Below are 69,391 nucleotides of genomic sequence, written 5' to 3' on the forward strand. Positions count from 1 at the left end.
TTTCTTCTTCTTGAATCCACTTTCTTTGTTTTATTAAAAGCTCTCCAGGCACCTTCTCTTAATTCCAAGTTTCTTCTTCTTTTTCTGCTTTGCATTGGTATCTTTGGATCTTAGCATCTTTGAAGATTGTGGTTCTCTTGGGGGAGGAAGAGAGTTCGTAGTAGGATGTGATTTGGGATATATGCTGTTTCCCACAAATGCTCGTGTGAATGAGTGAAGCTGCCAGCATGATCTAGCTTTGATTGGCATCATCGGCCCACACAGTCACCAGATCGGTTGGCCTGGTGTACACCTGCAAATCTTTGTTAGATCATGCATGACAGCCTCATTTCTTCACACTGTTGAGCATGTCCACACAATATCTATCTGCGAAATGGAAAAGGTTTTAGCTAGGGCAACTTCTTGACGTACGATCCTTTCCAGCCACTTTTTTTATTGCTCCATCTGCTATGGTTATGCTGCAGGTTTTGGAGGAACATCGATCCATGGTACCTTCTTTGGAGTATATGCATGTAAGTTCCAATCTAGTAATAATGTTTGAAGAATAATTTTTCACGGGTAGCATTTGTGCAATGACGAAATAGCCAGGCCTTTCTTGGATGGAGTACGTTTATGTGAGTTCCAAGCTTGTAATCATGTCGGCCAATCATGTATTGGAGCTACTACTATTTATCGATTGAAGAAACACGCAGTATTAGTTTAATGCCCTTGTGATCTACCTCCTAATTACCTGGTACATAGTTTCATGCATCTTTGCTAATTAAATAGAAAATGATCTATTTGATATATCGGATGTATAATTAAAAGCTCAACAGAATCACTTGACCACAGACATTTACCCCTACACTAGTACTAAATTTCTAATTTATATATGCAGATATGATCTATTTGATACATCAGATGTTTAAATAACTCGTCTTAATTTTAGTACTTGCAGAACAGCTAGCCATGTGTCTAATTAAAGAGAGGATCTCGATCTGCGTAAAAGGCTATGGATGCAATGCATGGAGCCCAATCCCAAGCCAAAGCTAGCTAGGCACCCAAGTAATGGTCTTGTCACTTTCTTGCTTCCAAAGCCGGGTCACTGCTGATGAAGAGAGGCTCATGTGCCACAGTTGCAGTTCGTTATTAACTGTATGTAGATCAGAGTGCAGATCGTGGGTGCATGTCAGGACTCATCAGATCTTGGTATGTTGTGGATTCAGCGTCGTTGAACATGCATTTTCTTTCTTGCGTTGAATCTCCAAGTAAATGGCTTGCAGGTATACTACTACTTTGCATTGTCGACAAAAAGTAGGTGAATGGTGGATGATGATTTGGGATGTGCGTGGCCTAGTCACCTATTCTTAACCTTTGGCAAGTAACAATTTAGATTATCCTCGTTAAAACAGTAGTAACTTTAGTATATGTTTCACGAAAATAATGCAGAGAGCAACTTATTTTAGTACCGATTTCTGCAAACACTCACTGGCCGTGGACCCCACTTGATTTTTTTCCGTGTACTAGTTTCTTCAGATTTTTTTTTCGTGTACTAGTCTGATCCGTCAGCTCCACGCCTCCACTCCACACCCTATCTCCCAGGCTTATCCTTGCAACAAACATCGTACGAAAAAAGCACAGGACAAAGATCCAAATTATAAGAGGGAGCAATTCCCAGTCTCTCACAGCTCGTCTTCTACTCTTCTATATATCCCGGCCCTATCACTTGGTCCTCTCGCTCGCTCTCTCTCTCTCTCTCTCTCTCTCTCTCTCTCTCTCTCTCCAATCCTCCAATTATTCCCCTCTCTCTCTCTCTCATGTCCGATTCTTATCTTGTTCCTGCTCTTCTTCCTCCATTAGAGGGTAGCGGTGCTCCACAAGTTGGTGAAGCTGCCAGCATGATCTGACGGTATGATAGATGATACACTTTTACCTCTCTCCCTGATTGCCAAGGACGAATTCAGGGTGAGGGGAAAGAGGAAAAAGGCATCTGCAGGTCATGCTGTAGTTTCATCTGCTGGTGGGTGCACATCGAAAACCCTAGCCGGGAATTGCATCCATGCATCAAACCGTCGGTGGGTGTCTGTCTTCAGGTCAGTTCCTGCAGAATTCGTGCTGCAACTGGATCAGATATGGTGAGATACAGATCAGATGCAGGTGTATGGAGCAGATCAGCTCAAGTTTGTTCTTTTGAAGCTGGTTTTATGAATATTGTGCTAATTTCTTGCTTTGCGCTTTTGCTTCTCTCTTCCCGTTCAGTTCTGCAGAGAGCATATTTGGAATTTTGGATTTTCATCTTCCATATAGTATTCCTTCTAGTTCTACATTTAGGTTACTCTCTCTCTCTCTCTCTCTACTTTGAACAAACAGTAGAGATAAATTTGATCCTGTACTGCTAGCCCCTGAATCAAATTGTTCCAATTCAATTGAAATCTTGATATCTTTCGCTGAATCGATAACTTGAACTGTGCCTTAATTTGCACTTATGAGATTTGATGCTCCCTCATATTGTACATATATGTAACGGGTTCGTGTTTCTTTGTTATATTTCTTTTCTGGCCTTCTAGGTAACATTATTAGTCGTCTGCAAATGGGCGATTGCCATAATCAGAAATAAGGAAATCATCAGGAAGGTGTCTAAGGTTTGTGTACATGTTACCCTCATGCATGTGTATATCTAGTAGTAGAAGCCATGCAGAGGTTCCTGTATTGTAACCTGGTCTCCATATGAACTACAATGATTGTGCTTCTATTTGAGTTCATTCAGTAGATCACATGAATGCAGGAACAGGCCTGTGAGAGTATGGGATATACTGTTTGAGTGTTTCCATCAGTGTGGCTGTGATTCACTATTGTGATCCTGCTCACAATCATGTAGCTAGATGGAAAGATGCATCACATAGCAAGGCAAGTATGTATTATGATTATGATTACTCCTTGTTGACTAAGGACAAAATAATAATTGTGGGCAAATAAGGGCGATGCATGTAAGGCATCTGATTAGACAGCTGAGAATTTTCAGCGATGATGCTTGCTTCCAAGATATGCCTAGACGAGTACATGCAAGCTGAATGATTGACTCTTTGCTTCAGGGTTGAAACTGCTGTCCATCTTTTCATGACCCCCTTGCATGATTGCACACACTTTTCTCCTCTTTTGGGCTTTGTACTATGGGGTGGATATTCAGTACATCCATCTATCCATCCATCCACAGCTGAAATAAAATGAAATGGCCTCTCGAGTTTTTTCCCCTCACTCTCTGTACTTCTTGACCTTTCCTCGCAAACAAAGACGTCCCTCTCTCTCTCTCTCTCTGAAATTAGTTGGAGGTTTTTGTTGGCATCTCTAACCACCACCCTCTCCGTCCTCTCATGCCGTGGCTGGGCATCGATACATGATCCAAGCAAGTACACACGCACCTGTCACACACTGCATGATCGATGGTCCCTTGGAAGATTCATGGGCCACACAGCTAGCTAGCACATCCACACGCATGAATGCAAAGCTCCAAGCCCTCCTTTATGGCGATTTGGTTGGCCGGCCAGTTTGTTACAAGATGCCCGCAGCCTTGTCCTTTCCAGCAGTGCTCCTTTCCGTGTCCTTGCTGCAACCTGTGCGTATGTGCGTGTGTTTTTCTGCAGCTTTCAGAGCTAGAGGACGCTAGCTCGACGAGGGTAGTACCATCGTGCATGCGTGCCCGGCCTCCTCTTCGTCTTCCCCATCACACCGTGCATGCGATTTCGGTAGGTTTTGGAGCCGTTCGTGTCATGAATGACCTGTTGGCACCTTGGTGGTGTGTGTGGAGGGTGCCGTGGCGTGCCGGCCATGCAATCGTGCGGCACCAAAAGGTTGCCGGCCGGCCGGCTTTGCTATTGATCTGCGCCCTTTTTTCTCCCATCCATATATGCCTTGGCTTCATGCCTTCATCCAAAGCCGGCGGCGTTTTTTCCTGAATTATTTTTTTCCCTTTGCGCACGAGTCAATGGATTACATGTTCTTGTCATGCCATAGTGAACAGTGAAGCATCATTGACTCACTGTTATCCTATGATGCTGTGTCGCAGAGTAGAGTTTTGGAGAATCCACTCTCGCTGTTGTAATACATGGCATTCTAGGAAGTGTGCAGTTGGTCAATCAAGTGCGGCGAACCTAACTAACCATGGCGATTTTCTTTTCGAGGAACCTTGATCGACAGTTTGTTTGGTAAGACTTGTTTGATTGGTCATGTGGACACAATTTCATTAGATTTACCATGAAAAGTATGTTATCAGTATGCTACAAATCCTATATGTACTTAGAAACAGCACCAAAAGCTGAGTCTATCCATCGATATCAAGATGCACGCGAGCGTCTGCGTACGTACTGTGTTTCATTTTTTTTAAAAAAAAAGCAGCACCAGAAGTTGCACACTGTAGGCTGCTGGATCTCCATTGAAATGTTCGTTTCCGCCAGTGTTATGTTGACAACAGGGACGGTGGTGGTGCAGTGAAATTTTCTTGTGCGTTGTTGTGTGGTGGCCGGCCTTGGCCCAATAATATCGAAAGGCTCATTAGGTGGTTGGACCTAGTAGGCTGTGCAGGTAAATTAATTTTTAGCCCACACAGGCGCACTGAAGAAAAAGCTCACGATTATGACTCATTCGCGCCTTCAATCTTGTGAAATGATCCGCCACCGTGCATGGTGCATAGAATTCTCTAACTATTCCCTCCGTTTCAAAATATAAGATCATTTTAGAATTTTTAGATTTATTATATTTACTATATATCTGGATATAATATATATCTAGATGTATAGCAAAATCTATAAATTTATAAAAGTCAAAACGACCTACATTTTGAAACAGATGGAGTATTTTTTTCCACTAGTTTTTCGGTGGAGAATTGGGTCGATGGTTTCAAGCACAACGGACCCAGGAGGTGTTCTAAACGATCACTGTTGTTTTAGCATGTCTCAAATTCTTGCTCCAAGTTCAATTGATCCAAAACAAGATCGACGGAGGAACTGCATGATCATTATCCATTTCAGTTTCAGAAGAGGAAGATTGAAATGCAGTTAAACCTTTTGCATCTTTGTTGCTTTGGATTTCCTTTTTGAGATATGGCCAGAAGTTAGGGGAATCTCTGCATCCACTCCTGGAAGGTTGATACATACATGCATGATGTGTATCGGCCTACCGGACATCAACATGTAACGAACTTGTCCAAGTACCCTTTTTTTTTAAAAAAAAACTTGTCCAAGCAAAAAAGCACGCTCCCTCTCAGCTCACATGGGCCTAACCAGTAGGATTTCCACTGTGGGCCGTGGTACTTTGTGTTGGGCCTCTGCCATGGCTGTTCCAACTTCCATACAGTGTGGTGAAAAAAAAATTCAGACGCAACAAATGACTAAAACGTACTTGCAGTACTCTTGATTTGCAATTTGAGCCCTTGAACAATGATCGTGCACATTTGAGTCCCTCAACCATGCCTATCTTTGCTCTGCAATGGGGAACTGAACATTCAGCTACTGCAATCAGAGTTCGTTAACAGCCAGCATCAGAGCAAAGCACTTGGGATCTCTCTCCTCTGCTCACCAATCCACAAGCATGAGAGCGAGGCACCCCAGCTAGCTACATGACCCCTCTGTGTGCTGTGACCGTGACCAGCCGTCGACGCCGCCGGCCGTCAGACGGCGCGCTTCCGGCCGTCGGCGATGCTGAGGAGGCGCGCGACGCCCTTGGTCCACATCTCGTACTCTCGCTGGCCGCCGCACTCGAACTCGATCACCCGGTGCTCCGCCGTCCGCAGGCCGAAGTAGCGCCGGTGCTCGCCGCCCTCCAGCAGGTGCCGCCCCGGCCACGCCGCCACGTCCCGGCACACGTCCACCACCACGCCTGCACAATAGGCATGGTCCAATGTCAGTGCCGCCGGCCGGTACACCATGGCGACATCTTGCAGCTTGCATGGGACGCTTACTCTTCTTCTTCTTCGTGATGGTCCCTCCGACATGCCGGCTCTTCATCTTCAGCATCACCTGCGGAAACGGCAAACATAAATGAGGATTCGAAATCTTTTTCACGAATCCATCTTGCATTTCTCTCAAGAGAGAATAGAATCAATGCAATTCGAGAACATGAGTTCCAGTTCGTACCACGCCCATCCGGTTCATGTACACGGAGACAACCTTCCAATGCAACGATCCTGCACACGATCACCATCATCCTCTGTCAGCATGCGGCGAAACAACTGAAGATCACACGGAGGCAAAGTGTTGAGTACCTTTGCGAGTGCGCTTCAGGAGCTCGGTGCCGCGGGCCAGCAGCTCCTGCGTGCAGATGCCCAGGAAGTTATTCTCCTCGGCCAGCACGAGCTCGTCGCTGAAGCAGCTGCTGCTGCTGTTGCTGCTCTCCAGCTCCCTCTGATGCTGCTGCTGGAGGTGCTGGTGGTGCTTCAGCTGGCTGTTGTCCTTGTGGCCGTGCTGGCGGTGCCCTCCTCCTCCGCCTCCGGCCACCGAGCCCTTCTCCACGGGGATCACCGCCGCCACGTTCCACACCTCCTTCAGCACCCTAGCCTTCAGCGTCGCCGCGCCGCGCAACGCTGCACGAGTTCAGAGAGAACGCAACGCGATCACTCCAGCCGCCAATCGGAATGAACACAAGCGCTAAAGGGGTTCGGTTGAAACCAACAGGCGAACCTGTGGCGGCGGCGGCCGTGATGGTGACGACGTCGCCGGGGTTCCTGACGTTGACGGCCGACCCGACGGCGGCGGCGAGGTGCTCGCGCTCGGCGCCCATGGCCTCCGCGGCCTCGACGCACTGCGCGGCCACGAGCGTCGCGGCCGACGCCACCGCCATGTCGGTGCGCGCGCCGCGGTCGTCCTTGCCGGCCCCCGACGAGGCCGCGGCGGTGGCGGCCGCCACGGCAGCGACGGCCGCGGCCACCGCCGCCACGGTCACGGCGGCGTGGACCTGCGCGTTGTGCGCCCGCGTCTCCTCCTTCTTCTTCTCCCGCCGGTCCTTGAGCCACCGGCCCACCGTCTTGCTGCCGCCCCGGGCGTACGGCTGCGGCTTCGGCGTGCTCGCCAGTCTGCAGAACTGCATTTTTTTTCCAGAAAGCCAATTGTTCAGCTAAGCACTCAGTTACTGTTCAGTTCAGCAGAGATTCAAAGATAGCCTTTTTTGTCAGACAATTAGTTCTGTTTATTCTAAAATTCAACAGAAACTTTGATCTGATCAGGGCACCTAAGCTGAAATGCCATTCGGCAAACAATTATGCTACAGAGCTTCAACAGATTATGACCTGAAAGGATTCTGTAACAGTAACTTATTATTGCAAAGCATGGCCACCTTTTACTGACGCTGTTAATCATTGTGTTTCCATGACGTTAATCTAGGCTCCTCGAACACACTGATGGAATCGCGAGGCGTGCCTGTCCAACGCATGCACCAGTGAGAGCACTCGCTGACCAACGTTCTGCCGCGAGCAACCAACACATGGCACAATCATGAGGGGGAGCAAGACTGAGAGAGACACAGCAACAGCATTTTTAGAGGACAGGATTAGCCCCAGGAGCAGAAAGTGCTCACAGTAGTAGTACAGTACAAAAGACCGCATCATTAGATTAGACTGAAAAAGGTGGGGCAGTAACACTTGATTAGGGGTAAGAAAGGCAGGAAACCCACGGCAGGGGCATGCAAAAAGTTGCAATTAACTAAAGGTCAAAGTTGTGAGGCAAGAACTGTATAGGCCTGCAAGCCTCTTGTTCTTTTCTACCCAGACCCCAGAGCTAGTGGGGCACTGGGCATGCTGCAGTGTTTGCTTGCTGGAGGAGGAGACCAGCAGGCCAGAGGAGCTGCAGCTTGCAGCCTTTGCAGTTGCATCAGAGCTGGAGTGGCAGCAGCAGCTGGAGCTGGAATGAAAGCTTCTTCAGCACCAAGCAAGCGACCAGAGAGAGACCATCACATCGCGCCCCAGGCCCCACCGCGCCAGAGGCCAGAGCTTGTAGTACAAGGGCACGGTACAGATCAGGATCAGGGGCAACCGGGCAAACACCATGGTCCAAGGGAGGAGGACGGAATGGGAAGGGAGCGTTGCAGGTCACTGTAGTGAGATCACCCGCAGCCTGGCTCTCTTCAGTTTGAAATGGGCAGCAGAGAGTGAGGCAGAGGATCATGTGGCTGTGTACGCAGTGGCATGCTGCCGGATCATATCTTTTTGAACATGAACTCATATGAGGTTTCAGACTTTCGGTACCTAGCGAGACCAAAATTTGACTGCTGGTAAGCAATGGTCAATGGTAAAAGTGCAGACACCAGGCATGGCTGATGGCTGGCTGTCTTAATCTGAACAAAAGGAACTCTATCCTACACCAAGCTGCCGATTCATTTCATAACCCTAATGCTTGTTTCACATCAGCTTAAACGGCACGAATCATGAGTAGGCCGTGCCCAAAAAAACTAGCACCGGTAGTAGAAAGGTAACGCACGCCTGTGACACCGCAAAAAGGATATGGAAGTGAGCAATCATTGCTGTGATAGGCTGATGGCACACAGGCACACACACGGTACTCGAACAAGAAGCAGCTGTAGCAGTGTCAAACAGAGAAGTTCAGCAAAAGGGGAATGGTAAGACATGAGCAAGAAGCAACCATGGAAGAACAGGGAAAATATTTTTCGTTCACAAGTTACAAGCACAAGACTACAAGACCTCCCTCTCATTTTGGGGTGAGGAAAATAGGAAGGGAAATGCAATGCCAGAGGTGAGAGCAGGCAAAAGGTGTTCATATTCATTCCGATACGTCTTGTCTGCAAATTCTACAATGCATAGCCCAATGATTTTGGCATGCAGCCACTTTGCCCAAATCTGTAGATTCAGACTTCAGAGAGACATGGAATGGAAGTAAAGTGGTATTTCATCGGATGGAGAGAAAGGCGTGTGTTCGAGCTCTTTTTTAATCTTTAGTTCTTTTCTGTCTATGTAGAAAATTTTTGTGATAGAAAAAGCTGTAAGCCTGAAAGGACAATGCCGGTGTTTCTGTTCCAGCTAGGCCCACAGCTAATGCTGACTGAAATTGCTAACCTGAATATGCTAAGAACATACCAATCTACCAACACCAAGGACTCTCTACCAAGAATCCTTCATTGTTGTATCTACAAGACTACAACTTTGTTAGACCTGTCTTTGACCAAGTTTGCTGCACACAAGCAAAAAGAAGCAAACAAACAGGCGCTCTGTTTCCAAAGGCAAGCAGAGCATCAAAGAGAGAGGCAACAGCAACCAAATGACCAGCTCATACAGGCTGCAGAGCTCACGTAAATGGCTGAGAAAAACAAGAGACAGATACAGGCATGCAGCATATCTGCGCCTGCCCAGGCTTGCAGAGATACCAAACAAAACATGCAGTGCCAAACAAGCAGAGGAAGCAGCAATCAAGCAGGTAAAGTGCTACTACTAATTGCAGTATTGGAGATGCCCTAAGAAGAATGCCACTAAATGTTCAGACTGAACTCAAATGAACAAGTTCATTCAGGTCTTGAAATTCATTGGAATATCAACGAGACAACCAAGAATGTATCTAGTAGTAATATCGTGCAGGGGAGGAGAGGAGGAGAGACCTTAGTGTCGTCGATCTCCGGTGAGACGGGCGGGCTGTCGGAGAGCGAGCCGCCGCCGTTGAGAGGCCCGCTGCTGTGGGAGAGCCGGCCGGAGGTCAGCGGCGACAATTCCTGCTGCAAGCCCAGCGAAAGAGGAAACCAATCAGCCTCAAATTCAGTACCCCTATCCCGGAAACAAGCGTGCAACAGGAGTAGAACAGCGAGCATTTGTCTGTTTTTCCCAGTTTCCCTTTCTCTTTGGTTTCTTTCGTGGGGAGAGCTGGAGAGAAGGAAAAAAAACTCAGCTTTGTCTTGTTCTTGTTGTCCTCGCTTTACTCCCCAGGAGTACAGCCAGGGAAGTCGGATATCAGGTAGTGGCATTAAAGAAAGCCAGTACTAATCGGCAGGAAGAACAGGGGCAAATCAAACCAAACATTTAGAACGACATGACACCATCGCACCAACCAGCTCGACAAAAAGGATTCGAAGAAGAACACTGCGTAGGATTTCTTTTAAAAAAACAAAAAGAAAGACTGGATTTTTTTTTGTCTGTTTCATGAAGAAAAGCGGCGGGGAACGCACGCACCGATTGCGCCATGATCCGGTCCATGATGAGCTGCGAGGTGGCCGCGGACGCGAAGGAGAAGGGGCTCCCGGAGGCCGGCCCTCCGCTGCTCGCGCCGTCGCAGTCGAGCTCCCCGGCGACGTCCTCGGCGATGGCGGCGCCCGCCCCGGCGGCCACTGCCAGCGCCGGGGCCGGCGCGGGCGGGGCGGCGAGCGCGCGGGAGACGTCGGCCGCGGACGCGCTCCAGGACCGGGACAGGAACTCCAGCGGGTCACGCGGCGGCTCCGGCGGCCGGAGCGGGAGGTCCCCGCCGCCGCCCGCTCTCCTGGCGCCGCCCGCGTCGGTCATCGGAGCTGGAGGTGGCGGTTGCTGTGCGCGGTGCGCGCGGTCGTGTCGTGCGTGCGTGGGGGGCGCGCGCGGAAAGGTGGTGGCGAGCCGAGCGGAGGGAGGGAGGTGCGGTGGTTGCTTTTGGGAAGTGGGCGGTTTTATAGAGGGGGAGAGTGACAGTGTGGATGGGTTTAACCGTTTATGCATAAAAGTTTGTGTGTGAATTTTTACAGCTTTTCCTTTTAAAAAAATTACAGCTTTTTTTCCTTCTTATCTGGTGGCAACTGACACTTTGAATCATGTAGTGAAATGGATTTTTTTCCACCGCCTTAACACTTTCTCTGTTTTTCGATTAAATTTGCTTGTAATATACATTGTATATTTTAAAACGGCAGGAGTAGTATGTTATGATCGTTTGTTTGGATGATGTTGTTTAAGTTGAACACAATTTAGCATGAAGAAGAAACAGTAAAAAGTCATCCAGATTGAAAATGTAAAAATAATATAACTTGATTCATCGTGACCACGGCTATCATAATTTGCACAAGTTGTCTAAAATAATTTACTTTTTACATATGTTATTGGTCAAAGTTAAAATAATTTAACTTAGATAAACCCAAAAGTGATATTTTAGTACTCTTACAATGCCACCACAGTGGACAGTTACGTTGTTTGTTTAGATTGGTTCGACGACCCTTTAGCTCTTCCCTTTTCGGCTGGGCCTGGGCCGCTTTACTGTACTCCTTCCTCCCTGTCCTCACTTCACTCCAGCCAGGTGACGAGAGAAAAGCTTCCGGCCTTCTTGTTGCCACTGGCTTCACGGTCACACATGGATGACATTGTTCTTCAGTTCTTGGCCGGAGAAACATAAACGGCAGATGATGCTAAAGCGTGGTTGTTGAGCTGCACTGGGCGACTGAAGCTCAGATGCGACCATGATGATGTTCTGCGTTGTTTAGGACCGGTTTTGGAGGTTGGTTGGGGCTTAAAGGTGCCGAAAAGGAAGCCCTAGTTTGGTTGGACTTGTTAAAAGCGCCAACTAACTGATCATTCTCACTATAAGCCTTTGTAACTGAAACACGTCATGCATAAATAAAACGATAAAAAAGAACTGTCTGTCAAATTTTAGATTCTCTGAAACAGAGGATACTACCGCACTGCACAATCGGCACCTCATGATCCAGCAGAGCAACAGTAGTGTCTTCTCGGTAAGCCATGCCTGAGTCACTGCGAGGTGGGCCCGCCCCAGGACGCTGCTGGCAGCCGGCAGCTAGCAGCTGAGTCGACATTCCATCTCCACGCAACGGGAGACAGATCTCGGTGTGCTGCTGCTGCTTGCATTGGCTGGTGGGTGCGGTTAGTTGCTTCAGGATCAGGGCCTCCTGTCGTCAGGCTTGCTGATTGGCTCAATACGGGTCAGACGGAATATTTGACTACTAATTAATTAGGAGTTTTAAATATAGACTAATTACAAAATTAATTGTACAAATAAAGACTAATTTGCGAGATAAATCTATTAAATACAACTAGTTCATAATTTGATAATATGGTGCTACAGTAAATATGTGCTAATGATGAATTAATTAGACTTAATAGATTCATCTCGCGAATTAGCGTCCATTTGTGTAATTAATTTTATAATTACCTCATGTTTAATTCTCCTAATTAGTATCTGAAGATTCGACATGACAAGGACTAAACTTTAGTCCTTAAAACCAAACACCCCCTAAATTGAACAGTGATGAGGCTCTTCTTACTCGAGACTTTAGAGCTCCATTGCTCGAGACTTAGAGCTTCAGTTTAGGGTCAACAAAGAAGGTGTTTGATTCTGAAAGGCTAAAATTTTAGCTCTGTCATATCAAAGAAAATTTTATCAGTTAGAAATATTAAATAAAGTCTAATTACAAAACTAATTGCAGAATCTCTAGACTAATTCACGAGACAAATCGAAACGGATGGTGATGTAAAATATTATAGTAAATTATAGATTAATTAGGTTCATTCGGCTAAAGGGGAAAAAAGTACTGGCTCTAGCTACAGGTGACTTGCATTTGCATGCGTGGTAGAGTTGCTTGCAGTCAGCTGACGTGGACGATGGCACGCCTTTACGATGCATGGTACAGTAGTTACAGGTGCTTGCAGCAGCAGCAGCGAGCCGACGATGATCCACACGGCGGGGGCTTCGGCTGGTGAGCGGACAGTGCGGTTAGTTAAAAAGAAAAAAAACTGGACGGGAAAGTGCAGACTGCACCCCCACTTTGATTTAAGGTAGTGTTTGGTTGAGGAGCAAGTGCAACGGAGTGGCTCCGTCCTAAATGGAGCCGCTCTGTTCCGTATTTGATAAATTGAAACGGAGCGGTTCTGTTTTGTTGTTTGGTTGCAGAGTGAACTGTAACAGAGCGGCTCCATCCTATATTTGGTCGAGGAGTCAAGTGAAGTAAAAAATAATCATAGAGATGGGAGAGCGAGGCAGGAGCGAGTCCAGAGCGGAGCGGCTCCGTCCGCCTGATTTTTTAGAGCGGGCCCGTTCGGCGTCTAACAGGAATATTCACTGTCGCGAGCTGCTCTGCTCCATAAGTCTGGCAACCAAACATCTGTAAAAATAGGATAAAACGGCTTCATTCTACTTCCCTCCTCAACCAAAAGCACCCTAAGAAGATGCGAGACTCGAATCCAGGCTGGCTGACTGACAGCACGCTCTGCTAGCCGCTAGCCCGCGAGAGTGCTCGGAAGTGCGGTTATTTGCTTAGTGGTCACCGTTGACTAGCTAGTAGTATCGTGTCCTACATTATATCCAAAATTCCTATCTAGTAGTAACGCTTGTTTACATAAATCCCCCATTCTCTCTCAGCTAGAGCGTCCTCTTTTTTTTTACTTGTTTTTCATCTCTTCTCCTCATCTTGCTCCTTTAATTTCCTCCGATGGAGCTAGTTATTACGTTGGTGGGCACTAGGAGGGGCCATCAACGACAATCATACATAATACGATATTAGTCATAGTTGGGAAAACCTCTGCAGTTCCGATTTCCCAATCGGAACAGCCAATCCATGAGTAAAGATCTCAGTTTTCCAATCAGCGTTTAGCCCTGATTGTAGAAACCAGGACCAAAAGATCTGCAACGGCAAAATAATAATTGGCAAGCACAACCAACCCCTACAATCCGCAGCAATCAAACTCAAGACCACCTCCTGCCATAGTTTCCTTACCACCCTATCACATGTGACTCTAGACGGTATGCTTTTGCTTTTAAAATGATCCGTTAAAAATTATTTAGTTCCGATTGGAGCCTCCAACTGAGACTAAAAGATGATTCTTTAGTCTCGTTTGAACATCCGGAACTAAAAGATGATTTTAGTCTCGGTTGCTGGTTCCAAGTGGAACTAAAATCCTCCACCTTCCTACCCGTTCGTCCGAGGTCCAATCTTAACCCGGACTAAAGAGGTAGATGTATGTTCTGTTCTGTTTACTACTGGTAGTAGCAGCCACGTTGATCGAAGTAGCAGTGTTGTGGCGTGGCGGCAGATAAAGCTGCTAGGACAGGCCTGACTTGCAAGCTCTAGCTGATGATCAGGCGCCCCTGGTCAGTTCCCGCAGGCCCTGACCTTGAGGGCCCCGGCCCCGCGGATCAGGATCTCAGGGTAGGCAGCGGTGCGGATCGCGGCTATAGTAGGATGAGGTACTTTGCTTGCTTGGCGGAGTATGTATGTAGTCTGATACCAAGATTCCTACTACTACTAAGTACTAACAGTGCTGCCATTGTACCTCTCACTCAGCTCAGTGCTCGAGATGCGCTGCCGGTGCCCGCCGGCCCCTGCCAGAGCACGGCGGCGAGTAATCAAGCCGGCCGCCCATGCTGCTTCCTGTACTTTTAGCAGGAGGAGTTTGTCAAGACGAAGGTGCGTGTGCGACTTACCGAAATGCCGAGAGCTGGGGCACCGCATGCGGCGAACCAGGAGGCGCGTGCCCTGCCCCTGCAACCGCGCGCGCAATAATGATAGCTCCTCGCCGCCGTTTCCTTGGTCGCTCTGCCGGCCGGGCAACCCGCCGCCGGAGACGCGGGTGAGGTGACAACGTAATTAACGCAGAGTATGTCGCCGCGGCAGGGGCAACAAGCAGAAGAGGCCCATGCAGCTAGCGATTATTCAATTCTCGATTCCATCCGCAGCGGTCGAGTGATGAAGCTTTTCATGAACTGTCTCATGAGGATGCATCAGTACCCACCTACTCCCGTCCCCGTCATCAAATCGGCGTTCAATTCTGGCCGTCGTCTCCTCCTCGACCTCGATCGGTCCCAGCTAACCCCCCAACCCCGCGGACAGCGAGCCGGGGTGACGCCACGCCGCGATCTCCGCTTGCTCACACCCCGATTCCCCGGGGCGGCCCGGGGTGATTTTGGCACATACACGCACGCATCCATGATCCATGGACCATGGTGGGCCGTGGGCGATGAACCAGCAGATGCGCTCTGTGATATGCGGGAACAGGCCCAAAAAGCAGCAGGGTGGCCGAATGCCGTGGGCCGTGCATATGGGTTAGTTGGGCCGGTAGGATCAAATGCCGAATGTGGGCTGCTGCTATTTGATCCACGAGTCATTTGCGGCCCTCGAACACGAGCATCTCTTTTTCCCTTCCCGCTGCGGTTAACCGTTAACCGCACGGCGACACCGACGCCGCGTCGTCCCAAAATCACTCTACACCTAAACCAAGGTTGAAAAAAAGGGAAAGGAATGAGCGGTTTTCGTATTTTGGGTTTGAATGAAGATCGAATGCTTTCTGTAATCTTGGTTGAAAAACTAGGCTCGATCGGTCACCGTTAATGGCAGCACGGTAAAACTTAAAATGTACTTTTCTCTGGCTTACGGGAGTGGAACATTCTGCCTTGGTGCCCTGTCTTCTTTGTTCGTCATCAAACAGATTGTCGTCCGGAGCCCGGCAACGTACGAGAGAGCTCAAGCTCACCACTCGTCTGCCTGCAACCAGATCGGATGCGGCAGACAAACCTCCCCTGTTACAGCCGCCGCCTTTTACCACGAGTAGTTTACCTTCGGCAGCATCCATGGAAGACTGACCACTCCACTCCCCGCTTTTCCAGCTCGGGCCACGCGCTGATCGCTCCAACGATGCAATCCCCCCCTGCCCGTCCTCTCCGGGGTCAGCGGGGGAAGATCTCGTGGTCCTCTCGCACGGCCGCGACGGATCATCGCTGCAGTCGGTCGAGCCGCATCCGGCCATGTCGTCGTTTACTCCGGTGTCCGATCCAACCAACGCTCTCCGTGCGTGCTCGGCTGACCAACGGGACGGAGGACGGCGAGGACATTCACGCGCTGCGACAGGCCGCGTGTACGTGCCTGCCGGCAGATACGGAGGGCGAAGAGCATCGTCTCCATCAGAGAGAGATTCAGAGCCCAGCAAAACTCCACGAGAAACACACACGAACAATGGATGCCGCTAGCATTTTCAGTGCCTCAGCTTCCTCCACTGGAACTGAATCGTCGACGGGGAGGACGCCATGGCCCAGCCGTACGGTCCCTGCTTGTCGTCTTCACTGGTCTCGACAGTGCTCGTGTTCCAACGTCCAGCCTAGCGCATTAACCCCTGCCGCAGCAGCTCAGCGCGTACCACTACCGCCCTTGCTGAACTTGCATGTACTGACGAAACGGTTCGAGCAAATGGACAGGCCATTCAGTGAATTGCGGCAGGCTTGCTTTGGATCATGAGCCGGCAAGTACTGCATGCTGCTTATTGTTATGTTTTTTGTTTCCTAAAAGAATTAAGATTGCTTATTATTGGTTGGAACTTGATGCTGAACCTGAACTGTAACCCTGTGCAATGTAGCCCCTGCCCCATGTGTCTGCCTGCAGCCTGCCGTTCTGGAAGATGATAGAGTACTGTTGCCGCTGCTGTAGCTGCTGGGGACCTTCCATGAAACTGTACAGCAGCAGCTGCAGCCTGCAGTAGTGCCCCCACATTGATCGCTCAGTCCCTGCAAAAGTTTTTCTTCTTTGAAAAATATTCAGTTTCTTTTCTGAAAATATTCAGTACTCACAACCCACTCACTCACCACATGCACAGCTCTGACCAGTGACCACCCCTTAAACCCTACTAAACCCTCTATCTGTACTATGCAGTCTGTAGTCTGTTCCTCATCACAGCCATTAACCGCGGTTGTTTACCCTGCCGTCCATCCTCATATGGAGACCATAACTGGTGGTTAGCTCGGACCCTAATCGGTTCGTTCTTCATTGTTCCTTTCATAAATGGTAATGAGTGGCAACCATTTCCATGCAATTGAAGCCGGCAGTCATTTGTGGTGGAGGGTACAAGATTGAAGGGACTGTAAATAGTTGCTCACATGGGCGGAGCAGAGGAGGAAGAAAGATGTGTGAGGCAGTGGAACAATCTTCTACTAGCTTGCAGTGAAGTGACAGTCAGAGAGTGATGAGTGATCCATCACGGTAACATCATCGCCAGAATACTTTCAGGTTTCCACAGAGCCTCTGCTGCTTCATTCTGCTTCCTCTGCATCTGCAGCAGCTGACAGTGATGACGGCGGCGGCGGAGGAGGAGCAGTGGTACGGCTACTAGCGGCGGCGCCGGCGGCAGGGTTGTAGGCTGTAGCGCGTCTTGTCTGCAGATAGATGGGCAAGGCGGGCAGGTGGCTGAGGAACTTCTTCCTGCCGGGGAGGAAGGGGAGGAAGGCCAGCGACCGGGCGGACACCGACTGCCAGTCGGTGCTGTCGGCGCCGTTGCCGACGCAGGCGGCGACGCCGTCCGTGAGGGAGAAGAGGCGGTGGAGCTTCCGGCGGCCGGGGTCGGCGACAGGCAAGGCCGACGAGGGCGCGTCCGGCGGCCAGGGGCCACAGGGCCCGCTCGCGTCCTCGTCGTCGCACTGCTTCTCGGAGGCCGAGGTGCACGTCGTGGTGGTGCAGGACGACCAGCACGCCGTCGCCGAGGCCGCGAACACCGCGGCACCGGTCGCGTCGCTCCCGCCGCCGGCGCCGGCGAGGGGCTGCGAAGATGAGGAGGACGCGGCGGCGATCAAGATCCAGTCGGCCTTCCGATCGTACCTGGTACGTTCTTGCCTTCTTGGACAAGCTGCATTGCGCTGCGCCACCATTCCATTACTTGTCTGCGGGGTGAAATGATTTGCGATGCCACTGCGCCGCGCAGGCGAGGAAGGCGCTGTGCGCGCTGCGGGGGATGGTGAAGCTGCAGGCGATGGTGAGGGGGCAGCTGGTGCGGCGGCAGGCGAACGTGACGCTCCGGCGGATGCAGGCGCTCGTCGACGCCCAGAGGCGCGCGCGGGCCGAGCGGCTGCGGCTCCTCGAGGAGGAGGACGCCAGGCACCAGCTCGCCAACACCAACACCACGCCGCGGCAGCCGCCGAGCCGGCGCTCGCTGCGGCACCCACGGTCCCGCAAGCCATTGGTAAGCAACGCCATTGTTAATTGGAAGCAATGCATATGGTGGGAGAAGATCACGACGCGCGGTTGGGTTTTCTTGCAGGAGGCGGTGGAGAGGGGCACCGAGGAGAGCGTCAAGATCGTGGAGGTGGACGACGCCGGCGTGGCGCAGGGCGGGCGGAGCAGCAGCTTCTGCTACTCGACGACGCCGGGCCGCACGCCGGCGAAGGCCGAGCTGTACCAGAAGGTGTCGCCGACGCCGTCGGCGCTGACGGACGTGAGCGCGCGGACGCTCAGCGGCCGGTTCGACGACGCGTCCTTCAGCTCCGCGTGGGAGCCGCCCCGGCGCGGTAACGCGGCGTGGCGCGCCGACCACCGCGCGCCGGCGCCGTTCGCGACCGCGTCCCCGAACTACATGGCGAACACGGAGTCGTCGCGCGCCAAGGCGCGGTCGCAGAGCGCGCCGAGGCAGCGCCACTCGTCGGCGTCCGAGTCCGCGGCGGCGGCCTCGCCGTCCCCGTCGTGCTGCGAGCCGCGGCCGCCGAGCCGGGGCGGGAGCGGCGCCGCGCGGCGCAGGGCGTCGCTGGACCCGCTGGACCTGCCCGCCGCGCCCCGGAGCTCCGCGGGGCGCATGGAGCGGTGCGCGTCGCGGGCGATGGCGCTGGTCCGCGCGAGCGTGGGCGCCGGCGCGTCGCTCCCCGGCAGCGAGTGCGGGTCGTCGAGCACCGTCGGTCACCGCGGCAGCGCGCAAGGGGCATGGCATGGATGGCCATCTCACCAGTCATAGCGAGTGAGGAGGTTGTCTTTTACAGTAGAAACTGACAAATCTGATGAATAGAACCTTCGATCATGGTGTGTTTGCGTGCCGGCTTTTGTCAGTGTGCATGTAGGAGATGATTTTGTAAATTTTTTTTGTGTGTGTTCTTGGGGTGATTATTTGGTATTGGAGTGAGTGTGATAGCGTTTTTTCAGTTCTGGCGCTTAGGCTATCTCCAGCGGATGCTTGTAAAGGGTCCTGTACTCTATATATAGAGGAAGATTCCGTTCTCTACTGCTTCAGCAGCGTTCTCTAAATGATCCTCTAAAATAGAGAACGCTACAGGTTTCCTCTATATATAGAGATTCTCTCTCCTCTTCTCTATTTTTTCTTTACGTTTCAAACACTGAATTAAATAAAAATAAAATATGTCCATAGCGTTTGAGGTATGATAAATACGTACGTACAAAAATTTGGAACAAAATACGTTTCTAATATAGGGTTTAATGTATAGAGAACGAGATTTAGAGAACGTTGTTGGAGAGAAATGAGATATAGAGGAGAGAATCTTGTAGAGAATTCTGTAAATGAAGGATGTAGAGGATGGGATTTGGAGGATATCGCTGGAGATAGCCTTACAAGTGTAGACTGAAAGTCTGAAACAATCAATTGTTTAGGGGAGGGGCACAGGGGGTTGCCGCTCGTTGTACTTCAAACTCTTTTCTTTTCACTCTTAATTGAAAGGCAGAACTCCTGCCACCACATTAAAATAAAACAATCGATTGGTTAGCAAAGGACGCCATCGGGCGTACATGTTTTTTGGTTAACTTCGTTTGAAAAACAAAGGAAATTTGATTGGATTTCAATCATAACTCTTGCTTTGACCAAAGTTTGACAATACCCATGGTAATTGGTAAGTACATGTAGCACTGTTATATGCATTAGCAGAGAAAAAGAATTTGCAAATACCATGGCGTAGGGCGTGTTACTTGCTGTTTATGACCTTTTTGGGATGCATTCTTTTGATATGAGATGTTGTTTTATGAGATTTGGCTGAAATTTTGCAAGAACATACGTTGGATTCTTCTGGTCCTAATATCAGTAATGTGTTATTGTCGAGTAAAACATTACCAAATATGTAAGAAAATTAGAAGAAAAAAGGGTGAGAAGAATTTTGATATTTTCGTTTCTTCCTTGTCTTATTCTGCTACTTACCCAAACATCCGGAACTACTCCATTACAATTTTGAATCCTGCAATTTCAAGCGGGTGCTCTTCGTCCGACCCGACCCACCTACACCAAGTCCGGCCGCTGCGCCGCCTGTGGCCCCGGTGAGGGCAGCCTTCTGCTTGCAGATCAGGATCGTGGACATTTTAACCTTCATGGTTCAGACTCCAGAGTCGAGGAATCGACAGTCGAGCCTCTGAATAGCACCACGCGCTGCACGAGCGTGGCCTAGGCTAGATGCAAGCGAGCGCGTCGGCGAGGAACGGGTTTGAAAGCGAGGAACGGCCGGCGAGAGCTGCCGCCGCCCGCCACCACCGCCGTACGTTCCGCGCGCGGCGTTCTCTGTCCGCACGAGAACCGGGCGCCTGCCTCTTGGGGTTCTGAAAGCTGGGGGAGCTGCCAGACCGGAAGGAGGAAGAAGAGGTACTAAGTGAAGCCTGCCGTGAGGGGCACTCCGGCGAGCGGCGGCGGACGAATGCACGATTAGTTGTCCGTCAGCAAGTTTTGCAAAATACCCCCTCATTTGGATCGCGATTAATAATCGCGATCCGAGTATTTGCAAATTGACCCCTACTATTTTCATACGTGATTACTAATTGCGATCCGAATATTAGCAAAAAGCCCACCAAAGGTTTTATATAGCCCCCTGGTTTCCCTGACGCGCCACCGCCGCCGCCGCCGTTCGCGGCCCCGTCCCCGAACTACATGGGAGTTTTCATTTAGCATTGGAGTGACTGTGGCGATGTTTTCAGTTCTGATACTTATAGTTGTGGATTGATGCAATGGATCGTGTAGCAAAGGGAGCCATTGGGCGTACATGTTTTCGGCCAATTTCATTAGAAGAAAAGGAAGTTCGGTTGAATTTAAGTCAGAACTCTTGGTTTGAAAAAAAAGCTTGACAATACCTATGGTAAGGAGGAGAATTTTGATATTTTTCATATCTTCCTTGTCTTGTTCTGTTACTCCATTAGAATTTTGAACCCTGCAAGGACCAATGATTTCCCTTTGAGATCGAGAGCTCTGAATTATATTGCGGTCAGCAGCTGCTGTATTTTATTTTTCAGCTTCTTGTCCTGAACTTGTGATGAAACTGCAAGGCTGAAAGTGCCTGCCTGAAACTGCCTCTGCAACTAAGCTCTGAATATGTAGATGTGCAGAGATCAACCACTAGGAATGATGGCCTGCAATCATGCATCGAGGCACCAGGTTATCAGAATAGTATTCTCATTTCAAATCAAATCAGAAGGTGAGAGAAAATGGGCATGGCTGTGCTTCAGAGCAACGATGAAGAGCAGGCAGTGCTTGGTTGCCTTGCAAGATGAAGACGAGGCACTCGCTCTCGAGGCGGACGACGAATCCGAGCACGTAGCGTGCAGCACGCACTGCTTCCTGCCCCCTCCGCCGCCGCCGGGGCTGCCATGGTGCGGCACGATGCAGGCCTGCAGCTCCCGCCCGCCGCGCACGCGCACCTGCACGGATGTGGCTGCCGTGTGCAGCGCCTTGTGAAGCTCATCGCAGCCGTCCTTGAACGGCGCCTCCAGCTCCAGCGCGGCCGCGGCGCCCCCGCCACCGGAGCAACCAATCGATCTCGATCGGCAGCGACCTGCGAGCGCGCACGTTCCCAGATTCCTCGGTCTGCACGGAGCGGGAGATTTAAAGGAGGAAAGCGGGGCCGACGGGCAAGTCGCCACCGCGGTGGACGAAGCCGGCCAATCGCGTCGCGTCCAGTGGCGCGCTGGCGCGGGTGCCAGGCTCCGGCGAGCGGCGGCCGATGAATGGACGAAATCGTTAACCACCAGGAAGTTTTGCAAAAGCCCCCTCCATTGGATCGAGATTAATAATCACGATCCGAACATTTGCAATGTGCCCCTCAAATAGTTTCATATAACCCCCTAATTCGGATCGTGATTAATAATATCGATCCAAATATTTGCAAATTGACCCCTAATATTTTCATATAGGCCCCTAGTTCCCCTGCCGCACCAACGTCGCCGCCCGCCGCCGCCGCCGCCGCTCGCGGCCCCGTCCCCGAACTACATGGCGAATACGGAGTCTTCGCACGCCAAGGCGCGGTCGCAGAGGCGTTGAGGCAGCTCCCCTCGTCGGCGTCCGAGGCGGCGGCGGCGGCCTCGCCGTTGCCGTCGTGCTGCGAGCGAGCAAGCGGCGTCCGCGCGGCGCAGGGCGTCGCTAGACCCGCTGGGCCTGCCCGGCGCACCGCGGAGCTCCACGAGGCGCATGGAGCGATGCGCATCGTCGCTCCCCGTCAGCGAGTGCGGGTCGTCGAGCACCGTCCGCCACCATGGCGATGTGCATGGGATACATGGCACCACGGGTGACCGTCTCCGCATGAGTCTTGCCGAGGGAGAAACTGACAAACCTGAGGAATGGAGCCTCCGATCATGGTGTGCTTGTGCCGGCTTCTGTCAATGTGGATGCAGGAGATGCTTTTGTGTGTGTGGTTTCGTGTGGTGATGCTTTCAGTTCTGGTACTTACTACAAGTTTTTTTTTGCGGGTCTCACTAGAAGTTACAAGTGTGGACTGATACAATGGATTGTGTAGCAAAGGGCGCCATTGGGCGTACAGTTTTTTGGCTAATGTCGTTTGATAAAAAAATAATTTGATTGATTTTTAATGAGAATTCTTGCTTGGACCAAAACTTGACATTAACCATGGTAAGTACACGTAGCTGTGTTTAAAAGTATCGGCATTCAGCAGGGAAAAGAATCCGCAAAACCCTTGGTGATGCTAGTAATGGTATTACAAATACGATAATGATTGAAAAGGTTTGGATTTTTCCATAGTGTAAATTGACAAGTCCATGTATCGATTTGCATATTTTGCATGCTCATATCTTCATTGTCTTATCCTGTTACTTACCCGAGCATCTGGAATTATCGGTTGAAAATTTTGAATCCTGCAAGGTCCAAGGATTTCGCTTTTAGCTCAAAACAGCTCTGAATTATGGTGCGGTCAGCAGACAACAGCTGCTCTAAATTAGTATTTTCCAGCTTCTTGTTCTGAACTTGTGAATTGTGATGACTCTGCAGGAGCCTGCCTGAAACTGCACTCTGCAACTGCCTGCATCGGGACATGGTGAACCACGCGGCCAGCGATTTCACGCAGATGGTCTTCGTCCGACCCGACCACGCCCGCACCAAGTCCGGCCGCTGCGCCACCGGCGGGCTGCGGGCCTGCGGCCACGGCGAGGGCAGTCTTCTTCCAGGTCAGGGTCGTGGCCATTTTGACCTTCGGATGGTTCCGACTTCAGAGTTATCACGCGACTGCAACTGCAAATGTGGTCATTTTGCTGTGGTGACAGAAGTTCTTCTTCCTTGTGGTGATTGCGAGTTGGAGCGGGTGTGATGATCTTTTTAGTTCTGAACTTCTGATCGGACCCTTGCAACTGCAAATGTGGATTGGAACAAGCAACGTATGTATCAGTTTAAGGGCCATTACCGCAAGCTTCAGTTAGCTCTTTGACACAGCACAAGCACGCAACACCACAACTTAATCGGTTTATGGCTGCTAGCTGACTGAACATGTAGGTAATTCCAAATACCTAAATCATCATGATTTTTTTTTGTTGTGAAACTAAATCATCATGAGTTCACCTGTGGCTGTGGCACCTAAAAAAGAGAGGATTTCACGTACATTCTGCCATTCTGGTGCGCTCAGCATGGCGCTATGCAGTACTGTTGATGTATTAGTAAGATCTAGTAATGGTTGGCTGTGTAGTTTGGGTTGTCAGTGACGACGGCAGCAAAAGTTAGGAAGAACTTGGAGGTCTTGCTTAAATTTGGAAGGCATTTTTTTTCCTGACTTTATTTAAGCGTGTCCATGGGCTTGTGTGAAACAAGGAAGCAGCCTCTCTGAAACATTAGATAGACCCGGAAAGGCCTGCCTTGGCTTTGCTAGGTGGGCCTGTGGCCCAGGCCCCTACAGCCAGGCAGCCAGCTGGTTTCAGATCTTGCAAAAAAGAAAAAGAAAAAGAAAAGAAACCCCTGGTTTCAGGTTTATGCATTCTATGCACTGCTAACTGCTTCTCTCTTTCTTTATAAAGAAAAAACTGCTTCTCTCTTTATGAATGTTGGAGTCCTTTCGGGAAAAGAAAAGATAATAACAGCACAAGAATGCATCGTGCAAAGCAGCCTTGCCCTTGCTATGGATAGCCCTTGATGGATGACGATGATGACAAACTATCGGAAATAATATTATAAATACGCAAATGATAAAGATACGGTAGGACTTTTTTCATATCGCTGAGTGTCAGATATTCAGTTGGCAGCGACAAGTTTTGTGGTTTGCTTCCTTTGAACCAAATTATATATAGTTTATTTTAAATTTATTCTAAATCAAACTCGTTCCATAATAACTAAATTTATGCAAAAATATAAGAACATCTATTGCACCGAAAGAACATCTATTGCACCGAAACAAACACGGTATCAAGTTCTATTTTATGGTGGATTTAATGGGATAAAGTAGGTGTTGATATATTTTGTTATAAATTTGATCTAAGTTAGAAAAGTTTAACTTAGAAGAAAAACTAAAGTGAAGTGTAATTTTTACATTGAGAAACTACTAAATAAAGTACTTGAAACAATATCATAAATGGAAAATGATTGGAGACGGGTGATTGAATTTTACCAACCATTTCCATCCGGTCACGCCGTAAGCCCGTAACCCATGAAAAAGTCCATACTGCCCTCCTATGCTTCCAGGGTAAATACAGTATGGTGTAGTGTACGCTTGTACATGTACATCAGCCATACGTACAGTACACTGTCATGTCACGTGCTTCCATGTCCGAGCAAAACGTTGCGAAATACGTCAGGAAATTAGAAAAAGGAAAAAAGCGAGAAGAAGAAGAGAAGAGAGACGAGCTCACGGGCCCTAAACCCTAACCCGCGGACTAATTGGCGGCGGCGGCGGCGATGGCGGGCGGCGGCGGAGAAGGGGTTTCGCCGTCGGCGGCGCTCAAGGACCAGGGGAACGAGCAGTTCAAGTCGGGGAACTACCTCAAGGCCGCCGCGCTCTACACGCAGGCCATCAAGCTCGACCCCGACAACGCCACCCTCTACAGGTTCCGCTCCCCACCCACTTCCCTTCATCCTCCACCGCTTCCTCATCCTTGCCTGTCGCGCGGGTGCGCAAGCTATACATGCGGCCGATCTCGGTCCTGCGTTTTGGGGGGAAGTGGCGGGGTGCTGTGTCACATACTCTCATGGTGTGTGTGGTGTGGCGTGTCCGATTCGCGTGGGGGCGACGAACAGATTTCGCCCTGCGGCGTGACTGATCGGGTCTCGTTCCTGGGTTTGGATCGAGGGTTGCATACTTGAGCAGTGAGAGTGTAGGACCGTGTCGGCCATTCAGGATTATGAGATTGCGTGTTTGTGGTTGATCTGTGGCGATTCAGGGGATGATTTTTAGGCTTGTTTCAGGCTGTTGTAAATGCAAATTAAGCTGCTCAACTTACTTGGCTACGCCCTTTCCTTTGAATGATGTTAGAATGTATCGGAAGTTAGGTTCTGGGAGTAAGATTCTGAATTTAGTCATATTCTTGTGACATAACATCATGAATCTGATGCTGTGGTGTTACTTGCTGAGGGCATCCTGCGAGCGCCTGCAATACTGCAACGGAAACATCTGATCATGAAACCGCAGGACCGAATGAGCCAGTTTCTGGGATGCCCTTTTGACTTCTGTCGTTCCTATACGGATAAGTTCCATTCGTCGCACGTGATTGCTAAGTAGCTGATTCGAGAAGCTTTACTTTTGGGTGTAGACAAAATTAGCATTCCTAACAGGAAAGAAAAACAGATCATGTTCAAAATGAATTTGTCCTTTCTTTTTGTATGCTGACATATATCTGTACATCCATAAAATTAAAGATGCGATAAAAACTGCCAACTCTTTCCTTGTTTATGATATTATAAATGTAACGCCAACTGACCTGAAACTTTTCTGAATAAGCATGGAAAGAGCCCTTCCTACTGTTATCTCTACATCCAAAACCTGTTACAGCATCCATTTTTTGAAATGGAGATGTATGTGAGTTAAGGAATCCATATACAGGGGTAGGCAATTAGCACCTTGGGTAAGAGGCAGAACCATACGCTTCCTGATAATGGTATGTGCAGGGACCGTAGGAAGTGCTTAGACAAGACAGCCATATGTTTTATTTCAGGAGGTGCCAAAAAAGTTGCGAATTTGAATTTCTTTCTTGTAGCTGACTACAGCTAGCAACAAATTTTTTGAAAAAGTATCTATGCCGTACTTCTTTTTTGTGCTGTACAAGCTCTTCAAGAGTTCTAATTTATGTTTTTCATTTTAATTCCTTTCAGCAACCGAGCTGCCGCCTTTCTGCAGCTGGTTAAGCTTAGTAAAGCACTTGCTGATGCTGAGACAACAGTCAAGCTGAAGCCAGAGTGGGAAAAGGTACATTGATGTCAGAGTGCCCTCTAATTTACATTTTCTTTACTTGACTGTCTGATTTAGTCTGTCCTCTTTTGTAATATAGGGTTATTTCAGGAAAGGTTGTGTCTTGGAGGCCATGGAGCGCTATGAAGAGGTGAGACTAAAAGGAAACCCCTTGTTAGTTTCACTCGATAAGGGGAGACGATGCAATCTCTTTTTTTTCTTTACTAAGTCTTCCATGCCCTAGCAAATCCAGAAATAAAGTTTGAATAGTTCGCGTATTGATTGCATTTATTAGTTGTAAAGTTCAGCAAATGGAGCTCAGATGGTTCAGTGATGTTTCTTGTAACGAAAACAATAATTGGATGAACTGAAGTACTCAAATAATAAAGAAAATTTAAAATTGCCTCGGTTAGATTTACTCGTTTACATTGTACAAAAAAAACTTGTTCTTGTATCTGACCAATACATTCACTTCTGTCCATGCCTAATTTGGCCTTTTGTTTTGACTGAACTGCTGCCTTCCTTCTTTGCTGCTATTTTCCTCTTCCCAAATGTAGTTCTGGAATTTCTGGCTATATTGCTTGAAAATGATTCTTTGTGCTCTCTTTAGTTACAGCATGAGTTTTGTATCATCTGCAATATTTATGGCAACCAGTTCTTTGATGCTTTTTCCATGAAATGGATATTTAGCTGATTTTTAGTTTATCTTTTCCATGGTGTAGGCAATATCTGCTTTTCAGACAGCTTTGCAGCACAATCCACAAAACACAGAAGTCTCAAGAAAAATCAAGAGGCTTTCTCAGTTGGCAAGGGAAAAGAAGCGAGCTCTTGATGTAGAGAGCATGCGTTCCAATGTTGATATTGGGAAGAACTTAGATGCTCTGAAAACAGAGTTGGTGAGTTTTATTGTTAATGACTTGTGAGTGTAAGATTCCCCCCAAATGTTCTTTGCTCAATGCTACTGCATGTAAATTGCCTTGAGAAGAAGTCAACAAGATATTGCCAGCAAGCTGTTCCATGGTGTTCCAAATTTTCATATGTTACTGGTTTTTCTTTCGTCATGTCAATATAGATAAACCTTAATCTGTTTTTTTTCTGCAACTGTGTATTGAGATGCAACTTGTACTATATTCATGAACTCGTTTATGTTACCTGTTGCTGAAATGACAGAAAAAAGAGAGACTGTTTTAGACAAGGCATCTTTCATCATTTATGTGTTCATATCCGTATATTTTATTTTCAGGCTGCAAAGTATGGAGATGTAGAAACAGGGCAGAGTATCTTTTCGTTTGTTGTTAATGTGATAGAATCAGCAATAAAGGCTTGGCATGACACAGGAAAAGTTGATCCAAGGGTCAATTTTCTTCTCGATGATCAGAAGACAGATACTCAAAAATATGCCCCAGTGGTTAACATTGACAAGGTACTATGCTGCTACAGAATACTTCGTCTTGCAACTTGACATAAACTTTTGCGTTTTACAAGCACATGTATGATCTTGATATTTGCTTAGGTTCTGTTGGATTATATTTTTCGTATTTCTTGAATTTTCTGCTAATAGTTCCACTCCAAATTTATAACCACATCTGTAACAAACCGTTATGCTTGTTTTTTCCTTAGGCCTTTGAGTCACCCCAAACTCACAGCGAATGCTTCACATTTTTGCGGCAATATGCGGAGGATTCTTCTGCGAAGGCTGCTTGTATGGTGGCAGCGAAGAGCATCATCTCCTACCCACAGGTCCAGTTCACCCTCTACTGCTCTTTTACATGTTGGTAGTTTTCATAATTAACTGCTGCTAGCTTGGCACTGGCAGTTGTTTTTTTCCTTGACAAGTTGGTAATTAGCATTTTCAGTATTGATACTCTACATTGTATTGTGTCTTCTGTGTTCCAGTGTGTAAGCGGAAGACTAACATGATCTATTTATATATTCATATGCAGGTCTGGAAAGGGCAAGGATCCAGGAAATGGAAGCTTGACCAGAGTGATGGGTTCTTTGTACAATTTGAATCACCAGCGCTAAGGAAGATATGGTTTGTGCCCAGCACAAAAGAAAAGGGTCGAACGTTGTGCAGGTAACTCTCTCTTTCTGAGATAAGATTAATGCATCTACATTTTTCGTTACCCAACAGTTTGGAGGTAGTAGTCAATTTATAGTTAGTTTGAACTCCCAAATAGGCGTCTATTGTCGTATCAGCATTGCCTAAATGTTAACGAGTAAAATGTTGCTGAGGGCTGAGTTTAGGCTAACCACAATTAGTAATAGCTGTCTACGCCCTGCTGCATATGTTGAGTTTGTTGCAATGTTCATACGACCCCATCCACGAGAACATGAAAACAGTAGTTCGTTTGTTGATGGTAGCTTAGCACGGGTGAATCGTGCCTGTAACCGCAACTGGAAAACAGAGACGACACACACCTGCCGCCACCTTTGCTGAGATGTGTACCAGCTGTTTGCGCTATCCATTACCCTGTGACACGCCCCACTTTGTGTGACCCTTAGATGCCACCCGTCGCACCGCCGTGTACTTTACAGTTTATACACGCGGCCTCCACTCATGCGTTCCGGTTTGCTTTTCCTGCTTTCCTAACCTGTTGGATAGGCAGTGTAGTATAGTCATCAAATCCCCTCCCTCCCCGCCTCTTTATGGTAGTCACAAGGTTAGGACAGTGGGGTGTACTGACGATGTACGGTGCCTGCCTCCCTTTATTTCGCGTGCAGGAGCCCTGAGACCTTGGACATCGGCATCCATGAGGTCCTCCCCCGGATATTCAAGGAAGCAGCAGCAGCAGCAGCTTGATGGAGAGGCAAATGGACAAGGCTGCACGTATGATCGATCGGTACCCGGATCGGTTTTCAGCTGGAGTATTGGGGTGTTTCTGGGATGGTAAGGAGCGGGGGGGCCAAACTCTGTGACCAGTGGAATCGATCTTCAGGGGTTGTGTGTGTGTGCCGACTGCCGAGGGACTCGGAAATTTTGCTGCTCTGTGGCTCTCGCTGTTGTATTTCCGGTCGTGCAATTTCATAATTTTTTCTAAAATTTCCATTCATTGAATCGGGCCATTTTAGATGACGTGTTGTGTGCTGTACATCAGAGAGAGAGAGAGAGAGAGAGAGAGAGAGAGAGAGAGAGAGAGAGAGAGAGAGAGAGAGAGAGAGAGAGAGAGAGAGAGAGAGAGAGAGAGAGAGAGAGAGAGAGAGAGAGAGAGAGAGAGAGAGAGAGAGAGAGAGAGAGAGAGAGAGAGAGAGAGAGAGAGAGAGAGAGAGAGAGAGAGAGAGAGAGAGAGAGAGAGAGAGAGAGAGAGAGAGAGAGAGAGAGAGAGAGAGAGAGAGAGAGAGAGAGAGAGAGAGAGAGAGAGAGAGAGAGAGAGAGAGAGAGAGAGAGAGAGAGAGAGAGAGAGAGAGAGAGAGAGAGAGAGAGAGAGAGAGAGAGAGAGAGAGAGAGAGAGAGAGAGAGAGAGAGAGAGAGAGAGAGAGAGAGAGAGAGAGAGAGAGAGAGAGAGAGAGAGAGAGAGAGAGAGAGATTGGTTGCTGCTTTGCTGGTGGTGGATGGATGCCCTGGTGAAGTGGCAAGCCGATGCATCTGCATCAGGCGGACGACGAGGAGTTGATGGAAAGCGGGAGGAACAGCTACATACCTAGGCGGATTGGGGTCGTGAACAGTGTCGAGTCCGTGATGCAGGCAGGTATCGCGGTCACTTCCGCGTACGGCGCCATAGCTTGCTCATCGGTCGGTCGGTGCAGTGACCCTCGGTCCACGACCACTCTACGATCCTAGGCGGCTAGGCCCGTGATGCACACGCATCCTAGGATCTGGAGATTCTAGAAGAAGCAGGCAGAGGCGGAGGCAGGGCCGGCCTCACGTCTCCATCGGTTCGGCTGCTCCGCCCGTCACCGCACGGCGCAGCGCCGGTGCGCGGTTGTCGCCGTCGTCTCTTTCCGGCGAGGCCGGCGCCGGCAGCGGGGGAGCACGTGAGCGGCCGGCCACCTATCCATGCCTTGCCATGCCAGTAGACAGTAGCAGATGGTGTGGATTGCATTAATGGCGCGTGGCTGGCGGTATTTACAGCGGCATCTGCTGCGGGTGCGATCGATCGATGCGGCTGCCTGCCCCGGCGGCGAGGGGCGCGGCCGGGGAGCTTTCGCCGCAGTAATGGCGGAGACGGCTCGCTTGTGCCGTTGCCACTGCATCTGCAGGAGCAGCAGCAGGCTCTCTTGCTTGCCCCTCCTTCCTCTCCTTGTAAGCGGGCGCAGGCTGACAAGCGCACGGCTAGCACCGATGCCGGCCGGCGGCGACGTTGACGAGCTAGCTTACCATTGTCGTCGTGGCGATTTAATCATCGTCACCGTCACAAAACCGTCAGGGAGGAGGGGGGGGGGGGGGGTGGTGGAGTATTGATGGAGGCCACGACAGTAAACTGACACGTCACTGCACGCTGGACGCTTGCTCTCTGCCGCTCTCAGCTCGCCGGTCCTCGTTCACACTCCACCTCCGACCTCTCGCTGCGCGCGTCGCCGCCGCCGCCGGGAGCACGCATCGGCCGACGACGGCCAGCGTCGCTTGAACGCCGGCGGCCGCCTCCATCTCACGTTCTTCCGCTAGCTGTTGGAAAATCTCATTTTGCCTTTTCCACGCTAGCTAGCTGTTCCTTGCACTGCATGCGTAGTGCACGCGCTTGTTTGCACGGATCGAGTGGCCTTGCTGGCAGCGGTTTCGCAAACCCACGCCAACCGGCGGCCGGCGTGCACCGCCCACCGCCCGCCGAGTACGGGCCGGCACGGCAGCAGCATGATATGATGCACGCACGAGACCCGGATTAGCGTCGCCGCATGCGTTTGACCTTCCGTTCCACGGCACGGCCGACGGCATGCAGCCCAAACCAAAAAAAAGAAAAAGAAATATCACACAGAAAATTAACGGTCACTCCCTCCACCAAACTAAGAGGCTCTTTGGTAGAAGATGCAGTTCATTTCGCTACGATCAGGTTTTGACCAACAATTACTTTATTAATTTTTTTCGTTTGTGTAATATAAAACTATAGCATCAAAACAACTCCAGCGAATTCTCTAAATAAACTTTCATCTTAAATTTGGAGGGTGGAATAAAAAAATCACACTCCAGCAGAATCTCTGCTAAAGCTCCTATTTTGGAGAGGCCTCCAGATCTTTTTCTCCACCATCTGTTCCTGGAAACCCCCTATCCACTGAAAAATAGGTCCTACCTTTAATCTAGGGGTGAGATTTAGAGGCCCATGCTGAGTTGAGGTTAAAAAACTAGCCTAAAAAGGTAGAGGAAGCCCTTACTCAAGAAGTAGAGGGTCTCTGATTCGAGGGTTGTTGCTGGAGATGCTTAAAAAAGAATTTTTTTCCGAATGCAAGTCTAATGGCATCAATTTGTATTATAAAATTATATGTTGTAAGAGCATCTTTTACCAAAGGTTTATTCTAATGAAACGAAATAAACCTTGCACAATAAAAACCGTGAGCGTATTCTAGCTCACAAAGAGTGTTGATCTGCTGGAGAGTTGGACACGACCCAACGTGTCAGAGTCCATTTGGCTCCAAGCTCACACAGAAGCGGCCCTTGAATTGAACTGAATTCCCACGTGTCCCTAATATCGCCCACATATAACAAAGACGCATGCTACTAATAACTTATTAAGTTTGCTTCCTCTAGAGAAAGAAAAGAAAAGAAAAGAAAATTTAGAAGTTGCTAACACATGATGATTGCTGTGTTCTCCTCCTCAGCAGCAGCGTGGCTGCTGGCCACCGTTTGTTGTGGGACCCAAAAGCGCCACCGTCCAGGGACATTTGGTGGTACGGTAAATCCCTGCCGGTCGTCACCAATTATCCCCTTTGTCGAACAAAGCCGGGGCAAAAGGCAAGTGCAAGAAAGAGCCACGATGCATGATGCATTCAGCTTTCAGCCAGTCAGTCAAAGGCTTGAGAAGCTACGGAATCGGCTGCCATGGACCTCGACGGGACCTTCTTCTCTTCAATCACCGTCTCCTTTTTTTTACTCGGCTTCCGTGAACACGCGCGGGCAAAGGGGACGGGTAAAAAAGATGAAGTAGGAAGGGTAGATGAATCGAAGGCCGTATTTGCGAATGCATCCCTGTGTGCTTGAGGCTTTGCTCGGAGGGGCCTTTCTGTTGCTGGTGTGACAGCACAGCCATATCGTTATCCGGCGCACAGATGGAGTGTATGGATTGTTCTAACGCCTTTTCTTATAGAAGAAAAATGCTGATCTGGCTATGGCGAAATACACGTATGTTTATTACAGCAAGGGTGCAGATGCAAGGTGCAGGAACAGTTAAACCTATTGCGAGCTGCGAAGAAGCTTGGATTGGATCCAACGAACAAGCAGAACAGAACGCAAGACGAAGAGCAGCAAGCATGCATGGCATGGGGGTCGCTTTCTCAGGATGAATGCATCGATGCATCTTTTGGTATCATGAGACGCATCCAGTTTTGTTTTATTATTAATAATGGGCGTCTGCGCATTGGATTCCGCTGCGGCTCCATGTGTAGCTGAGGCCACCGCGCCGCCGGTCCCTGTCGGATTTCGGTTCGTATCATGCACGTACACGCCATGCAATGCATTCACCCCACTGTCGATATCATACGTACCACCTCGTTTTGCCTTTTTTTACATTCAGTAGATCATATTAACCCTTTAATTTTAACTTAATTTACGCCGCCGCCCGTGTAAAAGATCAATATGCAATAGTAGATAGCCAAGAAATGTTCAGAGTGTAAAAGATCGAAAGACAGAAATAATTCAGTATTTCAGTCATGGATAGAGGCAATTCCCATATCAATTTCGTTCTTACCTTTTTATTTATTTAATCGCAAAAACAGTAAAGAAAAAAGGTGGTATATTATTAGCTCCATTTTTACCGAAAGATTTGCCTTTTTTACATATAGTAAATCATGTCGGATTTTATCTGATAAATTATCTATCAGCAACGATAGACAACCTAATATCTTATCCGGTCCCTGTCGGATTTTATCAGTATTTTTTATTGATAGATAATTTATTCAGACCAACAAACAGAGATAATTTCAGTCTATTATTAGAGAAAAAATGTGGTATGTTATTAGCTCTTCTGCATGCAGTTAGCTTCACAAAAAAAATATATTCAAATATAACAGCTAGAGCGCATGGGGTAATAAGCTAGTGCTTCGCTAACTTTGTGCATCACAATTCGGTGCGTGCGAAAGCCTCTTTTTCTGAACCTGCGCTTTCGTATGAAGATGACGCATCAAGCGCTGGAGGTTAGCATGTTCCTGGTTAAACACCGGGTCATTTTCCAGGACGATCTCCTTTCAGCAGGGCAATTTCCCAGGGAGACAGCGACTTAACCACGCACCCCTTCCTGTAAGCCAGTACAGGTCAGTTGCCAAGAAAATAACCGGTCGAGAAACTACAAATATTCAGTTTTCAAAAGGAAGAAAGGGATACAGTGCGTGCAGCTTGATTTGCATTTGCCATTTGCCACTGATCTGATCCTCTCTATCTTGTGCTCTTTCTACCTATTTTTTAGTGGAAAGTCATGTCACAAGGTGCCAAAGAAAGGCTACATCCAGTGAGTGGCCCTTTGTGTGTGTGTGTGTGTGTGTGTGCATGCTTTTTTTTTTTGTTCCAGATGACTGTACACAGTAGTGTAGACCACTATAATATAGTGCAATTGTGATTTGGTGGATGTCATGTGATAAAATAATTGAACTTGTGGTTTTGGTGATTGCACGGGAAAATCAGATAGGGCTTTCCTATAGCATGAGCCCTGTCCTATGCACCCTAGCTACTAGCTAGTATAAAAAAATAGAGGTTAGTATTTTGGCTTATCATGCATTTAAATAATATATACATGTTAATTTTATATGTAAACTCAATGCTAGTGGAACTGGATGAATGGGGTGTGTGCTGCCTTTTGGTTGGAGATTTCAAACTACAGAGATACATAGCGTGCCAGCGTACTGCTGTCACTAATTAGCAGGGAACCTTTGGCTAAAGCTCCGTTTTTAAAGTAGGCTTTGTATTAGTTTCTACAAAAAAGATTAACTAGTGTATAGTCCCTCTTGTCACAAATCTACGTTTATTAAGACATCGATATGGTCTCTGATATGTCGCCTCAACAAACAAAGCCTATAAACATGTATTAGCCTGAAGAGAGGGGGTTATTATATTTATTGAAAGTCTTTTTTTTTCCTGATGAATTTGGTAACAGAAGTTTTGTGTCGCCCAGCTGTATGGTATTTTTAGATATTTAAGGTTAAAACTATAGATGTTTAACCAACAGTGATCCTAACTGGACTTATGTTTGCTACTAGTGTCACAATCACACTAGCTGGTAAGAAAAATACTGTCAGGCTGCTAATGAACTTTCTATACTTCAAACAAGTAGTGATAGGTCGGCTAACTTTTCACCTTGCCATCTCTAGCATCTAAAACTAGAGCCTGCTGCTCTGAAGTTCATACTCATATGATTAGCAATACAATCATGCTTCTTTGTAGAGAGCACATTATCTCGTTAGTATATTCACACACCAATGACCTTCTTTTTGTTCTCACATCAAGCAGATGCAAATCCAAAGAAAAAAGAAAAAAGGACCAATTTGACCACACCATGTGGGCCCCACATAACCCCTCTCTCCCTCCTCCCTTCTCTCTCTCCTCACTCATCAGTCTTCTTCAGTCAGCCATCACGGCGTCGCCTCTCCCTCCCTCCCTCTCTAGCCTCTCTCTCTCTCTCTCTCTCTCTCTCTCCTCGGGAGGCTTCTCCCTCCTCTCCTTCGCGAATCGCCCCCATTGCCTTTGGGCTATATAGGGCGGGATTGGATTGGAAAGGGAGCTCCCGGCGAGTTTGAACCCATCCAAAACCCCCATCTTTCTCTCATCTCCCCCACGCGCTTCCCGCCGCCGCCGACGCCGCCGTATAGGATCAAATGCGGCGAGATCTGGTCGCGTGACACCGTCGCCCGCCGGAGCCTGCTCCCTCTGAGTTTAGGAACAGGGAGCGCCTGGTTCAAGATCTCTCCGGTGGTTAAGGTGAGTTCTTGCTTGTGGACTGGAGCTCGTGGTTCAGGTTTCAGAGCTTGGCTATGACTTTCCTTTTCTTTTGAATTTTTTTTGCTCCTCGATCAGTTGGAATAGTTTGATATCTTCCTGTGCTCCGTGCAATGTTGCCCAAGTGGTTCCAGTGTGTTGTTGGAGTTGGTGATTGTACTCCTGGACCCCCCAAAAAAGATTGGATTTTGGTTGCTTGGATTCGGGGATTACATTTCACTCTCCCTGAACATTTTTGATGCGTTATTGGAGCTTGCATTTCGGATTCAGTCAGTCGATTGTTAGAATCTTTCGATTTAAGTTGGTATGAGACGGGGCCGATTTTCTCCCCTTCCCTTCAATCATGATGCGCTCCTGAGGCCGACATTTCGGCTCACAGCTCATTCTTTTTCTACCCCTTTTGTTTTCAGAAACAGTTTTTGGGGTTGTCGGCAAGTTTTGTCACCGAGCGCTTTCGCGTCCGTAATTTCAGGCAACTTGTCCTTTCTTGCATTTTCTTTCATGTGGCCTCACGTTTTCGAATCCACTCCTTTTGCATTTTATTTTCCCTCAGAATAGTTTTAACTGAAATTGTACTGGAATCAAGGTTTAATGAAAGGTGTTGCTTATGTCCTCTAGAGTATATCTTGAGCTAGGCATGTGCTGACATTGGACTTATGGGGAGTACTTGAATGCACTTGTTAGTTCTCCTCCACCAATTCTCAACAAACTGTTTATTCTTCTCTAGGACTGTAGGACATAAGCTTACTTTGAGTGAGCTGCAGACTACCGAAGGATGGATCAGTATGAGGTATTGGAGCAGATTGGAAAAGGAGCATTTGGTTCTGCACTGTTGGTGAGGCACAGGGTGGAGAAGAAGAAGTGAGCCTGACTTGCTCTTCTTTTTTTTTTTCATATATGGGCCAAGCTGTTTTTTGTTCAGTAATTTTACCGTGCAAAGTCTATCTTGTAGGTATGTGCTCAAGAAGATACGACTTGCGCGACAAACGGACCGAACTCGCAGGTCTGCCCATCAGGAGGTTAGATTCTTCTACTTAATCCGTGCTATCTTTTGATCATTTGGTTCATAGGCAGGATTTCAAGGAATGGGATGCCTTTTTTTCACCACTTGACTTTTGATGTCATTATCCTTGGTACAGAATAATTATTTGTCTCCAATTGTTTGTTGCTGGATAAATTACTGTGTTCATGCCTTCATCATGATGATGTCATGTTTATTTTGGCAAGTCATGAACTGATCTGATATGAGTTGTGTGGAAATGTTCTTGCAGATGCAGCTTATTGCAACAGTCAGGAATCCATTTATCGTGGAGTACAAAGATTCATGGGTGGAAAAGGTAGGCAGAGGGTCAAAACAAAGTTATTAAATGGTAGCATATTGCTTGGTTTGGTGAAAATCTTTTGTTGTTATGCATCTCATTCATTTTTTCTTCATTTCAGGGTTGCTACGTTTGCATTGTTATAGGTTACTGTGAGGGAGGAGACATGTACGTATTTCTTGGAGGTTAAATATCTTTTCAAATAGTTTGTTCACAGAGCTAACACAATCCTTATTGGTCCAGGGCTGATGCTATCAAAAGAGCCAATGGTAACCATTTTTCTGAGGAGGTGCAATTCTTGACCTTGCTTTTATTGTCGACATTTTGTGGTTTTTCTGTTGCAACCAGAAAATTGACCCTCAACTGCCTGTTCATTTTCCAGAAAATCTGCAAGTGGCTTGTGCAGCTTCTCATGGCTCTTGATTATTTGCACGCAAATCACATTCTTCATCGTGATGTGAAGGTCAGTAGCAGTGCTTGATTCGCATTATGTAATGATACTTTTTTTTTGATATTTTTCTTAGGGGGTGTGATTAACACAAACTGAGACTTCTCAATTTGTTTCAGTGCTCCAATATATTTATTGCCAGAGATCAAAGTATACGCCTTGGTAAGTGACTTGATCTTATGAAAAGTACAATACTTTATGTATGAGTTTAGCAATCCTGGTGATGATTCACTTCTAAATCTATATAAATGCAGGCGACTTTGGGCTTGCAAAAATATTGACTTCTGATGACCTTGCCTCGTCTGTAAGTTTACTTGAAACTTTTTTAGTTTTCTTGCATGTATTTGATGATGTTGCTTATTACTGTGTTGCTCCTACAAAGGTGGTAGGAACACCAAGTTATATGTGTCCAGAACTTCTTGCTGATATACCATATGGTACCAAATCCGATATATGGTCCCTAGGTGTGTATCACTTCAGTGTCACAAATCATGAATCTACATCTAGATAGCAGACTTGCGATTTAATACTCAAATTGCTTTTTGGCAGGATGTTGCATATATGAAATGACTGCTCTCAGGCCTGCATTTAAAGCTTTTGTAAGTCCTTGGCTCATTTTTTTTTCTGAGAGATATCTATGTAATTAGTTTATATGTTGGTGCAATTTGATGGTTACGCTAAAAGCTTCATACTTTTTATTAATTAACACTCCATATGCATATGAGGCTGGATGATTATCTGCCCTGTTTCGGATGTGTATGTCATTTACACTGGTAAATTAGGAGTTCTTATAAACATATTGCTAGACACCCGCTGCATCGCTTATATGCTGAAACCTTGTCAATTTAAATATTTGTGAGTACAAATAATTGGATTACTATTTCTGTCCTGATAATCATGCAACTCTGAAATTTATGATCTCATTCATCCTTGGCAGGACATGCAAGCTCTGATTAACAAGATCACAAAGTCGATAGTTTCACCATTGCCCACAAGATATTCTGGTGCCTTGTAAGTTTGTCATTGAATTATATTCTCTTTTATTTATGTGTCCATTGTCTTACCTGAAGGGAGCATGTTTCTGAAAAATTTTACTTCATGCAGTAGGGGACTTATCAAGAGCATGCTACGGAAAAGTCCAGAGTACAGACCAAGTGTAATTCCTTAGTGCCTTCTTTTTTCTTTTTACGGATGAAATATCTATGCTGATGTAACTGTGTTTACCCTAATAGAAAGATTTTGTGTAACTTGCCTATACAGGCTGCAGAACTGCTAAAGCATCCTCATCTTCAGCCTTATGTGCTTCAAGTCCAGTTGAAGTCTAGTCCTTCTCGCAACATGTCTCCAATCTACCAATCTCTGACAGATAAAGTTAAGAAGAAGACATTTCCTAGCGATATAACTGATTCTGTGCGAAGAAGGGTGGCAAGAAGAAACTCGTTGGGAAATGAGAGGACTGTAACATTCTGCAAACCATCTCCTGAGCGGAATTCTGTTAGCTCTACTCGGAGCATCAAAGAATATACAACTACACAAAGTGTCAAGGAGTTCTCCATCGACAGCAGTCAAGTTGATGACGAGGTTACCAGTAAAGCCATTATAACAAAGACATCAGGCATTCTAAGGACTCCCAAGAGTACTCCAGCCAAGACATTGACAACTAGGAATCGGCTGGACCCTCCAAAAACATCTTATACCAGAACAAACCACAGCGAGGTATTTTCACAAATAAAGCTTGTTCTATGTTCTTTGTGCCTTTCTTAATACTGACAAACATGTGCTCTCTATTTGTTTAAAATCTGCATTGATTCTCGGTTACAAGATGCACATGTTCATACTGCATTGATCTCAATCTTAATAAGCTTATCTTTCAGTTGAACTTTGGTGGTCCTCATAGTTAGATATGTATCACAGGTTCATCAATCATCATTGTGCATTTGTTTTACCTAGTATAAATTATGCTAATGCTTGGCTTCATCATGGGTTTGCATTTTCATGACGCTGCTACCTGTTTTATGCTTATGTATGTTGAAACGAGTGTATATCTGATACTCATTGAACTTATGTCCCCCCTGTACAGCTGTCCTCAAGAACACCTCGAAGTAAAAGCGCCCGTACAGCTCGAAGGGCATCCCTCCCGCTGCCAACATATGGAACGCCTAGCAACCGCACCATCCGCATCCTCGACCGGCTAGACTCCCCTGATGTGTCCGTCAATGCACCTCGGATCGACAGAATTGCAGAATTCCCTCTGGCTTCATCTGAGGACCCCTTGGCCCCCATCAACAAGCTCTCTCCAGCTCCTGGCCATGGCTTGTGCTCCACGCCTCCCTCCATCAACCGGTCGATCACCAAGGACAAGTACACGGTCCAGGTGCTGCACACCGGTGACGGGGACAATGGGAGCGACTCGTCGGGGCGCAACGCTACTGCTGCGTCAAGCAGAGGGTCCAACGACTCGAGGCTGCAGCGGTTCGACACCTCCTCATACCAGCAGCGTGCGGAGGCCCTGGAGGGGCTGCTGGAGTTCAGCGCTCAGCTGCTGCAGCAGGAGCGGTACGAGGAGCTGAACATCCTGCTGAAGCCGTTCGGCCCTGAGAAGGCGTCCCCTAGGGAGACTGCCATCTGGCTCACTAAGAGCTTCAAGGAGACGGCGTCATAGCCTCTTCCTTGGTCCGGTATGGACATATAGTTGCCAGTTTTGTAATGCACAATGTAGCTCAGGTAGTTTAAGCTATGTTAGGATCCAAGCTTAGCTGCTGGAAGGCAACACCAGCTCAGTGTTGCCCTAACTCAAGTCTCCATCCTCTAGCCGGTTTCCAGCTTGCATTGTAGGTAAGCTCAGCAATCAGTAGTAGTTGCAGAACCGCATGCTGAACCCAGGATCTGGCAAAGATCTTGAACCTTGTAACCAAATCATGTGTAACTCAGCAATAATGTAGTACTAAATTGAAGGGCTGGAGATCCAGTTGGCAGTAGGTTGGTTGGGTCTCCATCTTGAACAGAGGCTGAAGAATCCTATGCTGGGATCCCCTGATCCCAGCTTCCTCTGACTAATCTAATTCCAACTGTAAGAGAGGTCTATGTATCACTCTGAATTTCTGACCAATGTGCTTTGCATACATGGATGACTACATCACATTTTCACATGCCATGTACCTAGCCTTCTGTATGTATCCTTGGCGTGCAGCTGGACTCAGTTTCTTTTTTTTTATTTAAAAAAAGCCTTGTCGTGTGATCTCTCGCAGTCGGCCACAGCTAGCCACTACCATACCAGACGGCAGCGGCCATGTGACCGGGCGCAGGGGACACACGTTGGGGTTGTACACGCCGGCCGAATCTCTCCATGTGCCCCGTCTCTCGTACGCGAGACATGGTGGCTCATCCCCCGTGCCAGACGGGAGAAAACAAGGGGTCTCGGGAGGCTGGGAGCACGGGGCATGTCTTGGCTCCTTGCAGGCGTCGCAGAGGCAACGCCATGTAGAGAACAGTGCCCTCCCTGTCCTCTGCATCGCGTCGAGTGTTTCGAAGTGTCGATCCTAGTGATAATTAGTGGTTTTTCTCGAGGGCCTAGGAGTAAAAAAATTACTGACAACTATCATAAGGTCTTTTTTACTTACCAAGTACATTGAAAACATCCTAGGATTTTCCATTTGATTAGGCTCTCTATGCTTCTATACATGCTTAGGAGCGGTGTCAGGTAGCAACTGTCCATCTACAGATCATCCCTCCTTGCAAAGGAATTGCAAGGGGAAAGCAGCTACATTATTTCTCTCCTGTCTCTGATGCTTACTGAAGAATGGTGTTTGCTATGATCATGACTATATGCATAGAAATGGAGGACAACAAAAGGCCCATAACCTTCTAACTTCACAGTATATGTACCAGTCAAATCCCACCATCGATCATACTATGGAGTCAGCGCTGTTGGACTCGTTCTCGCCCTCGTGCCCTGCCACCACCGGCGGCCTTGGCTTCTGGTCCTCGGCGACGTGCCTAGGAGACGACACGGCGGAGGACGACGATGAGGATGGCGACGGCGAGCCTACCTTGCGCGGGCTCGATGGCATGTGCAGCCTCCGCAGCTCGCTCATGGGACTTCTCGGGCTCAGGAGCAGCGGTGGTGGCTGCATCTGCGGCGGAGGGGGCTCGGCGGCCTGAGGGTGCTGGTGCTCCGCTTGCTGCTCGGCTGCCACTTTGTTCACCAGGTTCTGTATCGTCGGCAGGAGCTTTGTCGACACAGAGATGATCCCAGGAACCTGCACAGGATTACATCAGTTCAACTTGTCATGAGCTTAATTCAGGATGGACAGAGCTGAGGCAGCTGAAGGACTATATAACATTCTTGTTTCATTAAGAAAGAAGCAGCAACGGTGGTAAAAGTTTTTCAGGCATGTCAGTGTCGATGTTATCGCAAGGCGGTTACTACAGAGTCTAGTCTTCCAGGTGTGTTTGATTTCCTACGATCAAAAGAGGACCAGCCTCCCAACAGGTCACAAAATCTAACATTTGCTGGTTAGAAAAGGAGCATCTGGCAAGGCATGAGGGAGTGACCAGACGCAAACAGTTGACTTCAGTAGTATTGTTTTTCGTTTGGAAGTAGTTTAAGAGGGAGACAAGGTTTCGGGTCTTTTAACATGTAATGACACCATTCAGTGCTGCCATTATGACGGAAGAGATGAACTGGGAGGTCCTTGGGCTCCGGTGCAAATTATTTCAGAATTTAACTACTGCAATAACAATAAACTGCAATGGTTAATCTCAACGTTATATTAAGTGTTCAGATCATACCACCCCATTTTGGAATTCTCTGTTGACATCTAGCTGCACCGCCAAAGCTTTAACTATCAAGTAACCCACAAATAGCAAGAAAAGATAAATAGGATTCCTGCAGACAATAAGAACAGCAGTGTCATGTGGTTGTTCATGTTTTCTCGAACATGCAGGAGAGCTGCATATCTTTGTATCAAGAGATCATGTAGTTGTTCAGAATGTAAAGAACCACAGAGCATAGTGCTAACAAGTACCTCAGTAGCGTCATGATCTCATTGAAACCAAGAACAGCCATGGCAACAATTGCCCAAGGAGGAGGCAGTCTACTATTTCCGCGCCTGTGAGCTTGCTGGAGTGAAAGACAAAAGCCATAGTTAAATATAAAAATATAGAAGTAGAGAATGTTTTCACTGCAAGGGAAAATTACACATCATGATAACTTGTACAATAAAATCAAAGCTCTGTTATATGCACCTGTGTGGATACTGCTTGTGTAATGGTGAACTCAGTTTCTGCTTTAAACTGCTTCCACAGTGACTTGCACTGAGCAGGAGTAATCATTGTCTGCTTTGGGGGAATCTGTTTCCAAAGTTCATAAAGTGATGTTACGTACACAGATACACTTTCACTGTTTGCTGATGGAAGATCAGACCAACACAAAATTACCTCTTCCCAAGTAGTAGAAGCAAGTGGATCAGCAGAAGTGGCACTTGCAATCTTTGCTACAACAGAGCCTTCCAGAAGTGTTGAAGTGAGGATGCTTTCGATGCTATCCGGTTCGTCATCCCAACGAATGCCCACCATTACAGACAGTAATTTGAGAGCCTGCAAAGTAAGCGTAAGTACTTACAAGTAGAAAACAAAATATAAGAGCTGACGATTTATTTTCATGTTGGAAGTGTATGGTTTTCGTACCGCAGATCGAGCATCCTTTGCTATTGCACGGACATCTTCCTTTCCTGTCCAGACCCTTGGAATTGAATCCTTGTCATGGCTAAACACCGTTGTGAACCTGGCAACAACAGGAAACAGTGTCAAGTTTGCTTCCTCCTCAGACAGAAAGTTTTAGAAACCGATCGATATGAAGAACAGAGAATTTTGTTAACCTCTCCTTCATATGGATCATTACTTTGCTGGCTTCATCTTTAGCTTTACTTTCCACAACACTCCGGGCATAATCCCTTAATTTTGATACCATTTCTTCTGCTGGTGCATATTCCATTTCAAACCCACACAGAGTTTTCAGAAACTCTGGTAGGATGGATTCTGTCTCGCGTTTGTAAACGTTTCGTATTGATGCCCAGGTTGTTTGGTCCGCTGCATCGAAAAGAGACTCCACAGGTTCAGCAAGTGCTTTTCTTAATTTTTCCTGCAAGTACAAATAACTGTAATTACTACCATTACAGTAACCAAATAATTTTAGATATGGAAATAAGTCCAGAAGAAAATATGTATTGATAAGCTAGTAAATTAAACTCTCGCTCAGCTTGCCATACTTAACCTTAGCTTGGGCTGTCAATTCTGATAGCTTGCTTTCACGAACTGAAAGTGCATGATCTTCAATATCACGCCGAACTTTCTCTAGTATTTTAGTGCAGTCCCAGTTTGCCTGCTTGATTACAGCATCTAGAATACAAGTGCTTGTCAGTTTGATGCATCAATTTCATACAAGGTGGGTTGTAGTACCAATTGAAAGGATTGGTAAGCCAAAAGAAACAGGAGAAGAATATGATGCACAATCGAATATAGAAAATTTCTTATTTTTTTAGGACATTGGGCTTCTTTGGTTAAAGTTTCAATGGCTGTTACATCCTTCATTTGTCATATAGACACAATGATTTTGGAATAAATTACCATTTCGAGTGTTTTTATAAAGGGTAAACTTTACTATCAATTGAACATAAATTACCACGAGTGTATGAAGTTTACCTGCACAGCCTTGTTCAAATTCTTTGAGAGAGCATTCTTTGTTGTCTCGAACCGAGGCTGCAAAACTTTTTCCACTCTCCAAAGATGAAATAAGACCAGTTTTAAATTTTTCTAGAGCCTTCGTGCGCAGATGAGTCAACATTTTCTGGAATGCAGGTTGGACAAGCTGCAACGAATTTTGGATTAAATTAGAGCGAGTAAATGGCACTAAGAAATAAATGACACAAACTACCAATGGTACTTATGCGTAAGAAAGATTTTCAGCATGCACTCTCTAATACTAGATGTACTTCTGAAAGGATCACAGGAGCTGCATAACAGGACATTTACTAATATTTGTTTTTTAAGAAAAGCAGAAGATATACTATTCTTGAGTGAGAAGAAAAAAAATATTAAATGTACAGGAAGGCCTTACATTCACTATTCTGGACTCCAAATGTTGTCGTTTTCCTTTCCTAACGGCTTCATCAAAATAGACAGCTTCTTTGTCATACCTAAAAATTATGATTCACACACCTTTCAGTTTTATTCATGAACAGAAGTTTCCTGTCATAGCTAAATATTGGATTCTGTAGGGCGGCACCAAAAACAGTAAGGAAAAATCCCTCACATGCCACTGGCTTCAATGCCAGCACTTCAGTTGAGCAAATAAACATGTCAGTATTTCGCGGATTTAAGAGAACAGATAGACAAAGTAGTACTAATATGGTACCCAGTGCATGCATTCTCTTTTTGTTAAATATATTTGAGCAGGAGAATTGAAAGTTTACAAAATTGAATTAAGTGCATGTGTAGCAGTCTATTGGCAGATGTAAAGAAAAATATAACAGGCGATTGCGTGATAGCTTGTAAAGTTGCAAGAAATGGGAATCATGTTGAACAAACCATCAGGTTGGGCTTACTCTTGCAAGTGAACGTCCACAATATAGCCAAGTTTTTTACCAAAACCAGGTACTGGACCAGATTGGACAGCATTCTCCAAATCTAGCCATTCCTAAAAAGATAAAAACGTTCATCGAAAAAAAAAGATAAAAACACATAGTGAAACCCAAAACCTTGTACAAAAGTCGCATGATCTTTAAGTGGCAAGATCTTACTGTGTCAGAGGTTATGCAGCCAAACTTCTCGTTTGCAATTTCATCACACCGAACTGTAGCAACCATTACCTTGCGTGGTAAAGAAAATGGAAGTAAATCATCAATAACAAGTTTGGGTATTTTATTTAAATAAAATTTTAATATTATTCAGGCAGAAATGTTCAGGTTTTTATTTGTAGCTAACTACTTTAACTGGTCAAATTGAGAAATTTCATGTGAATTATTGATCTTGTATCGCACTCATGATAATTATTGATATTATAATTAACGCCTTTTTCCTGAAATAATTAAACAATTATGAGAAGAATTGCATCAACAATGTTGGCATTATATAGGCGGGGATACACTGCCAGCGCTGTTCCATCTGTTTGCCAGAAAATTCTATGATTGATGCAAAAATATTTTCAGAGGACCCCTTCAAACTGAATCGGGTATAGTAATCTATCATGGGTCTTAGTGCATAGCAGGAAAGAGAGGTACCTTGTGAGCAGGAAGATCAAGATCCTTGTTCTCTAGGATAACTTTCCAAATCTGTTGTGAACTAAACAAAAAACCTGAAGCAGGAACTACTCCTCTTCTATCACCTGCAAGACCTCCTGGTGCAATTGAATTTGAAAATCTCTGCCTAAGTTGTTGAACCTGGTCAAGGTAAAAGTAAGGTTCTTGAAAGTAATTTATTAGAAACATGCTTCTGTCCTTTCCATAAATAAAAATCTCTAAGTACGAGTTTCAACTTATCTTTAACATACCTGCTCTCTAAACTGTTCCTCTTTTTCTTCGAAACTGGACAGTGCAGTAACTTCCACCTTCATATTGACAAATGGGTGTTCTAGTAAAATCATAATTTTCTTTTTCAAGATTGTACAGCAGAAATATATAACTTACATTGAAAAATTCACCAATAGGGGTGTCTTTGTGTGCCTCTGGCTTCGGAACCGAGTTCCATATCTGATCAAATCTGTGACAATATTAGAACAGAGGAACCCAACTAACTAGTAAACAAAAATGAAAGGAAAAGAAAGGATGCCAGCACCTTTTGAATATCCTCCCTTAGAACTGGCTCTAGATGTTCAAGTGGAGTCTACATGAAAACAATGATGTGTCTGAGATTCTCTGAAGTGAATGGAACAAAGATTATACTTCTGAATAAGTTTTTGATTCTTTTTGGATAGATTCATTCAAGAACACAAGATAACAAAGGAGAGGCAAACCCTGGTTTTATCACGTATAACAAATAGTAGTGTTGTCTTCCGCGGACTGAACAAACGCATCATGACCTACAAACTCAGATGTCCAAATGTTACAAATACATCAGGTAATCATGATTGTGCGTATAAGGGGATCCCTGAAAGAACAAAGATGTTAAACCTTGGTACCTGAAATACTGTCTTTAGAAGTGGTTTATTGGCGGCTTGCTCGCGGCCAATATCATGGCACCACCTGTGGACATACACATAGCGATAACAGAAAGTCAGTAGTAAGTGTGAGAACTAAAGCTTCAACGAATATGTCCATAAGGGGAAGTCAAGACAGATGTCGTTAGGGCAACTCACATGTTAATTAGAACTATATCCGAAATTGCAAGAGCAAATAACGCACTTTGCTTTTCAAATGCAGTGTCATCCTAGATGAGACAAAAGGAGACATATGAGAAAATAAAGTTTAGCAAATAACCTCCTAAAAGGAAACATGGATAAAAGCCTCTTCCGCACGCCATTCTCGACTTGAACTCAGTGCTCATGTAAGGGCACACTTTTAAAACAGTAGTAAAGAGCATCATTCTCTTTACATTTCTTACTTCAATACAAAAAGTTCACATGGCAATGCCATGTCATGATACATCACGACAGGAGGAAAGAAAGTATTAATGCTGACTGAGCCTGAATCTTGTAATATGGAATCTTTCCACAGTTTCCCTCAAATAAAAAAGAAAGCTTTGCAATTAGGACCAGCTGATGACTGTTATGTACATTAGAAGAAAAAAAGACAAAGCGAAACATGTTATGTTAGTATCAAAGTACAGAACATTTCTTAAACTTGCCTGGTTTAGACTAATTCCAAGATTTCTAGGCTGGACACTAAAAAGATCAAAGAACAAAAAACATATTTAACGTTAATTGCTATGCAAAACCAACTTAACTACCAACAGCATTCTACTGTTGCACACTACTACTTGAATGTTCTGCTAAATGATACTGAACATGGTAATTGACCTATGCAGTCTTACCTCTCCTCGCTCTCTTCCATCAGTACCCTCCAGATCCAACACAACAGTACAAGGATCAACACCAACACAGCGTGCTATCCAGATGCCTTTAGTAGTCTGGCTCCTAATAACAAAAATAGAACAGCAATAGTTTTTCTATTCGACATAAATTAAAAATAGCAGATACAATTTAGAGACGTGTTTTCATGATAAGGGAAGGGGATGATAATGGGTATGCAAAATGCCTACCAAAGGAAGAGCACTAGTTATGACATTATTCATTCATGAATAAATAACATAAATATATGATGTGCAAATCTACAATCATGTGAGGGAGAAGGCAACAGTTTATACCTTCCCCTGAATGCATCCATCTCCCTAAAATTGGTTCCAAATAGTTGGTTCAACAAGGTACTCTTTCCTGCTCAAAATAAATAAAAATATCCTTATTATTAAACATATATACATTACTTGCTCTAAAAGGTACTAAACGCATATAGGATCCTTTTTGCGCAAAGGAGTAGAGAGCCCAGACATCTGCTAAAGTTAAGGCTCTCAACCTCAGCCAAAGAACTGTATTGAAAACAACACTTACAGTTCGATATCAAAAAAGACAAATAAAGCTTTAATTGCATGCTGTCTAAGTTGAAACACAACAGCTCAGAGCGTGGAGTCAGATATTCGGGGAAAACATTGCCCTATGTTTGCTTGAGATAAATAACATATTCATGACAGCGAATTCGCAGCTTCAACCAGCAGCGGCATGCCCAGGCACCGTACTTTGATGTTCAAGCATGTATCCAATTAACTTTTCAAGTCACCCACGGTTAGGAAACTAACAATGGCTCTATCCTAAGTCACCCACGTCGATGACCCAGAATAAGAGAAGACTCTTAAAGTTCCACTTCCAAAGTTCCACTATAGCTTACGGAAGTAGCAATACAGCACACTACACTATGCATTAGAAGTACTGGTACAAGAAAAGTTACTAGAACAAAGCGATCGGCCATGTCCACAAATGCGTGCAGGTTTAAGCTAGGTTTCAAATGGACGAAACATTTGCTAGTTTACCTACGTGGCTACGTACTTGAGGATGCATTAACTCATTCTCCATTACCGGATTAGTCTAGGTATAGCACTTGGGAGAAACTAATGGCTTGTAAAAGCAGCGTACAGACCAAGGCAGAGTTCTCAATTGCACGGTTTGACCAGAGATCAACTCAATCGCCCGTTGGACGTTGGTTAGGAACAACAGACAACGGAGCACCAATGATTCACACGATGACACGACACCATCGCGCGCAAGTGATGACTAACCGCGCCAAGCCCACTCGTCCCCGCATGATCACCAACATTTCGTCGAACAGGTGGCCAGCGCGCGCGCACGGGCCATCCGGCGATCGAGCTCCGGATCGGCGGACCAACCAACCAACCAACCGAGCCGATCGACCGATCGCCGAGCGCGGATGGGAATGGAGGCGGTGCGTACCGCTGCTCTGTGGCCCCATGATGGAGACGACGGCGTACGAGAGCCCGCAGCCGGCGACGCCCGCGGCCGCCATGAACCGCTCCGCCCCCTCGGCCTCGAACCCGCCCTCGCCGTCGATCAGCTGCACCGCCACCCCGCCCAGCGCGTCGCTCTCCTCCATCTCCTCCGATCCCGTCATGGGGGGTCGCGCGCGCGCGCCTAGGGGCTCGTGTGGGAAATGGAATGGATGCGGATGGGACGCGACGCTCGATCGCGCCGCGCTTCACTTGTCCGGCCGCTCGGCTTTCGCGGAGCACCATGCGCGCCGCGGAAGAGGCCCCCTAATTTGACGCATATGCCCCCGGCCCCTAACCGCCGAACAGCTTCTTTCAATTCTTTTTCCGCTTTTGCCCCCGGATAAGAACCTCCTATTGCCTCGTAAAAAGAAAAAAACTACTATTGTTTTCGGTTATATATACAAATATTACACGTCTTCTATGGGTTACGTACTAAAGAATCCGTTTTCAAGATAGGAAAACATTAAATGCAAACTTTTGTTTACGAAAAATCTCTTTTGAGTTGTTTTGGAGTCAGCAATTGCAAACTTTGGTTTATAATATCTTTTCCTCTACGTGACATGTTTGCATATTTGAAAATAATACAATTAGATCTATGTTGAAAATAGTTTCATTGTAGTACAATCCTTGCTATACTTTGTTGCTTCCTTTTCGCCACTTTTCATCCAATCCAATCTTAATACAAATCATATCTTCGAACATACTCACTCCAGACAAAATCGTATTTCTTAATATTCATCTTCTCACTAATATATCTGCTGGAACCTTACCAAGTCTTATATAGAATATTTTCATCCTATCATATAAAATCCTATTATATATATATATACACACACACACACACATATATACACATGATCAGGCTAAAATGCATTCTCTGTAAAAATGCACCCACGCCGCGGTTGCAACCGAGAGACTGCACTGATTGCAACGGGAAGAATGGACTAATTGCAACTAGACGGAATTGATTGCAACTGGACGCGAACCAGTTGCAACTCAGACCGATCCGGTTGCAACTGGACGCGAACTAGTTGCAACTGGTGGGCGCGAATCGGTTGCAACTCAGACTGACCCGGTTGCAAATGGATGCCAACCAGTTGCAACTCAGACAAATCCGGTTGCAACCGGATACGAACCAGTTGCAACTGAACACAATCCAGTTGCAACTAGAACTGTCACGGTTGCAATTGAGAGGGTGGGTGTATTCTCTGTACAAAATGCACCCAGGTGAAAACTATACATATAGGAAAAATTCATTCTACACGCATTTATACTCCTATATATGTATCTTATAATGCAGGGCATATCTGACCCAATAAAAGATACGTACGAGGTGTATATGATCATACTAGATCATCTATGATGGTATATAGTTTAAATATATGACCATATATGGAGTATATGGACATACTCATTTTTATATACTAGTGCTAATGTATAATTATGATATATTTAAAAAATATGAATACTTTTGAAATTTTTCGTATATATCCCTTCGAAGTATCTTAGAATTAGTATATGAACATACTCAAAGTGATAAATGATTACGTGGACATACGCACGGTGGTATACTGATAGTAAGAGTAGCTACAAGCGAGTGTAGATAAAATTATATATATATATATTTATATAAATACACACACATACATACATACATATGTGTTCGTGCTCGCAAAGTGTATGTTTTTATGGAACACTTAGTTTTCTTCATCACGTGAAAAAGGAAAGGTTGATATCATGTATATGTACCTACTTTAAATAGTACATGCATTATTATCACCAAACGACGGCCGGACACCAGCTGCGGGCTGGCTTCCACAACCACCTCGATACGGTCAGGGCGACGCCCGACTCTGACGAGCATGTTGGCCTCATTGTGGGCCGTTACGAGTGAAAGCTGGAGGTGCCAGCACCACCACCACCACGCCATGTCGACCACCTTCCTCCGGTCTCAAGTATAGCCGTGCCCGTCCAGACTCCAGACTAACGGCCAGCTCGCATGAGGATGCCCAGGCATGTCGTTCTCCACCGTGCCACTCCAGGACGGTCTTCAGCGGCCGGAAACACGGGCGAATCTCTGACCTGTCTATTCGCCGCCGGCACTGCTCCCGAATCAGTCGATTCCACCGCCGCGGCGGCGCTGCGCCATCGTCGTCTCCAGCGGAGGTGACAGCCCACCGTCAATTCACAAAATAATCATCACTTTTCGTCTGAAGCGGCGGAGGACAGGAATGGCGGCCCCGCGTTTCTTCCATCTAGGGTGGAGGGTGCGATGGGCGGCTGCGGCCGGCGGGAGGAGCGCCTGTTAATGGGGCTAGTCCATTCTAGGGGCTAGTTTGCGAGAATATGGGGATGTTTTTGCAAATATTCGGATCGCGATTATTAATTGCGATCCAAATCAGGGGTTATTTTATAATTTGTAGGGGTTATTTTGTAAATATTCGAATCGTGATTATTAATCGCGATTCAAACCAAACCAGGGGTCTTTTTTTAAATATCCGGGTGTCTTGGCAAAAGTCCGAACTAGACGAGGCGAGGACGCCGGACGCGTCGCCGCCGGCGGTCTCCTCTCCCCGCCGCTGGGCGTCCGGCACAAGCCTCCGTCCAGACACAGTCCGATCCGTTTTCAAGGCCCCAGCTGCTCCCGCGACAGCGGCGGTGCGTTGACACCATAGTGCCGACCTGAATGCCACGGCACCGCGGCACCTGCTGACGTCGGTGGAGCAGGACCATCAGCTCCGGCCACAGCGACCGCCCGGCATAAAGACTTCGGCACCATCGAGCCACCGAGCCGCGCACCCACAGCACCCCACACTCCCGCAGGAGGAAGGACTGACCGCCGGTGACGCAGCAAGCCGCTCGCCCCCGCCGCGCGCGCTCGCCGACACGGTTCGCCAATGCGGGTCTTCGAGCGGCGCGTCCTCTCTCCATCTCGCAGCATCTCTCCTGACATTCAGCTACACGCTAAATTTCTTCCCTGAAATCTTCACTGAACACACTGGGCACGGTAATCTGAAACTCTGGATTGGGTACTTCCGTACTTGGACGCCATCTAATTAGGTTACTGTGTTGGGATGTTCCGTCATGCTGACTATTACAGCTGAGAATTTTGCCATCTCGTTACACAGCGGTGAAGGAGAACTGAATGTTGCACGGCTGAAGGTTTCAGGTTCCAATCAGTGTAACATGGCTGCAGGTGAGACTGAATGTTCATTTTCCTGCCTGAATTCTGGACTCCAGTGTTGATTGATCAGGCATGCTCTGTCTGATGCATCCTGCATCTGCCTGAACTTTGACAGGAACCAAAGCTGATGGCATTCCGCCATCCCGGGTATGCTGGAGCAGATATGATAATTGATCGGATCTGAGCCAAGAGCAGGGCGACATCTGCAGATTATCCAAATGGCATTTAACATGGTCCAAAGCCACAATTTTATACTACCTGCTAGACTTTCAGAGCTTACCACTGGCTTGCACAATCTTCTAGATCACTCTTCTGAAACTTCCAAATGAATCCTCCTGAAGTTCTTACTCCCCCCCCCCCTCTAAAAAAAGAGAAGCTTATTTTTGGCCTGAAAAACTCCTGAGCTCTGCAAGAAATTGGCCTTTGCTACAGTACACTGACTACAGTTGAGACTGAATGATCATCTCTTCCTGCCTGGATTCTGGGCTCCAGTGTTGGTTGATCAGGCATGCTCTGAATCTCTGATGATATATATCCTGCATTTGCCTCAAACTTTGACAGGATCCATCGCCCATGGCATCCCTGGTATTTGGCTGATGATCCGATTATGATAATGGAATATTGGAGGGGGTTACCTAGTGGTAGCTTAGCAGGTGAAGGATAGATTGGGAACATGTCCAATAACCTACAAATAAGAGGGTGAGCTGGTAAGCCTGGTATGCACAATCTCTGACCAAGACTTCTTTTTCTTTTGGCTCAAGCTTAGATGATTAGACTTGGCAAGGCTTCATGCAAGAGAGAGAGGGGTTAGAACTGTGAGCTCTAGGATTGATTTCATCAAGAAAGAATATATAAAGGGTGGTTTCAAGGCCATGTATTTAATAAAATCTTTGAATTTCCTAATTCATGTCTTCTAGGATTTTGTGAAATTTTAGTGCCCTTGTTTTCCTCCTTGAATCTTGCTCTTTTGCATTTTGCCTTGATTTTCATGGACTTTCGTTCTTCTTGGTTGGCTATGATTTTCTTCGATTTCTTTGATAGATTTGATGCTAGGATGTGTGGGAAAATCCCTTGAACGATGGATCTTTAACAAAATCCTCGAACGAGCACTATGAAATTGTGGGAGGAGCACTTCGAAATTGTGGAGGATTTCGTTCTAGTTTGTGCCCAATTTTTTCTCCGATAAATAATTGCTTCTATGTTAACTGTATACTGAACACACTAGGCTGGAGTCTGATCTCTGAATTGAATAGAACAATTGGATGCTATATTGTTGTTGTTACTACGACTGTACGAGTACTTGCAGCATGTCTCATAATGTTGACTGTCATGGTTGAAATCTTGCCACCTTATCAGCAACGAGAATTGACTGTTGCGGTTCATAATTTTGCATCGTGTTGGAGACTCCCGGTTAACTGTGCTGATGTTGACAGAGTCCTTCACGACGTCCCCACACTCTGACCAATGTACAAGAACGCGGCAAGACAAATGAGAAATCAACTGTTCCTTCCTTTTCCATTTCGCGACAGCATGACTCTGACTCGCTCTGAAAATTTTGTTGTTAAAAGAGTGACAGCTCTGAAACCTAGTCTATGACATATAAGTTATCCAAATGGCACCTGACATGGTGCAAAAAGCTAAAAAATTTATTTACTGTGTCTCTCTTACGACTGCTACTCCAATCCAACAGGTCAAATGAGTGGCGTTTAGGACAAAGTAGTTAGTTTATATTTTCAACTAATTAGCTCGTGTTAAACATCTCATATTTAAAACGTCGGGGGTCATAGCCTAAGACACAAGTGGAATTGTTGTAAGAACCAATTTGACGTTATTTTAAGCAAACCACCAGTCATTATCAATAAGATGAGAGCTAACACGTGCTCGCCCGAGAGCGTGCCATGTGTTAACCCACATCTAAAGACATGACCAACCGACACGTCGTTCGCCAAAAATAATATCAAATCCGGTAGTCTCGGTACGTGCTTCACCATATGCCTAAGATTAAACATACACACATACCGTTTACAATCACATATATTGCCGATGAACTAAAGAGCAATTTTTAAGCATTTCAAAGGTCCAACAATTTAAACATTACAAATTCAACATAGGAGGATTCAAATATGAAATTAAAGGTTGAACAGCCACTTACAACTCTTGGGCTCACAAATAGCATTAAAAGGGACATGGCTCACAAATAGCATTAAAATGGACATGAAACTTAAAATTTAGTGTTTATCATACTCTTCCAGAAGAAACGACTGCTGAGCAGATAGACTTGATAAAAGCACGATAAAATAATAGGGTCTTCCTCAAGGATACCATCGAGGCCACAACGACCTACTCCTCCTTTGCACCGGGATCGGCAGGATAGAAGTGGCTAAACACAACTTTCAGCTCACTTGCAACTTAGTTTAAAAGCAACCTGAGTACAAAAGGTGCTTGCAAGACTTACGCAATTTAATAACCAAGAAGCAACCTGAGTATGCAATGAGGGCGCAACAAAATAAAGGCTTTAGGGTTAAGTAAATTTGTATAAGCATGAGCTCTCTAATCCAACGTCTAGCTCTCTAGCAATTTAATTATCTCGCCCAACCCACCTCATAGTTTTAGTTGCTTAAATAAAATAAACAATTAAAGTAACATAAGGTGACATGAGCCATAACCAAGTATAAATGATACTTCGACGAAGAATTGATTGGATATTGAGCTTGCTCGTAACCTAATCTGTGAACCATCGTTAATGATAAATATCCCAAACTGTAGAAATTCCCATTTGAGCTTCATAAGACTAGCCCAGAAATGGGAGTCTCCACTTTTTCACTGTACTTGCACAAGTGGATTTGTTCATTAGGATTTGTTACTAGATCCCATCTGTTAGTTAGCAAACGGTATAGCCATTTGCTAAGCAAAGCTGTGTTTTTATCTCCACATTATGAATCCCTAGACCTCCTTGTTCTTTAGGTTGATTCAGCATAATCCATTAATTTGGCCAAACGGTATTTTTTTTATGTTCGTCCCTTTGCCAAAAGAAACGAGATCTGAAGTAATCAAATTTTTTGAGGACACCTTTTGGAATTGCGAAAAAGGACATCATATACGTAGGCAGACTACTAAGAACTGAATTAATTAAGATCAGGCTTCCACCTAATGAGAGATTTTTGCCTTTCCAACTACTAAGTCGTTTCTACCTTTAGCCAATCCGTATTTGATAGTTTCCTGTAGTGAATTGGAATACCCAAATACCTGATTGGTAAAGTTTCTGGATTATATCAAAAATAAATCCTTGTATTGGCTCTCGAAGTTCTTTGCCTGACCAAAGCAGAAGATTTCCCTTTTATGAAAGTTAATTTTTAGACCTAATAATTGCTCAAAGGAGCATAGCAATAACTTCATTTTTTGAGCTTTTTCGAGGTCATGTTTCATAAAGAGAATAATGTCATCAACATATTGTAGAATGGATAAACCTCCATCCACAAGATGAGTCACCACACCACTGATCTGACCTTTTGTTTTGGCTCTACTAATTAGGATTATTAGCATATTGGCAACAATGTTGAACATGATTGGTGAAAGAGGGTCTCCTTGTCGAAGATCTTTCCTTGTTTGGAAGTAAGGTCTGACTTCTCCATTAACATCAATTGCTACACTTCCACCTGATATAAAAGCAAGCACCCAAGAAATCCATTTGGGTGAAAAGTCTTTCATCCGAAGTGTCTGTGGTAAGAATGACCATCTAACTTTATCATACGCCTTTTTAAAATCAATCTTAAAAATGACTCTACTTTGATTCTCCCTCAAGGATATTTCTTCCTTGCATGAAGGACGTTTTTGATGGGCTAATTATGTGATTCGCGACTGAATTAACATGAAGTGTTGCCACCTTTGTGAATAATTTGAAGCTTACATTGAGCAAACATATCGGTCTATATTGTTGTATCTGGTTTGCTTCATTGACTTTTGGTATAAGTGTTATAACTCCGAAGTTGAGACTGAAAAGAGGAATGTCACCCTTATGTAGGTCATGGAACATCTCCATTAAGTCTTGTTTGATGGTATTCCAAAAATTTTGGAAGAATTCTATAGGGAAGCCATTTGGACCAGGAGCCTTCTTATGCTCCATCTGAAAACATGCATCCCGAATCTCCTGTTCTGTGAACGGAGCCATAAGGAATTCATTTTCATTTGAGTCTACATGAGGGATGCCATTTATTCGATGTTTGTCCAATGAGAAGTGATTTTCTTCCGATGGCCCGAACTACTACTTATAAAATTGGGTGACATAAGCTTTGAGATCAGCTAGTCCTTCTACCTTTTGGTTGTCGTGCTCGAGGGAGAAAATACATTTCTTTCTATATCTGCCATGTGCAATTTTAGAAGTCTCCTGCATTATTATCCCCTAGCATAACATCAGTTGTCTTAGCACGTTGGTAGAATTTGATTTCATCTTCTCCAAGGAGTTTCGACAGATTGCCGCGTCACCGCGTGCGTGTACCAATTGTATCTAGGTTTATAATACTCGACTGAAGGGAATTCTTTTTGTTGCTTGTAGACTCCATGGGAGTGGGCATTCCATCCACGTAGATTTCTACATAAGGCCCCTAATTTTCTGTTTCACCTTTGAATTGAGTTATTTCCATTTACTGGTTTTTTCCGGATTTCTACGACCCGCTGGTGAAAATCCTCACGGAGGAACCAACTAAGTTCGATTTTGAACTGTTTAGTGATCCCCGTGTAGGATGTATCCAAGAATAATGGTGTATGGTCAGAGACACCTCTGCCAATGCCTGCACCGTCACCGTTGGATATTTAAATTCCCATTCAGTCATCATTAATATACTACTCGTATCAAGTTTCGCATAAGTGGGTTGGGGTCGAGGATTACATTACCGGCGATGCAGCATTTATCAGTGAGCTCCGGTAACGATAATCGGTTGAAAATCGGTGAAAAATCGCCAAAACCGATCGGTAAAGAGACCTAAATTCAAAAAAATAAAAATCAACAATTTAACATCGATAATCGATGCAAACTGAACGATTTATCGCTTCGCTTACTGAAAATATGTTTTGCAGTGGAAAAAATAAAGGTTTGATAGCATTTAATTTTTTAGGTTATGTATTATATTATATTAGATAAATTACACGTACATGCATAATTTTGCATATAGAATTGCCTAAGAAATAAACATATTTACATATTTTGCCCACAAAATTGCATAAAACATATGAATTTGCACATGTATACAAACCACGAAGTGCATAGTTCATATAAACAGACGACTGCATAGTCCATACAAACTTCATAGTTCACAAAAATTGTAGGATCACTGGACCAGTAAAGAGGCCTAGAGGGGGGGGTGAATAGGCCTGCAAAAACTCAACTCCAAATTCTTGTTAGAGGAGAGTGCGGCACTGCCGTGCCGAGTGTGGCACTGCCGTGCTCAGATAGAACACAAATTACAGAATTCAAAAACTGCTGAACCAAAAGTAGATCGAGTTAATTTCTAGGCTTCCTGCAGGTGTCAGCAACACATATATGGAACTAGAACAGGGAACACCGCAGTAGATAAATAGATCGATCTCAAACCTTGAACAAGAACGAAACTAACCAATAAAGTAAATCAGCACGCGAGACAAGGATTTATCCCGTGGTTCGGCGTCGCCACAAAGGCTGGCCTAAGTCCACGTTGTTGAGGCTGTCACAAAAGGCTTGGGCTTCACCACAAAGGTCGGCCCTTCCTCGTTCTCAAGTCAAGAGGGTGAACTTTTGAGATGAGGGGTGATTTTACTAGCTGCAAGAGAATGTTACAGACCTTCCAAGGCTGCCACACGAAGGGGCAAGCTCAAGGGCGACTCCTAGCCGGCTAGGAGCAAGCTCCAAGAGTAATAAACCCTAGATCCGCCGGCCAAACGTGAACCAAATGCTCTTTTGAGTGGGGGAATCAGTAGATCCGCTCTCCAATCGAAGTTTGCTGCCTTTTCCCTCAAAATTTGGTGGTGGGATGTGGAGATCCGCTTGAGAGGAGAGTTGGGAGCAATGGAGGAGAGAGAGAGGAGCACTGGTTCTGTCTTCTGCGAATATGAACGTTGGGAAGCACTATTTTGAGGTCTGTAACCGTTGGGGAATTTATACCCCTCTGGTCCCAGCGGTACATTAAGTGCAGCACTGCCGCACCAAGGCGCGGCACTGCCGCACCCATCAAAACAAAACAACTCTGTTGAATGTGAAATTTTGCTGGCTGTTTTGGTTGAGTATGAGGATGTGGTTTTCAGGATTTGAGCATTTGGTTCAACAGTTGGACAGTTGATCTTGGATCCCTCTTTATAGTACGGCTTTCCTTAAACTCAATATTCAAAATATAAAATAAATTAAGCCTTCATGAGTCAAGATAGCCATCATATCAATTTGGGGAATCCTCCAACCTGTACATCATCCTCTTTTTAAATTTCCTGCATATCATCTCGATGAATCTCATTAGTTTCCTAATTAGGTGGTCATCAACACCAAAACCCACAAAGAGCTTGATTGCACTTACAATCTCCTCCTTTTTGGTGATTGATGACAACCCAATTAGAGCTTACAAAAGATATAAATTATAACTGAGAATTTTCAAGAAATGGATGTAGGAGCCTCCCCCTAAATATATGAGTTGGATTATAATTCCAATTTTGACATAAACGTCAAAGTTCATATATTTAGATGTGATTTGGGGGCTCCCCCTACATCCATGCCTGTTGTGGGGTGCTGAACACTGTGTCAAAATAATAATACGTGATGCATGTGACAGTTCAGAGCATAATAGGATCTGCCTGTTGCAATGGGGTGCAGCACTGCTGCACACAGGTGCAGCACTGCCGCACTCATATGCATCAGTCAGATCAACAAGAAAGATTTCTCAGCAAGACATGTATGATAGATAATATCCCTAGCATAAATTAGAAGTACACTACAGCACATAAACCGATATAGATGGAGTCAAATAGGTAGCAATATTATACAAATAGAGTTTTGATCGACTCTCAAACTCACAACCTAACATCTACTCTCATCGGTTATGACATGAAGCGCAGCTGCAGTATGGACACATCATCGAAAAAGGGTTTGACCCCTCTAATTTTCTCCCCCTTTGGCATCAAGTACCAAAAAGAGAAGAGAAAGTAGAGGAATCACTCATCATCAGAAGAGGAATCCCTGGAATGCTGTCCTGAGTCACTGCTCTGCTCTGTCCCAGAAAGGTCAGGCAACTCAAACTGAGGTGGGACAGGAGCAGGTGGAAATGGTGCAAGCCCTGCACGCCCTCTGGTCCTTTTGAGTGATTCTCTGAGCTCCATCCTTGTGTCATAGGCTGTCTGAGAAGCATAAGAACAATGTCCAAAGATAGCTTTCATCCAGGCCTTGACAGTGCTACTCAGTCCTCTGCCACTGCTCCTAGAGCGAGACCTAGAGTGAGAACTCTCGGGAATGTCCTCACGACCCCTGGAGGTGCCACCAACTGTCTCTGTGGCTGCTGCATAAGACTGGGTCTTCTCAATATTATAGACGGTGTGGAAACCATCTTTAGGAAATATATAACCAGAGACCCTCTCAATCATGAACATAAGATAGGGAGCATAGGGCAGACTCCTCCTAGCATCATCCATAGCATAAGCTAGCTGCACCCAAATGAACCTACCAACATTGAATTTCTCACCATCAGGAAAACGAGCAAGGAAGTTCCTCACAAAACCACAAATATCTGAAGCTGCTCCATCCTTAGGATCAATGGTGTTCCTCAGAAGGTTGTTCATGACATAATAGTAGCTTTTCAGACCACTTCTCTTGCCATCTGCCTGGTTGGGGTCTCTCCAACAATGGCTAATATCACTGACCCTGAAAGGATTATCCTGGTGAATCCTGGAGTAAGTCCTGTGCATCTGCCCAAAACCAAGAATCTGACAGAAAGTGATAAAGCTAACACGGTAGTGTCTACCATCAGTCATCCAGTGGATCTCATCTGAATCTCTGTTCCAAAAGTATGTGGAATGAAACTGAGCAAGGATTTCCACATTCCAATTATACCTAAAACCCATGATGTTAGTCAACTCATATTTCTCACAAGTGTCAATTGCAACATTGAACTCGGGCTCATTTTTATCTCTCATAGTTGCCCAGTCAATATAGTGCATCTTGCAAATCTTACTCTTCTTACAGTCGAAGATGACAGAAGCATAGAAGTTGGAATGGAACCCATCCCAAAATCTATGGTCAACAACTAGACTCTTTGGATTTGTGTAAGTATTGATCTCTCTAGCATCTGCCACTTCCTTGAATTTTCTGTAATAGCTTTCAAAATGGTGATTTGCTGCATTCTTTGGAGCTGTGAGGTTAAACTCTTCTGTCCTTAAGACCATGTATCCAATGTTAGCATTTGCAAGGTGAAGAGGAGTGCCTTGATCACCTTCAGGAGGGATGGTGTACCCAATCTGCTGCTGCAATTCCTCCTGATGCATGTCCTGCCTGTGAGTCTCTCTGTCAACTGACTCTCGAGGGGCTGCACTGCTGCTGGATCCCCTCCCCCTGCCTCTGCGAGCAAGCTGCTTTCTAATTGGCTTTCTCTTGCCTCTCTGATCATCACCATGCTCCATCTTTTCTTTATCAAAATCTCTGAATCACAGTCTAAAAAATTATGATATTTGCTCATGAATTTGAGAGAATAAACATGGGAAATAAAGACTTGACTTTGTAGAGAGTAAATCCAATCTATTTGGTTATCAATGATGTGGATGAAAGAGTGGTAAATTGCTGTTTGAATCAACACAGAACATTGATGTTCTGCCTTGGGCAGCACTGCCGCCCTCCCCCTTTTTTTTTTAAATCATGGAACACCAAATTGATTCAATTTAAACCATCAAAATCAATTCTAAATACCCCACATTGCATCTAGAAACAGAAATCCGAGAGCAAAATCATCTCATTGCATAGATCAGACACAAACAGATTTGGTTAGGGTTTCACCTTGACTGCCCGCGTGGAATGGAGAGGAAAGGAGAGAAGGGGTCCGGCCAGGAACCCTAGCCCTTGGGTGCTGTCGAGCAGGAGGACACCCAGGGGCGGCGCAGCACTGCTGTGGCAGGGGCGCGCGGCGGCCGTCACCCCGTGTGCGCGCGAGAGGGAGAGAGAGAGCGCACGGTCACGGGCGACGGGGAAAAGAGAGAGAAAGGAGAAGAGTTACTGCGAGGCCAGAATAGATAGGGAAGAATAAAAACCGGGCCCCCACAGAGAAAAAGAGTCACGGGCGAATTTTTAAAGAAAACCGTAAGTGCGGCACTGCCGCACTAGGAGCGGCACTGCCGCACCTGCCCAGTGTGACCAGTTTTAGCTACCATCTAGGTGACTCTTCCTATCTTAGATATGGACCTATATTTTCCAAATTTCATGACCAGAAACAAATAATCAATACAAGCTATGGTCAGAAACTTTGGAGCTAGTTTTGCAATTAGTTTTGAAACCCAATATGATGTTTTATTTTAAAATTCTTTTCCTACACATGCTAGTTGATCACTCAAAAGGTGTGCAGGAGTTCAAACCACGTTACGAGAATCAAGTATATTTAGCTCACTGCGCAAAGCACAAAACCTTGACTCATCAAGAGGTTTAGTGAAGATATCGGCTAGTTGTTTTTCGGTGCTCACATGGCGAATTTCGATATCTCCTTTAAGTTCGTGGTCTCTCAAGAAGTGATGACGGATGTCAATGTGTTTGGTGCGAGAGTGTGCTACAGGATTGTTTGCAAGTTTGATAGCACTTTCATTGTCACACAAGAGTGGGATTTTTGAGTATTGACATCCGAAATCCTTTAAGGTTTGCCTCATCCAAAGTAGTTGAGCACAGCATGCACCGGCTGCAACATACTCGGCCTCGGCAGTGGAAAGGGCTACACAATTTTGCTTCTTAGAGCTCCAAGACACTAGGGACCGTCCAAGGAATTGACAAGTCCCCGAAGTGCTTTTTCTATCTACTTTGCAACCGGCGTAATCGGAATCCGAATACCCAAGTAGATTGAACTTAGAGCCCTTGGGATACCACAAGCCAAGGTTAGGAGTGTGCACTAAATATCTCAAGATTCTCTTAACGGCCATTAAATGACACTCTTTCGGGTTAGCTTGAAATCTAGCACACATGCACACACTAAGCATAATATCGGGTCTAGATGCACAAAGATAAAGTAGAGAACCTATCATGGAACGATATACCTTGGTCTCCATGGGTGCTCCTTCTTCATCAAGATCAAGATGTCCATTGCTTGGCATGGGAGTTTTGATTGGCTTTGCATTCACCATGTCAAATTTCTTTAACATATCTTGGGTGTACTTGGTTTGGCATATGAATGTCCCTTCCTTCATTTGCTTGATTTGAAATCCAAGGAAAAACTTGAGTTCACCCATCATGGACATCTCAAATCTCTTTGTCATGGTCCTACTAAACTCTTCAACATACACATGATTAGTACTACCAAATATTATGTCATCGACATATATTTGGCACACAAATAAATCATTACCAACTTTATGTGTAAAGAGTGTAGGATCGGCTTTGCCTATTTCAAAGCCTTGTTTGAGTAAGAAATCCTTAAGGCATTCATACCATGCTCTTGGAGCTTGCTTAATCCCATAGAGCGCCTTATGGAGCTTGAAGACGTGGTCGGGGAACTTGAGATCTTCAAATCCTGGTGGCTGCCTCACATATACCAATTCTTGAATTGGACCATTGAGAAATGCACTTTTGACATCCATTTGGTATAACTTGAAGTCATGATGAGCAGCAAAGGCTAAGAGTATCCGGATTGCTTCAAGCCTTGCCACCGGTGCATATGTTTCGTCAAAGTCCAAGCCCTCAACTTGAGTGAAGCCTTGAGCTACCAATCTTGCCTTGTTCCTTGTCACCACGCCATTCTCATCTTGCTTGTTGCGGAAAACCCACTTGGTGCTGATGATGTTGGTCTTGGGTCTTTCCACCAAGCTCCACACTTGATTTCTCTCAAAGTTGTTGAGCTCTTCTTGCATTGCCAAAACCCAATCTGGATCCTTTAGAGCATCTTCAATTTTGGTTGGTTCCTTGGGTGACACAAAAGAGTAGTGTTGGCAGAAACTTGCCAAATGTGAGCTTGAAATCTAGCACACATGCACACACTAAGCATAATATCGGGCCTAGATGCACAAAGATAAAGTAGAGAACCTATCATGGAACGATATACCTTGGTCTCCACGGGTGCTCCTTCTTCATCAAGATCAACATGTCCATTGCTTGGCATGGGAGTTTTGATTGGCTTGCATTCACCATGTAAAATTTCTTTAACATATCTTGGGTGTACTTGGTTTGGCATATGAATGTCCCTTCCTTCATTTGCTTGATTTGAAATCCAAGGAAGAACTTGAGTTCACCCATCATGGACATCTCAAATCTCTTTGTCATAGTCCTACTAAACTCTTCAACATACACATGATTAGTACTACCAAATATTATGTCATCGACATATATTTGGCACACAAATAAATCATTACCAACTTTATGTGTAAAGAGTGTAGGATCGGCTTTGCCTATTTCAAAGCCTTGTTTGAGTAAGAAATCCTTAAGGCATTCATACCATGCTCTTGGAGCTTGCTTAAGCCATAGAGCGCCTTATGGAGCTTGAAGACGTGGTCGGGGAACTTGGGATCTTCAAATCCTGGTGGCTGCCTCACATATACCAATTCTTGAATTGGACCATTGAGAAATGCACTTTTGACATCCATTTGGTATAACTTGAAGTCATGATGAGCAGCAAAGGCTAAGAGTATCCGGATTGCTTCAAGCCTTGCCACCGGTGCATATGTTTTCGTCAAAGTCCAAGCCCTCAACTTGAGTGAAGCCTTGAGCTACCAATCTTGCCTTGTTCCTTGTCACCACGCCATTCTCATCTTGCTTGTTGCGGAAAACCCACTTGGTGCCGATGATGTTGGTCTTGGGTCTTTCCACCAAGCTCCACACTTGATTTCTCTCAAAGTTGTTGAGCTCTTCTTGCATTGCCAAAACCCAATCTGGATCCTTTAGAGCATCTTCAATCTTGGTTGGTTCCTTGGGTGACACAAAAGAGTAGTGTTGGCAGAAACTTGCCAAATGTGATCTTGTTGTTACTCCCCTTCGGATGCTTCCAATGATGTTGTCAATAGGGTGATCCCGTTGAATGATTTGGCGTAGTTTAGGATGCTCAACATCTTCTTCTTCTTCTTCTTCTTCTTCACCTGCAGCTTCTTCTACTTCAAATATGGGATCAAGATTGACCCCCTGAATTGGTGGTGCAGGAGTTGGTGAAGCTGTTGCCGAGGCAGAGGGAGCAGCACTGCCGCTCCTAAGTGCGGCACTGCCGCTCTGCTGATTTCCAGCAGGAGTGTGCTGCACTTGGTCATCGAGTACGTCAGCGGAATCTTGTGCAGCAACAGCTTGTGGATCCTCCTCGTCTGTGGCCTGAACTTCTTGTGGCCTAATATCGCCGATGGCCAATTGCTTGATTGCCTCACATGGTGGATCCTCCTTTCCTACAACACTTGAATCAACTTGCTCTACTTGAGAGCCGTTAGATTCATCAAATGTCACATCTATTGTGACTTCAACTCTACCCAAGGTTTTGTTGAAGACACGATAGGCATGCTCATTTGATCCATAACCAAGAAGAATGCCTTCATCAACTTTAGGTGCAAATTTAGAGGTTCGGGGCCTTTTGTTTAGAATGAAACATTTGCACCCAAACACCCTAAAGTATGATACCTTTGGTTTGTTACCGGTGAGAAGTTCATATGAAGTCTTCTTAAGTTTCTTGTGTAAGTAGAGGCGGTTGATGGCATGACAAGCGGTGTTGACGGCTTCACACCAAAAGATATCCGACACCTTGTACTCATTAAGCATTGTCCTTGCCATGTTAATGAGTGTCCTATTCTTCCTCTCTACTACACCATTTTGTTGAGGGGTGTATGGGGTTGAAAACTCATGTTTGATGCCCTCATCATCAAGAAACTCTTCAACTTGGGTGTTTCTAAATTCGGTCCCATTGTCGCTTCTCACTTTCTTGATTGGGAGACCAAATTCCTTTTGTGCCCTTTTTGTAAATGTCTTCACCTTGTCTTGTACCTGGCACTTATCAAAGACAAAGAATACCCAAGTGAAACGGGAATAATCATCAACAATAACTAATCCATATTTGTTACCCCCAATGCTAAGGTAGGCAACCGGTCCAAAGAGATCCATATGAATCAACTCTAGAGGTTGAGTGGTGGTCATGATGCTCTTTGGTGGGTGAGGTACGCCTACTTGCTTTCCGGCTTGGCAAGCGCTACAAATCCTATCTTTGTCAAAATCAATATTAGTTAGTCTAAGAATGTGGTTGTCCTTTTGTAGTTTGGCCAAGTTCCTCATCCCAACATGAGCTAGTCGGCGATGCCATAACCAACCCATGCTAGATTTTGCCACTAAACAGGTCTCAAGCGTAGGCTCACTTTTGTTGAAATCAACTAAGTAGAGCTTGTTCTTGAGGCGGCCTGTGAAGACAATAGAGGAATCCTCCCTACTAAAGACTTCCACACCCTTATCCGTAAAGAGACAATTGAAGCCTTTCTCATAAAGTTGTGAAACCGACAACAAATTGTAACTCAACGAATCAACATGTAAAACATCAGAAATTGAATGCTCAAGTGTAATAGCAACTTTACCAAGACCAATCACATCCCCCTTTGAGTTATCACCAAAAATAATATTCTCACTAGAATCTGTAGTTGGGGAATATGATGAGAACATACTCCTTTCTCCGGTCATATGATTTGTACATCCGCTGTCAAGTACCCAACTTGATCCACCGGAGGAGTATGCCTACAAAACAGATTTAGTTCCTTGATTTAGGTCCCCAAATATTTTTGGGGCCTTGCATATTAGTAACAAGAAATCTTAGGAACCCAAATAGAGGTGTTAATATGAACATTTCTGTCCTTGCCAACATATTTGGCATACACCTCCCCCTTGCTGTTTTTCTTCAGCACAAAGCATGAACTCAAGCTTTGTCTATATGCATGAGCCTTCGGTTGATAAGAATATCTGTTTGAGGTGGCCCAGATGGTATTCTTCGACTTCTGGGGCTCATTCTTCACTTTGTAGACCTGCTTCTTGGGCTTATCATGAGCAAAGGAAAAGTAGGTGACCTTCCCCTTTCTTGGGGTCGTGACACTGCCGCCCTTCACAGCGGCACTGCTGCGCTTGACAGACTGTGCTGCTCGGGTTGGCCTTTGTGTCACACTCTGTGCAGATCTATCTGTACCTATCTTCCCTTTGCTGATGAACTGAACACACTCAAAACCATTGATCACTTTGCGACCATTGGTTTTGTTACCTTTTTTATGACCAAGTCCATTTTTAATGTGAGGTAATCTTCCATCCTTGTACTTTGGTCTTTTTTGTTCATCTTTGCCACTTTTATTCAGCATAGCATTGAGCCTTGTAATCTCCTTTCTCATGGCCTCCATGTTTGCAAGGTTAGTGGAATAAACATTCAAATCAACATTATGACATTTTCCACAATCTTGACTAGTGGAGGGAGTAAAGGTGTCCTTTGCTTTAGAAGGATGTGAGGTGCTCTCCCAAAGAAGGTTGTATTGCATCTCAAGGTCCTTGTGTTTTTCATCTAAGACACAATACTTGTCATTGAGTGCAATATTTGCCTTCTTTGTGAGAGTATGTTCTCTTTGCTCATTAGCCAAAACTTTGCGCAAAGAGGACACCTCACTTCTCTCTAATGCAAGAGCTTCCTTGCAAGCAATGTACAGCTTTTCTTGTGCTAAGAGATCATCATCTCTAGCTGCTAGCTCAGCTTGAACACTCTCTAAGTCCTCCAAAGTTTTAGTGATGAAGATTTTAGTTGAAGGGTCTAGTTTTCTAGTTATCTCATTTAGTTCCTCATCACTAGAGACATCATCTTCACTAGAGCTATCACTAAGTTCACTAGAGATATCACAAAGAGATGGTGAGGGAGGAGATGTGGCTTTCAGTTTTACCTTCTCACCCTTTGCCATAAGACAAATGTGAGAGGAGTGGTAGCCATCATCATCGGACATGTTGTTGAAGAGTCTTGGTGTAGAGGATGGCTTTTGGATGGCTACGGTTGCAATCTTCACATCCTCTTCACTTGACTCCTTACTCGAATCCCATTCATGCCCAATGTGTGCCTCTCCCATAGGCTTCTTCTTTCTCTTATAAACTTGTTTGTGCTCATGCTTGCCTTCATGATTGTCCTTCTTGTAGTTGTTGTTTTTCTTCTCATAAGGACAATTTGCTATGAAGTGCTCGGTGCTGCCACAATTATAGCAAGTCCGTTTCTTTTTGTTTGGGAACCTTCTTTGCACAAGCTTGTACCCATTTGATTTCAGCCCTTTGTGATACTTCTTGATGAATAGTGCCATATCATCTATCTTCTTGAAATCTGTCCCATGGTCTTCTTCTTCGCTTGAGGAGGAAGTTGGATCATCATTTTGTTGCATTTCCTTCTCTTTCTTGGGCTGAGAAGTAGAAGTTTGCTTGCTGCCCTTTACCTTGCTTGAACAGCCTTGTTTGCTTGATTTGTTGGCCTTGAGAGCTACATCTTTGATTTTCATGCCATCCAACCTTGCTTGCAGCTCACCAAGCTTTCTTCTCTCATTTGCTTCTTCTCTTTGCATATCAAATGTCAAAAGTCTTCCAAGCACATCATTGGGAGTGAAGTGCTCAAATTTCTTCTTGTCTCTAATCAAGGTGACTACGGTCTCATTTCTCGGTGAGTAAGCTTCTAACATAATCTTCACTACCTTGTGGTCATCAAGCTCATCACCACCATAGCCTCTAATCTTGCCCACCAAAATCATCAACCTATCAAACATCTCTTGTGGTCCTTCTCCATCAACAATGACAAACCGGTTGAGCTTGGCCATCAACAAATCAATCTTTGCTTTTCTCACTTTATCAACACCTTCATGTGCTAGATGCAAAGTGTCCCAAATCTGTTTTACAACATCAACATTCATCACTCTATTGTACTCATTTCCATCCAAGGCACTAAGAAGAATGCTTGTGGCTTGGCCGTTGAGATGGACAGCAGCTAGCTCATCATTTGTGGGAGCTTCGGGATCCTCCAGTCCTTCAAAACCACTGCACACAATTTTCCAAAGACCGGGGTGAAGGCCAATAAGATAGGCTCTCATTAAGTGCTTCCACTTGGCAAAGTTGGTCCCATCAAAATGAGGCAACTTGCCCGCGGGTACATTAATGAAAGACTTCTTATCGCGGTTAGTGAAATAAGAAAAATAATTGAAGGATACAGCGGAGTATTTATTCTTGTTGCTGCTGCTCTCATCCTTCTTCTTCTTCTCACCCTTCTTGCTGTCCTTAGAGACATGGTATGATACATCATCATCACCATCATCCGAACTAGATGATAGTTCACTTGATGATGCTTCATACACCTTCTTGACCCTTTCTTCTCTTCTCTTAGCTCTTTCTTCTCTTGTGATTCTTCTAGCTTCCTTGCGGCTCAACTTCTCTTGAAGCTTCTTTTCTTGCTCACGCTCCTCTCTTTTCTTGAGCTTTGCTTCTCTTCTTTCTTTTCTTTCTTTTCTTCTCGTAGCATCGGTGGTGTTTCCTTCGGGAGCATCCTTGAGAGTGGTGTTGCTGGCTGTAGATAGTGACAACTCACTACTACTACCAACATCCTCCATGCGAACTTCTTTTCCATTGCCACCGATCTTCCTTGAACCTCCACCGGTCTCCATACTTCACGCGGTGAAGCGTATACGAAGTAACGCGGCTCTGATACCACTTGTAGGATCACTGGACCAGTAAAGAGGCCTAGAGGGGGGGTGAATAGGCCTGCAAAAACTCAACTCCAAATTCTTGTTAGAGGAGAGTGCGGCACTGCCGTGCCGAGTGTGGCACTGCCGTGCTCAGACAGAACACAAATTACAGAATTCAAAAACTGCTGAACCAAAAGTAGATCGAGTTAATTTCTAGGCTTCCTGCAGGTGTCAGCAACACATATATGGAACTAGAACAGGGAACACCGCAGTAGATAAATAGATCGGCCTCAAACCTTGAACAAGAACGAAACTAACCAATAAAGTAAATCAGCACGCGAGACAAGGATTTATCCCGTGGTTCGGCGTCGCCACAAAGGCTGGCCTAAGTCCACGTTGTTGAGGCTGCCACAAAAGGCTTGGGCTTCACCACAAAGGTCGGCCCTTCCTCGTTCTCAAGTCAAGAGGGTGAACTCTTGAGATGAGGGGTGATTTTACTAGCTGCAAGAGAATGTTACAGACCTTCCAAGGCTGCCACACGAAGGGGCAAGCTCAAGGGCGACTCCTAGCCGGCTAGGAGCAAGCTCCAAGAGTAATAAACCCTAGATCCACCGGCCAAACGTGAACCAAATGCTCTTTTGAGTGGGGGAATCAGTAGATCCGCTCTCCAATCGAAGTTTGCTGCCTTTTCCCTCAAGATTTGGTGGTGGGATGTGGAGATCCGCTTGAGGGGAGAGTTGGGAGCAA

The 69,391-nt window shown here is 45.7% G+C and overlaps 5 protein-coding genes and 1 long non-coding RNA gene across 8 annotated transcripts; 4 read left to right on the forward strand and 2 right to left on the reverse strand.

The window, feature by feature from the left end:
- Positions 1–1,648: 1,648 nt before the first annotated feature.
- LOC112887178 lies at positions 1,649–3,234 on the forward strand. Its single transcript, XR_003227509.1, has 2 exons — positions 1,649–2,621; positions 2,765–3,234. It is a non-coding gene; the product is annotated as an uncharacterized LOC112887178 (long non-coding RNA).
- LOC112887176 (VAN3-binding protein-like) lies at positions 3,229–10,546 on the reverse strand. 2 transcript variants are annotated; one of them, XM_025953284.1, is made up of 7 exons: positions 10,136–10,546; positions 9,571–9,681; positions 6,651–7,050; positions 6,236–6,553; positions 6,108–6,157; positions 5,933–5,990; positions 3,229–5,850 (listed from the first exon to the last, which is right to left on the reverse strand). In XM_025953284.1, the coding sequence occupies exons 1-7, from the start codon at positions 10,460–10,462 to the stop codon at positions 5,642–5,644; spliced, it is 1,473 nt and encodes a 490-aa protein (XP_025809069.1). In that variant the 5' UTR covers positions 10,463–10,546; the 3' UTR covers positions 3,229–5,641. The 2 variants fall into 2 exon arrangements, with proteins under 2 accessions (XP_025809069.1, XP_025809068.1); XM_025953283.1 differs by having other exon boundaries at positions 9,571–9,684.
- A 6,533-nt stretch (positions 10,547–17,079) lies between these two features.
- LOC112885627 (protein IQ-DOMAIN 1-like) lies at positions 17,080–18,631 on the forward strand. The gene is made up of 2 exons (XM_025951206.1): positions 17,080–17,511; positions 17,612–18,631. Exons 1-2 carry the CDS (start codon positions 17,080–17,082, stop codon positions 18,629–18,631), a joined length of 1,452 nt encoding a protein of 483 aa, XP_025806991.1.
- Positions 18,632–24,648: 6,017 nt separating this feature from the next.
- On the forward strand, positions 24,649–29,307 carry LOC112888167 (stress-induced-phosphoprotein 1). The gene is made up of 8 exons (XM_025954529.1): positions 24,649–24,912; positions 26,174–26,267; positions 26,350–26,400; positions 26,972–27,145; positions 27,493–27,672; positions 27,870–27,989; positions 28,193–28,326; positions 28,974–29,307. The coding sequence occupies exons 1-8, from the start codon at positions 24,764–24,766 to the stop codon at positions 29,050–29,052; spliced, it is 981 nt and encodes a 326-aa protein (XP_025810314.1). The 5' UTR covers positions 24,649–24,763; the 3' UTR covers positions 29,053–29,307.
- A 5,661-nt stretch (positions 29,308–34,968) lies between these two features.
- LOC112883937 (serine/threonine-protein kinase Nek2) lies at positions 34,969–40,198 on the forward strand. Of its 2 annotated transcripts, XM_025949209.1 has the most exons (16): positions 34,969–35,304; positions 35,941–36,001; positions 36,087–36,183; positions 36,275–36,341; positions 36,594–36,659; positions 36,763–36,809; positions 36,885–36,930; positions 37,024–37,104; positions 37,209–37,251; positions 37,344–37,393; positions 37,472–37,553; positions 37,639–37,688; positions 38,027–38,100; positions 38,194–38,245; positions 38,350–38,805; positions 39,170–40,198. In XM_025949209.1, the coding sequence occupies exons 3-16, from the start codon at positions 36,098–36,100 to the stop codon at positions 39,749–39,751; spliced, it is 1,782 nt and encodes a 593-aa protein (XP_025804994.1). In that variant the 5' UTR covers positions 34,969–35,304; positions 35,941–36,001; positions 36,087–36,097; the 3' UTR covers positions 39,752–40,198. The 2 variants fall into 2 exon arrangements, with proteins under 2 accessions (XP_025804994.1, XP_025804993.1); XM_025949208.1 differs by lacking the exon at positions 35,941–36,001 and having other exon boundaries at positions 36,050–36,183.
- Positions 40,199–40,783: 585 nt separating this feature from the next.
- On the reverse strand, positions 40,784–48,790 carry LOC112887075 (protein ROOT HAIR DEFECTIVE 3 homolog 1-like). The gene is made up of 22 exons (XM_025953156.1): positions 48,584–48,790; positions 47,449–47,515; positions 47,116–47,218; positions 46,442–46,512; positions 46,265–46,328; positions 46,100–46,165; positions 45,922–45,969; positions 45,774–45,836; positions 45,638–45,694; positions 45,369–45,527; positions 44,889–44,957; positions 44,694–44,785; positions 44,207–44,285; positions 43,792–43,957; positions 43,364–43,488; positions 42,969–43,231; positions 42,778–42,874; positions 42,529–42,687; positions 42,337–42,441; positions 42,117–42,211; positions 41,881–41,977; positions 40,784–41,348 (listed from the first exon to the last, which is right to left on the reverse strand). The coding sequence occupies exons 1-22, from the start codon at positions 48,759–48,761 to the stop codon at positions 40,995–40,997; spliced, it is 2,577 nt and encodes an 858-aa protein (XP_025808941.1). The 5' UTR covers positions 48,762–48,790; the 3' UTR covers positions 40,784–40,994.
- Between the last annotated feature and the right edge of the window lie 20,601 nt (positions 48,791–69,391).

This window comes from Panicum hallii, chromosome 3 (genome assembly GCF_002211085.1).
Source record: "Panicum hallii strain FIL2 chromosome 3, PHallii_v3.1, whole genome shotgun sequence".
Classification (NCBI taxonomy): domain Eukaryota; kingdom Viridiplantae; phylum Streptophyta; class Magnoliopsida; order Poales; family Poaceae; genus Panicum; species Panicum hallii.

What these genes read in the sequence shown, in the direction of transcription:
- LOC112887176 (XM_025953283.1), bottom strand. Translation starts at nt 10,462, where the DNA reads ATGACCGACGCGGGCGGCGCCAGGAGAGCGGGCGGCGGCGGGGACCTC. An exon ending in CGGAGATCGACGACACTAAG is followed by an intron (nt 7,051 to 9,570) that starts GTCTCTCCTCCT and finishes AAAAAAATGCAG; the next exon opens with TTCTGCAGACTGGCGAGCAC. An exon ending in CACGGCCGCCGCCGCCACAG is followed by an intron (nt 6,554 to 6,650) that starts GTTCGCCTGTTG and finishes GAACTCGTGCAG; the next exon opens with CGTTGCGCGGCGCGGCGACG.
- LOC112885627 (XM_025951206.1), top strand. Translation starts at nt 17,080, where the DNA reads ATGGGCAAGGCGGGCAGGTGGCTGAGGAACTTCTTCCTGCCGGGGAGG. An exon ending in CGGCCTTCCGATCGTACCTG is followed by an intron (nt 17,512 to 17,611) that starts GTACGTTCTTGC and finishes TGCGCCGCGCAG; the next exon opens with GCGAGGAAGGCGCTGTGCGC.
- LOC112888167 (XM_025954529.1), top strand. Translation starts at nt 24,764, where the DNA reads ATGGCGGGCGGCGGCGGAGAAGGGGTTTCGCCGTCGGCGGCGCTCAAG. An exon ending in GACAACGCCACCCTCTACAG is followed by an intron (nt 24,913 to 26,173) that starts GTTCCGCTCCCC and finishes AATTCCTTTCAG; the next exon opens with CAACCGAGCTGCCGCCTTTC. An exon ending in AAGGGTCGAACGTTGTGCAG is followed by an intron (nt 28,327 to 28,973) that starts GTAACTCTCTCT and finishes TTTCGCGTGCAG; the next exon opens with GAGCCCTGAGACCTTGGACA.
- LOC112883937 (XM_025949209.1), top strand. Translation starts at nt 36,098, where the DNA reads ATGGATCAGTATGAGGTATTGGAGCAGATTGGAAAAGGAGCATTTGGT. An exon ending in AAGATTCATGGGTGGAAAAG is followed by an intron (nt 36,660 to 36,762) that starts GTAGGCAGAGGG and finishes TCTTCATTTCAG; the next exon opens with GGTTGCTACGTTTGCATTGT. An exon ending in TTCTTCATCGTGATGTGAAG is followed by an intron (nt 37,105 to 37,208) that starts GTCAGTAGCAGT and finishes AATTTGTTTCAG; the next exon opens with TGCTCCAATATATTTATTGC.
- LOC112887075 (XM_025953156.1), bottom strand. Translation starts at nt 48,761, where the DNA reads ATGACGGGATCGGAGGAGATGGAGGAGAGCGACGCGCTGGGCGGGGTG. An exon ending in ATGGAAGAGAGCGAGGAGAG is followed by an intron (nt 46,513 to 47,115) that starts GTAAGACTGCAT and finishes TGTCTCATCTAG; the next exon opens with GATGACACTGCATTTGAAAA. An exon ending in TTATACGTGATAAAACCAGG is followed by an intron (nt 45,970 to 46,099) that starts GTTTGCCTCTCC and finishes GTTTTCATGTAG; the next exon opens with ACTCCACTTGAACATCTAGA.